Source organism: Engraulis encrasicolus, chromosome 6 (assembly GCF_034702125.1).
Source record: "Engraulis encrasicolus isolate BLACKSEA-1 chromosome 6, IST_EnEncr_1.0, whole genome shotgun sequence".
Classification (NCBI taxonomy): domain Eukaryota; kingdom Metazoa; phylum Chordata; class Actinopteri; order Clupeiformes; family Engraulidae; genus Engraulis; species Engraulis encrasicolus.
In genome coordinates this window covers 3360653-3425113 of record NC_085862.1, presented here as the reverse complement: position 1 = coordinate 3425113, position 64461 = coordinate 3360653, and the positions used below count along the sequence as shown (strand labels likewise).

At 42.7% G+C, this 64461-nt stretch overlaps 2 protein-coding genes and 4 non-coding genes across 9 annotated transcripts; 3 read left to right on the top strand and 3 right to left on the bottom strand.

Annotated features, from left to right (window-relative positions):
• The first annotated feature begins 4813 nt into the window (after nt 1-4813).
• si:ch211-212d10.1 (mast cell protease 1A) lies at nt 4814-10006 on the top strand. Its single transcript, XM_063200001.1, has 5 exons — nt 4814-4961; nt 6112-6277; nt 7228-7366; nt 8284-8511; nt 8730-10006. The coding sequence occupies exons 1-5, from the start codon at nt 4907-4909 to the stop codon at nt 8901-8903; spliced, it is 762 nt and encodes a 253-aa protein (XP_063056071.1). The 5' UTR covers nt 4814-4906; the 3' UTR covers nt 8904-10006.
• Nucleotides 10007-13707: 3701 nt separating this feature from the next.
• cirbpb (cold inducible RNA binding protein b) lies at nt 13708-21546 on the bottom strand. 4 transcript variants are annotated; one of them, XR_010035124.1, is made up of 9 exons: nt 21438-21546; nt 19989-20088; nt 19450-19556; nt 18814-18940; nt 18368-18566; nt 17635-17666; nt 17364-17413; nt 14331-14433; nt 13708-13858 (listed from the first exon to the last, which is right to left on the bottom strand). XR_010035124.1 is itself a non-coding variant. In XM_063200462.1 (7 exons), exons 2-7 carry the CDS (start codon nt 20086-20088, stop codon nt 16761-16763), a joined length of 597 nt encoding a protein of 198 aa, XP_063056532.1. In that variant the 5' UTR covers nt 21438-21545; the 3' UTR covers nt 15827-16760. The 4 variants fall into 4 exon arrangements, 1 of the variants encoding a protein (XP_063056532.1); XR_010035123.1 differs by lacking the exon at nt 17635-17666; XR_010035125.1 differs by lacking the exons at nt 13708-13858; nt 14331-14433 and adding an exon at nt 15827-16774.
• Nucleotides 21547-21846: 300 nt separating this feature from the next.
• Nucleotides 21847-21919, bottom strand: trnam-cau (transfer RNA methionine (anticodon CAU)). Its single transcript has one exon. It is a non-coding gene; the product is annotated as a tRNA-Met (tRNA).
• A 30019-nt stretch (nt 21920-51938) lies between these two features.
• Nucleotides 51939-52011, top strand: trnak-cuu (transfer RNA lysine (anticodon CUU)). The gene has a single exon. It is a non-coding gene; the product is annotated as a tRNA-Lys (tRNA).
• Nucleotides 52012-52838: 827 nt separating this feature from the next.
• On the top strand, nt 52839-52910 carry trnad-guc (transfer RNA aspartic acid (anticodon GUC)). The gene has a single exon. It is a non-coding gene; the product is annotated as a tRNA-Asp (tRNA).
• Nucleotides 52911-55715: 2805 nt separating this feature from the next.
• On the bottom strand, nt 55716-55788 carry trnav-cac (transfer RNA valine (anticodon CAC)). The gene has a single exon. It is a non-coding gene; the product is annotated as a tRNA-Val (tRNA).
• Between the last annotated feature and the right edge of the window lie 8673 nt (nt 55789-64461).

Below are 64461 nucleotides of genomic sequence, written 5' to 3'. Positions count from 1 at the left end.
CGAAGTATGCATAAGAGAATCCCTGATTACACAGCACATCAAATCTTGAGGCAAATGGACTATAGCAGCAGAAAACCGCATTTGGTGCCACTCCTGTCAGCTAAGAACAGGAAAATGAGGCAACAATTTGGACAGGCTCACCATAAACGACACCAGAAGATCGGAAAAATGTTGCCTGGTCTGATGAGTCTTGATATCTACACCCAGGTGGAATGGTCAGAATTTGGCGTCAACAACATGAAAACATGGGTCAATCCTGCCTTCCATCAATGTTTCAGGCTGGGGATATAATGGCATAAGGATATTTTCTTGGCACAATTTCTGGCACAAAACCTTGGAGGTGGCCTGCACTCACCATGGTTTATTATTATTTATTTTGACCATGGTCATGACTTTGATTATATTTTCAAATTATTCATCCAATTGCATAAGGAGTTTTAAAAAGCGGCAGCCAGGAGCTTCTGATTCCCCCTGTTTTGGTTTTCTCAATTTTTATGACCCCCTAATTGTAAGATGTGCATGTAGGCTACATGTACTGTGTGTGTTGCAGGATGGCATGAACATGTTGTACAGTAGTAGTACCCGGTATGGGAACAACATGCCCCAATCCACCCAGTTCATCTTGTCACGTTTCTGACCAATCTGTCTGTTTGATCTTTGCTGCTGGACCATGGTGCGTGCAAAACAGCAGAGCTCAGGGGGATTTTCAGTGATAGTACCTCTTCCTGGGTGTGGTATCTCCTTCATCTCGCAGCTTCTCACCTTTTTTTTTTTTTTTTTTAAATGTTTTTTTGGTTTAGCAACATCCGCCATAACTTGGAAAAAATGCTGACTGTTTCAAAAAACGAAACAATTTTAGATAAAAACATCCTCTCTCTCTCGGATTCTGCAGAAGGGAGTGACCCACTGCATAACTCATGACACTGGTGTTCAAATAAGGAGCACTAAACCCACAACACATTTTAAATGCTAGTGCAAATTGATAGTAGGCCTACAGTGTATTGTATGTATAGGCCTACACAAACAGTAAATTATTGATCCGATGTCTTCTTGATTTAATGTAATAAGTCATTCAGGCCTCCCTGATGTGTGTACAATATATGCAATAGAAGGCCTATTTAGTGTACAGAGCGCAACTTCCATTCAGATCAAAATTTTGCTTTGCATGTGGGGTCATTTTGACAAAATTTGAGGAAGTTAAAGAAATTTAACTCCCACGAGTTTCTTCCTTATATGAACTTTCGGCTTCTTTGTGGACGTGCCTTTTGAGCAACATTCAATGTAGGCTTTATTATGATGTATCTTTTGCGTCTGTCATCATCACATGACCTTCGAAACTACAGAGACATGTGCCTGCAAACCTCCTGCCCCCCTCACCTCTGCAGTCTCCTGCCCACCTCATCTCACTCCTGTCCCACTCCCCTCACCTCTACAGTCTCCTGCCCCACTCCCCTCACCTCTGCAGTCTCCTGCCCCCTCACCTCTACAGTCTCCTGTCCCCCTCACCTCTGCAGTCTCCTGCCCCCTCACCTCTGCAGTCTCCTGTCCCACTCCCCTCACCTCTACAGTCTCCTGCCCCACTCCCCTCACCTCTGCAGTCTCCTGCCCCACTCCCCTCTGCAGTCTCCTGCCCACCTCACCTCTGCAGTCTCCTGCCCCCTCACCTCTGCAGTCTCCTGCCCCCTCACCTCTACAGTCTCCTGCCCCACTCCCCTCACCTCTGCAGTCTCCTGCCCCACTCCCCTCACCTCTGCAGTCTCCTGTCCCACTCCCCTCACCTCTGCAGTCTCCTGCCCCACTCCCCTCACCTCTGCAGTCTCCTGTCCCACTCCCCTCACCTCTGCAGTCTCCTGCCCCCTCACCTCTGCAGTCTCCTGCCCCACTCCCCTCACCTCTACAGTCTCCTGCCCCCCTCACCTCTACAGTCTCCTGTCCCCCTCCCCTCACCTCTGCAGTCTCCTGCCCCCTCACCTCTACAGTCTCCTGTCCCACTCCCCTCACCTCTGCAGTCTCCTGCCCCCTCACCTCTACAGTCTCCTGCCCCACTCCCCTCACCTCTGCAGTCTCCTGCCCCCCTCACCTCTGCAGTCTCCTGCCCTGCTCACCTCACCTCACCTCTGCTATTCTCATTACTGTTTGAGCTCCATCTCTCTCCTGCTTCTTCTAACCAATTCAGTTTGTCTGCTTTGCCCAGCAGCACACTCTGTTGCCCCCTGCCGAGCAGAGTAATTGCAAGACAACGTGTGCTGCCTTCAGGTGCGGCGGACGGACGCAGCATATTTTAGTCTAGACTCTTATGACAGACTTTAGACAGGTCTATTTAAAATACACTACATTACCAAAAATAATATCCACTAGCCTGCCACCTTGACTCAACCTGCCTTCACTCACCTGCCTTGACTATACTGTATATGAACTTAACTGCCATCCTATTGCGGTCCACCCTTTACAGCTATCACAGCTTCAACTCTCTCTTGAGATTTGAGCTGTTTTATGAAAAATGTGGCTATGTCACAGCTGATTGAACACATTCCAATGCAAAATGAGGGTCCTAGCTTTTAAATGCAACTTGTTTCATGTTATGTGCTTCGGAGGCTGAGATATTTAGGTTTTAATAGACAGAGGGCATCTTTTCCCAAAAAGGGCTTAGGCTAAAAAATGGGTTATGAAAGGCTGTCCACAAGGCTGAGGTGTTTGTTTATAGGAATTTCTGACCATTTTTCTAAAAGTGAGGCACATTGGTGAGGTCACACAAAGTTGTTTTTGGTCGTGGAGGCCCAGCTCTCAGTGTCCGCTCCAATTAATCCCAAACGTGTTCCATTTTGTTCAACTGATGCTTCAGGATACCAAAACCTTTTGGGCAATTCCATACTTCCAACGTTGACGGAAAAACGGGATGACTGGAAGCAACGATGGAAAGGCTCGTCTGAGGACGACATAGAGAGGGAACAGTTTGAAGCACGCACCCCATAATCTTCCAACACGCCTGTGCACCAGTACACAAAGCACGGTCAATTAAAGGACCACTTCAGTCAATTTCAATATGCTGTTGTATTTCCAACTTGGGGCCCACTCGAAATTGTCACAAATGTTCGGGGCCCACCTCTGACCCGATTCAAAATAAAACTCACATAAATCAGCAGCAACACACACCAAAATGTGATTATAATTTTTAGAATATTATTTCAAGGCCCACTTGGTATACCTTCAGGTCCCACCAGTGGGCCCCGACCCATAGATTGAAAATCACTGCTTTAAGGATACCAAAACATTTTGGGCAATTCCATACTTCCAACGTAGTGGGAACAGATTGGGAAGCATGCCCCATAATCTTCCAACACGCCTGTGCCAGGGATGGAAATAAGCACCCATTCACCTGCCCATGACAGGTGAATTTTGTCTTTGGCGGGTGAAATATGTCAACCCACCAGTCACCTTGACGGATGAAAATTCTCACTTCAACTAGAAGCATTAAATAATGTCCATGCAGACAATTGGCAAATTGGTAATGAAAAGGGTTATTGGCATCACAATAACTGAACAAAATAACAATTTTGTTTAACTGAAACAAAAGTATTGATCAGAAAATGATCTTACTTGGCATTACAATGTTTGGAACGGTTGAATATGAACTGATAAAAATGGTGACTGGTAAAATGCTTTAGAATCTACCTGCCACAGTGACTGGTGGGGATATTTTTGAAGTTCCACCCCTGGCCTGTGCACCAGTACACAAAGCACGGTCAATTAAGACATTGATGACAGAGTGGGTGAGCTTGGCGGGCCTGCACAGAGTCCAAACCCAATCCCAATAGAACACAGTTGGGATGAATTGGAGAGGAGACTGTGAACTAGGCCTTCTCGACCTCACCAATGTGCTTTTGGAAGAATGGTAAAAAAATCCTATCCTATAAACACACTCCTCAACCTTGTGGACAGAAAAAGGTGGACCAATATCATGAAGGGTTCAGATGCAAAAACCCCCAAGTGCCTTTTCAGAAAATGATCTTAATTCATTTTTATTTAATACATAGCTATCAAAATTGCATATTTTATTTATTTTATTTATGTAATATAACTATTTATGTGTATTATCAAGTACATGAATGTAAACCAAACCAACAACGGGGTTCTCTAAAAATATAGAAGTGCAGGTCTTCAGAAATGGAGTCAGGGGGTTTTGCATCTGAACTCTTCATATAAACTCTGTGGGTTAGAGCTCTGCGTGAGTCAAGGCAGGTTAGCGTATACTTTTGGTATAGTGCACTTTAACATACTAAGTGTGTACTTGTACTTTTGGTATAGTGCACTTTAACATACTAAGTGTGTACTTGTACTTTTGGTATAGTGCACTTAAACATACCAACTCCTAACATGTTAGGGGGATCTGAACTGAGGTGAGTCTGCCCATATAGGACTGTCTTTTAGTGTCCAATCTAGCCATATCATTTCTTGCTTTGTTATAGGGATAAAATAGCCTGATGCCAACATGTTTTATTACCAGTAAAACCATTGATTTTTTTGTTCTAAATTGCAGCTCACTTGTGTATAATCCCTGATCCTGAACAAAAAAGTGACTTTAACTGTTGCTCAGTTATAAACGACTCACAATCTCATTAGCATTTTAACTAAATGTACACTATATAATGTAAACTATATACTTCCTATCTATTACATCGGTTTGCATTACATCTAATTACTGTTATATCTGTGCATGCACTGTACTGCTGTGTGAACACATCAAAACGTTCTACACTGCTGTATAGGCACTCTTTAAAATCCTAGATCTAACTTTAAAAGGTGTGATGATTGCAACAGAGGCGCTTTATTTCCTGGTTCTCAGCGTATAAATAGAGCAGTGCAGTGAGCTGCTCATGTGGGGCCTCTACCCACGCCTGCTAACAGGATGCCTTGTCACCACCTCAGAGCTCTGCTGGCCCTGCTGTTCGTCTGCCACCAAGGTAATCACCGCCGCAGATTACATTACATTGCACTTAGCTGACGCTTTCATTTATTCAAAGCGTCTTACAGTTATTATTTTTTTAGGGTATTGGTTACAGTCCCTGGAGCAATGTGCCTTGCTCAAGGGCACTTCAGCCATGGATGGAGATGTAGGGAGAGGTCAGGGGGGATTCGCACCGGCAACCTCTGGATTGAAAGACCAACTCTCTAACATTACATTACATTACATTGCACATAGCTAGTGATTATTTTTTCAGGGTATTGGTTACAGTCCCTGGAGCAATGTGGGGTTAGGTGCCTTGCTCAAGGGCACTTCAGCCATGGATGGAGGTGTAGGGAGAGGTCAGGGGGGATTTGAACCGGCAACCCCTAGATTGAAAGACCAACTCTCTAACCACTAGGCCCCATGATTCAATAATGACTCAATACACAGCGATTAGTAGCCTGATGTGATGTGTTTGCCTCAGCTAGTCATGTCTGCAGGATGTTGGTGAGAGAAAATGTTCACAGCGTAATCATAGTAAAAGAAGACATATACAGTATAATATCTATTACGATAAGAGGATGAAGTTGTTAGGTCCTGGATTGGTAGGAGCGTAAAACAAGTAATAAGAATTGCATGCTCATAAGACCAAACCTTGATAGGGCAAGTCTACATTCAGGAATAATGGTATTGAGGCCTGAAAATGAAACAAGTCAATCTAAAAAAACAATGTTTAAGAAAACCTGCATGGTTGACAAATGTTTTGTGTTGAACAAAAACCTTGACTGTATGTAAGTAAAAAAAAAAAAAGGCACAAGATTGAGCTTACAGGACAGTCAGTAAGCGGTTAGGGCATCAGACTTGTCGCCCAAAGGTTGCCGGTTCGACTCCCGACCCGCCAGGTTGATGTAAGTAACCAGTGCTCTTCCATATCCTCCTCCATGACTGAGGTACCCTGAGCATGGTACTGTCCCACCGCATTGCTCCCTTTCGGGCGCCATTGGGGGCTACCCCCTTGCACGGGTGCGGCATAAATGCAATTTCATTGCGTGCAGTGTGCAGTGTACACTTGTGTGCTGTGTTACAATGACAATGGGAGTTGGAGTTTCCCAGGTGGGCTTTCACTTTCACTTCACTTCACTGCTATGGCTGTGTCCTGTGTCTAGGAGGCAGCATGGGGGAGAAGATCGAGGGGGGGCATGAGGCGAAAGCCCACAGTCGTCCCTACATGGTCTACATCGTGATCCAGGACCCGGGGGAGAACAAAAGCTCCTGCGACGGCTTCCTTGTGTCCGACGACTTTGTGATGACCGCGGCTCACTGCAAGAGAGAGTGAGTAGTTGATCTGCTTCTGCTTTCGTGTGCCAGATATACTGATTGCGGCCGGGTCACACGGAAGATTTATTGTCATAATAATAAACGTAATTTCAATGTCCTTGTATGACCAGTGCATACGAAGAAACTGACAATAAGAGCTGACTTGACTTGACTTGGCTAATGACATCTTATAGCTCCTCTCATGTAGCCTGATTATCATCGACGCTCAAATCTCTTCGAGACTTGTATTGGTCTGACCAAGCGCATAACAATTAACATTTCCGAAACGGCATGTTTGACCCCGCCTCCCTTAGTTTGCTTATGGTTGTTTGCTTCCCGACGAAGAGAAAGGAGTTCCCGTATTTTCGGGAACTCAGAAAGTACTTGCATTGCACTTGACCTGACTACCTTTCATGGAACCCAAGGTCACTTTACAACAGGAGATAGGCCAGAGGTAAGTGGGGGGGAGGTTAACATAGGTGCTGCTTATAAACATACCTAGTCCATGCTTTGGTGAGAAAAGGCAGATTGTCAAGGGAATTACCTGAGGTCTTTCAGACGATGTATAGCATCATTTTAACCCAATGCAGTTTAAGGTTGATTTTCCAACAATAAAAAAGGCAATGGGTTTGTTAATGTGTGCACAATCAAGAAGCGCATGAGGTCCAACTGCATTAATAACATGCATCTTAAGATGGCCTGGGGGGCCCCCTGGAAAACAAATTTCACAACATATTTATATAGACAATGTCATAATTTTCGCCCCAGGATTAAGGATAACATGTCTACCAACTCTGCTCAGAAAGACAGATGACTTTTTCAGTAATATATCTTATCATAATTTTGCAATTTTTCACTTTTGACCAATCAGGGCCCCCCTGGTAGGTGGGGGCCCCCTAGGCTGCAACCATATGTAGCCTGTGCATTAATCCAGCCCTGAGCATGTCCCATCTACTTTATTTCAGGAAAATGTATGTATTTACTGGAATCCAAAACAGAGCGAGCTTGACTAACGAGGCCATGATCCATGTCGACCAAAAGCATGCCCATCCTCACTACCGTGCAGAATCTTTAACCCACGCACACGACATCATGCTCCTGAAGGTATCACTGCTTTGCAATGACAAGTGTTGGGTTATTGATGTAAAAAAGTAATGCATTTATTTATTATTACTTGTTGGTTTTGTAACTGTAACATGAATTTCGTTTTAAATCGGCCATTGGCCATACCTGCTGAACTGGACTGAACTGAAATGTGATTTTGTACTATGCAAAATATTATTTCATTATTGGTTTAAGAAAAACTGTTCTGGTTTAAGAGAGAAAAAAACAACCACAACAATGAAACCAAAGAACACACGTTTTATGTCAGGGGTGGGGAACATATGTCTCGAGGGCCGTTTTTTCCGGCCCCCGATATAATTTTAATGTTATGCAGCTTCCCATGAAATATGACATATTTTGTAAAGGAATCTTAGAAATTACATGTCCAATACAATCAAGTTATATTCAGGGGACCTAGAGAAGGTGGGGTCTGTTTTTAAAGGTGTCTGCCTTCAATACAGACTTAAATTGTATGGGGAAACCCTGATATGTGTTCATAGTACGGCCCTCGGAGGACTTTTACGGCCCTTGAAGGAATTTTGAGTGGTCCTTCAAATGAAAAAGGTTCCCTACCCATAGTAAAACACAAATGACAAAGCCCTGATGAAGACCAGTGCGGTCGAAACATGTTGGCTGGCTTATTTAATCATGCTATAGCCCTATGACAATAAAGGCTTTTTAATGGACTTCCTCTTTTTAACCTGGAGCTGCCTGGATTTTTCCCTTTTTTGAGTTCCCTACCCCTGTTTTATGTCATTGAAGCTCAGGCACAAAGCTGTGTTATTTGTGTCTTGAAATGTCCATGTGGGCATTTGTTTATTTGTGTATTTATGTAAGCTACTGGATACCTGAATTTCACCCTGGGGATTAATAAAGTTACTCTACTCTACTCTACTCTACATTTCATGTCATTGAAGCTCAGGCACAAAGCCGTCCTTAATGACTGGGTGAAACTACTGAAGCTTCCCCAGTCTGTAAATGAAAGCCTTCCCACCACCAACTGCTTGGTGCCAGGGTGGGGGATAACATCCTTCCCCAACGGCACCAGACCCAAGATGCTGCAAGAGGTTAATGTTACCGTCGACTCCTCCATCCAGTGTGGCACTCACAAAATCTGCTCCCAAGGATCAAAAGGTCCTTTAAAGGTAAGTGAATAAACAAAAATAAGCCTGGCGCTGCCTTCAATGAATTATTTTGACCTGTTTTTAAATGACATAATATTACTTCTATTTGGTGAAAGTTTGTTTTGTGACATTTTATCTGCACACACTGCCTTTATTGAATTAATTTAACCTGTTTTTAAACGACATGATATTACTTCTATTTGGTTTTGTGACATGTTATCTGCACTGGCTGTACACAGGGCGACTCTGGAGGGCCTATTATCTGTGGTGATGTAGCATACGGAGTGGTCTCCTCGTACGTACCGACAACGCTCACTCACTACTACACCAACATCTCTCACTACCACCACTGGATTAAAAAGACTATGGCCATCAATAGGAGCTCAGAGAGGCCTACCAAGAGGCTGAGTTAGTAGTAAAACAGGTCACGTTAAACAAAGGTGCACTGTCTAGTAGGATGGTGGCCAGATTTGGTTTTTCAACCATGCTTTTCATTGAAACGGCCTACCCATCGCCAAATTTGATCTTTTCAAGAGTATTTACTGAGAAATAAATTGATATTGTCTAGTATGACCAAAATACAGGACATTCTGCAGCTGAAAATGTATATATCTGTCTGTATATGATCTATTTTTTTTATTCATGCCAGTCACTTTGGAAAAATATGTGATTAAAGAAGAAGAAAAATAAATCTTGTAAACACAGATGGATACACATAGTCTAATTGGCAAACTAGACTATGTGTATCAATCTATGTTTAAATGTTTTTTTCTTTGTGTAGCATATATTGTATGTTTCCTGTGTGTTCCATCTGTGGTACCCAAGTCTTGTCTCATTTTTGTTTGTCCATTGAAAATCACACCTTCTCAAGTCCACACAAAATTTCTCTCCTGTAGAGACAATAAAGGCAAATCTAATCTAAATCTACTCAAAAGATTGTCCTCGGTACACATTTTAGAATAACAATAAACCAGTGTTACATAAGGACCACACACACTTAGCCTGAAGCGTCTGTCCTTCCATATTGCTGTCACAGTTGACACACTTTTAGAGTATAAGCAGGAAGACTGAATAATGTTAAAAACTTTCTGGGGAATAGGTTTAATGTCTGTTCCCCTACTACAGCATAGTGAAATAGACATACTAAGAGTGGTTTAACTTTTCTCCATAATTGAATGTTGCTTCTTCCTGCATTTGAGAGCTCAAAGATGTGTACCGATAAGTGATCAGCATAGCCGCCACTTATGCACAAAACTTCCTGCACTGGTATGGGCTGGACGCTAGAGGCATATTGTGAAGTATATTCTATTCTGACTCTGGCGAGAGATAATGTGCACAATGATTGCTGTGCTTATCTCTCTGGTAAGAATACATCCACAAGGCCGTACCGTGGCGCAAATGGCGCAAAAGCTCGTCTGCTATGCGGCTGACCCGGGTTTGACTCCCGGTCCGGGTCCTTTGCTGACCCTTCCCCGTCTCTCTCTCCCCACTCATTTCCTGTCACTATCCTGTCAAATAAAGGCAATAACCCCCCCCCCAAAAAAAGGAATACATCAACAATAGTGAGATGGACTAAATAAAAACAGTGTGCTTCTTTTCTCATTCATGCTTAGCAATCGTTCTACTCGGCCCCGTGATGGGCAAGTGGAGGCCCGGGGGCCACATGCGGCCTGCCTCCTCACTCAGTGCAGCCCGTAGATGAAAAACAATTTTTTAAAATAAAGAAATAATCACCAGATTAATTTAAACCACTACTGACTCAGGTCATCTTGATTATTCCTTCCAAACAATATTGGCAGTCAGCGAGCAACCAACGCCACCTTGAACTCTGCGAGTTGCAGTCACATCTGGGATCCTACCAGTGAGTTCACCAGAGGGAGTTCACGTGCACCCTTGCCAGAACTTACTTATCCCTATGTCTGAGTTCACAATAAGTCATGTTAACATTGCTGCAAATTGCCCCGTGGGTGTTTTTCAGAGGCCATCTCCGAAACTGTGCAATGCCAATAAGTTCCGTGATCATAATGGCCCTCTGATGGTGACGATGACAAAATGTAGCCCTCCTTATCATGAAAGTCTCCCATCCCAGCAATAGCTGTTTACTTAATTGAACTTAATACATGACTGGGCATCTAATTTCAGCAGATTCCATTGAGCCACAACGACATGGATGAGTCATTAGTATAGCCACCATCCATTTAGATGTACGAAAGATATGGACTGTAAAAAAAAAAGTTAGAAACCTTCAAGAAAGTTATAACCCTCTGATGTCCACAAATGTTCTCAAAGGCCCCAAGACAAGTTTCAAATAATGGACCACTGCCGCCACCTAGGGGCCATTTACAGGCACAATTGAGTTCAGCCCTTCCAGCATGATTCCACACACTAGGTATTTCTCAAAGGTCCTGGCAAGAACGAGTAACACCCATTTTTCCAATTTCACCCAAGAGTATGCAACAAGTTCTAGTTATAATTAATAATTGGATAGGCTACTCCTTGGTGAAATCCACGAAAAATGTGCATTACTCATCCTAGCAAGGCTAAGACAATTCACTCTGAGAAGTAACCCAGGGGTGAGATTGAAAAAAAATCCTGAGCCTGAACCTTTTTCCCTGCTCTAACAACGACGACAAGATACTGCATAGTGATGTAACGTAGGCCTATTTTGACACATTATTGAAACATTTAATAGCATGTGTATGACTATTATTCAAGCCTGATAGTAGAAGAAAACCCTGAACCTGTAACACTTCCTGAGATAAGAATGGCTAATTATTATCAATGTTTTTATTTTTGCAAACTCTGTCAAGCCTGAAATCAGGCATGGAGCCTTAACACTATCAGCCCTGATTAACCAGTTTCTCTGTAGCCAGTCCCTCCCCCGGTAGTTGGTGGGCTACCTGTCCCCCCTCCCTCTACTGCTCCCCTCTCTCCGACCTGCACACTTGGTGAATTTCCACTCCAGATCCTAGAGTGAGTTCCAATATGTGTCCTTGCCTCCTCCACTTGTGCTTGTCTCCTCGTCCCGCCTCCTGGCCCTTCCTCCGTGGAGAAAATAATTAAGTTTCCCAGCTGTCAGCCTACTAGCCACATCAATTTTTGAGGGACTGTTTTTCATTCACCATCCCAATTGCAAATGAGAAAGACTCTACAATTGAGCTTTTGCAAGATAAATACTGTATAATGCTGTTGTCAGTGATGTCATCATGACATATTACTTCCTGGTATGAGGAGACAAGCACAAGTGGAGGAGGCAAGGCGGCATATTGTAATGCACCCCAGTGTGTTGCTAGGGGACCCCAGCAACAGGTCACACCCACTGGCCTGGCCCCCTGCTGTTCTCTTCTGTGCATAGGCCTGGGCCACTGCTCACTCCTCACACCACTGATCGGACGAGGAAGCCATCTCAGGTTAATGGACGCCTCAGGATCCCAGCCCTTTAGACATTTCTGTGAGTCTCAGAGTGAGTTTCTGAACTGTTATGTCAGAGCTATGATCACCTCTCACCACCACGCACACACTACATCTAGCTCGCGCGTTACGAGGCGGGTTGCCAGGTGTGACTGATTTCTAGCGCCAAAAACGCTTGAAACCCGCCTGGAGCCATTACAACATGCGTTATTTGAAACCCACTCAATTTGGCAACACATGGTTAGGCAGACGCAGCCTGCACTAGACAACATTTCCACGAGAACTCGGACATTTAGATTTGATTACAATTGATGAAACACAGGATGGATTTCCATGACTTTTCCAAAACTTTTGACCAAAAATACGTTTTCCATAACTTTTCCAGGCCTGGAAATTTGAATTTTCAAATTCCATAACTTTTCCAGGTTTTTCATGACCGTACGAACCCTGGTCAGTCTTACTATATTATCTGTTTACTATACAGCTTGTATTGTCTAGTGCAGGGATGTCAAACTCAGGGCCGGGGCCAAATGTGGCCTGTGGAGTTGTTTTATTGGGCCCCAAGATCAGATGTGCATCATAGTTGGCCCTCATATGCAGCATAGCATGACACTTAAAGATGAACTTTGGTGTCACGGGAATATCACAGTGGGCCCAGGCCAGCTCACAATCACATGGAACTCAATGTGCAGGCACAATTTAAATTCCTACATGTAGGCTATATGATGGAATAAATGTACGTGTGAATTTTAGGGAGTATTTAGTGCATGCATGCACATTTTTAATCAATGTTTTCAATTATATTTAGAGTTGTTTGGCCCCAAACTTTTGCCCCCAAATTTTGATTTTGGCCCTCAGTCAAGTTGAGTTTGACACCTCTGGTCTACTGGGTGCATAGTGCAATTCAGTCCCTCCAGGAATCTGTGATGTTACGATTTTTAACTGCTCATTCTCCATGCCATGGTTGTCAGAGACCACATTGGTTCAGTAATTAAATGGAGTAGCATGTACACCTGTAGCGCGCCTCTGTGACCCCGTTTTGGAACCACTGCAGTAGAGCAAGAATTAAAACACACTCAGGAGACAGCCCTTCATTCAAAACAAACTCTGCATAGACCCTTTACTGTTTGTAAAAAGATATGCCGTAATTCGGCTGCATGTGCATCATTGAAGCAGTGAATCGGCCATTCATTTCATTCAGTTGTACAGCAGACTCTGAATGGAGTCTGCAGTTCTCCGTTGGCACCTCTAGAGTGCAGCACCACTGAAGTGTTCTCTCGTAATACCCGTAGCCTCTTACTGCAGCTGGGGTCGCCAGCAACCTCATTAACTTGCTGACAATGCTTAACTACATCATCTACACGCACAGTTATTGTGGTGTAATAAAGGTGCACTGTGTAAGATTGTGGCCAGTGTAGGTATTGCAACTATACTCATTAAAATGGTACCGTCTACAGCCAATTTGATATTTTCATTAATATTTACTAAGTAATGAACTAATAGTTACTAATATGAGCAAAGTACAGCAAGTTTTGCAGCTAAAATGTTTAATTCTGGAAATTCATAATGGCAGACAATGGATAAGACCCCCATTTTCATATATGAAAAATGCAATTTTCCCTGCAGTCATAACGAATATTTGAAATTTGATGGTGGTGGTAAGTTAAGTATTTATGAAAACATTTGTGAATGGGCAGCGTTAATTCTGGAAATGAACTACTAAAAATATTACAGTGCACCTTTAAGAACCTGAATGTGTTCTTTTCAAATTTATACCAAGTTAAAACCAACAAGAGGAGAATGATATGGTAGTATTCAAACATGTTTTATTGTGAAATGCAAAGAAAACACCATCGCACAAACGGCACCAAGTTCCTCCCAAGTAGCCCGGGGCCTGCCAGCATTCTCCAACACCCCACTGGGCTGGAAGGCCTCTAGTGCAGCACCTGAAGTGAAACTGAAACACACACACACACACAACCTAATTAGGAAACTGTCAAGTTTTCCACACATCCCTGATAAGTGCACACATTTACTTCTACAGACCATTAGGAAAAAAAGTTTATTTCTACAAAAGGGTAAGTGCAGTAACTACATATTCGAAGTAATTTAGTTTTGACAAAAAACCTTGACAAAGCCTTACGGCCCGAATTAGTTAATGCAAGTTTGACACCGCAATATCTAAAAAAAATTTTTTTTGCACAACATCCAACCTAATACCAATACTTTGAGGAGGCTGCTAAGAAGGCACACATAGTCTAGAGTTCACATGAGGTGTGCAGGGCTTTACATAAACGTTTTTCATTAGCATCCAAAGTGGCTAGTACATTGGGTCTTTTCTACCAGCCAAACTGACTTCTCAACAGCGTTTGGCTGGTCTAAATTTAGAGCCCTGCGAGTGTGTGCACAAGAAGTCCTAAATGACATACCTTCACAAGGCCTGGCACGAGGCAGCAGTCACGGTTCAACTTCCCAACAATCAGTTTGCAGAGCCGAGCTCGTCCTCATCAATCAGTACGGGTCAACATTAACCTGCATGAAGAGGGAAAAAAAAACAATTTCAGCTTCAAATGCAAAACACACCAAGTGCTGCAGACTAGTTATCCCAATAAATGCATTTAAAAAGGCAAGAGAAGAGAAATGACTAGTGAGGCTAGAGGGCAATTTGAAAAGAAAAATATAAAAGCATTTTTAAGAGGCCAGTTCAGTGATGCATCTAGAGTAACAAGCAATGAGGATGTGTGCAGTGCTGTGCTGGCTATAAGTAATGTGTAGAGCGCTCTTGAACATTAGCTGTCGTCACTTGTTGGGCACTTCAGTGAGGAGTGTTTTGAAAAGTTGACCAATTCAATGAACTTAATACTGTAATGAAAAAGGATCTGGAGGAACGTGAAGCGGTTCAGAGGCTTGCTGTGGACTTTTTTTTTCTTTTTCCAACTTTCCATGTTTCAAAATCAGGGCAGGGCAAGTCAGTCACTGTTACAGGACATGCATCTTTTCGGAACATGGTGGTGGGGTGGGGGGGAAACACATGGCTTGGTGTTTTTTCTCATTATTTTTAAAAAGGAGCTTTTTTTTCAAAAGAGTAGCAAGATGGACATTAAAAATGAGAACGGATTGAGGAATGCGAACAGGATTGAGAGCAAAAGTGGTTACCTCACATTTACAGGCCTATCTCCACATATGCACTAGCCATGTCAGAGAGCGCCAGCCTGGCATCTTGTCTCGGAACGGAAGGCACACGTTTCACATGTCGGTAGGCACAAACACTTCATTCTCCAAGGACTTTGTGGATTTCCGATATGTTGTTGATTTTCTCTTGGACGCAATGAAGCATTAAACAGAACCAATTGCCATCTCATCTCTATTGTACTACTACAGCAATACTGCATTAGGGTGTTAAAATTATTATTATTCACCTTCAGCTCACCCGTATTAGTGTTAACACACCTAGAGACTTCAATATTACAGCTTTATTAGAAGACAAAACCTAGTCAGTTCTGCGCTATTCCAAAACATCCCAGCCACCCTTAGCATTGCACGTGCAACTAAATGCCCTAAAGATATCTATACAAGGAAAATCAAGTCCAGAGCCCATAAAAATACCAGATAATTCCCCATCCTAACTATGGACTTCTTAGGAAACTTTGAAAGTATGGAAGGGGACAGGCCATCTTAAGGCTAGGAGAAAAAGACTGAGGGAGAAGTTTTCCTCAGTCTCAGAATTATTAACTCATTACACTCCTAATATTTGAACCTCCAACTCCACCCCTTCCTAACCCTGCACTTACACAGGCCAATTTATTTGACTTCACGATGCACAGTAGAAACTCCATGCATGTGACCAATAAACTATCCTTGTATCCTGAACTACAATGTACCTGAGCAACAGCAACTCAGGCTATTGGGCTTAGTTTTGAGGCACAACAAGATCAGGGTTTTTTCCAATGGCTTGTTTAATAGGCTCCATGAAGCCAAAATTTTACAAAAGAAACTGTAAAAAGAAATTAATGTTTCTTACGAGGTGTTGGTACACAGGACAGATCACCTCAACGAACACAACTGGAGACATTTTAAGAATTTTCTTTAAGTTCAGTCCACCAAAGAGCATACTTTTTAAAAATTCAATGTTCAAAGAGTAAAGAGCCTCGGGTCACCACCCGAGGGGGTGTTTTTTTTTTGCCATCGCCAAAAAGGTCGCATTGTCTTCCCAGAGAAAGTTCACTCTTTGCTTACTGAATGTTCACAAAACTCTTTAGCCATACCAAGGAGGTTTGCGGGGAAACATACGAGTCCTCGGGAGCACACCCGCCTTGCTACAGGTAAAGGTATGCAGTACAGAAAGAAAGTCGCACAGAACACATCACAGCTAGTCCAGCTTCTCTCAAAGACATGGATTTTCAATTTCTTTTTTCCTCCAAAAAATAGCAGGGTCAACATAAAAAAAATCCAGTTGAAAAATACAAAAACTTAAATGATTTGCTGGCCCTGCTGCTAACTAGACATTCTGAATGGTGGTTGAAGGACTGAATTTAGATTTCCAGAAGCTATTGGGCTGTGATGATGGGAGCAGAGCAGAGCATTTTCAACTTTACAGCTTTTACATGGTCATTCACGTTTCACAACAATACTCCAACAGGATCTCGCACTGCCTTTAAGGATGGAGATCCCTTTCGAAAAAACAAACAAAACTCAATTAACACACACACAAAAAAAGGATTCATTTCTGTAGTATGATCGATGGAATGCAGGAACCAGGAGGACACACCATTTAAAAAAAAAAAAAAAAATCTTCGAAGAGCACATCTTTTTAAATACAGCCAGCGCAGGGGGATGATCTTGAAACCAGGAAGTTTTTTTTACTCGTGTGCAGCTGAGGACAAAAAGTAGGCAAAGGTTGTAAAGGCACTGCAGCATTCGGACAGTTTTGCTTTTTTTTTCTCTTTTCACACAACGAACTGTAACCAACGAGCATGGAGAGTAGAGCACAGAGCGCCTTATTCCTTCCCTTGAGCCTCATACGTACTGGGTTCCGTACTGGAGATGGAGATGTTGACACTAAGGGCCGGCGGTCATGACTTACGGTAACACACCCACCCCCCTCCCGTGGCAGCCTGGACTGGTCCATTTCATTTCATGGATGCGTTTAAGGACATACTGAAGGACGCTTAAGGACAAACTGAAGGACATTGTAGGACGCTTAAGGACATTCTGCAAGGAGGTTTAAGGACACTGAAGGAGGCGTTTTTCCCCTATGACCGCAGGACATTAGCCAACAGTTGATTTGGAATCGGTTTTCAGGTCTTTTAGAAGTACTTCTTGTCCCAAACATAAAACCCTGTCAATTTCAGTGGATGAACTGAGGGGGGACACAACGAATTGCTGAAGTTTTAGGTGAGGACTTTATAAACCCCTAATCGCGATTAAAAACAAAGTTGACATTTAACACAGTGGATACATACCATAACTGTCATAGCTGTCTCTGTAGGAGCCGCCCTCATAGCCTCCACTTCTGAAACACAAACACACAGCACAGATGTTGTGGTGAGCGTTACGTACGTACACGGGTGGGTAGCATGCTTACAGTACTAGGATAAACTACCATTTAACGAGGCATGCAATAAGGTCATCACATTACTTAACCCTTGTAAGGTGTTTGTGTAGTTACATAGGTGTTGAGACATTTTTTTTCAAAATAATTGAAAATGGAAAAAAATCATAGCTCATATTCACCCTCATGTTCCCTTCATTCTGCTTCTGAATTTCTGTGTGGTAGACATGTTTTGAGGGTGAAAGATACAAAGAGAGGGAGAAAGATAAGGAGACAGTGAAGAAAGTGAGAAAACTCAATCCAATCCAAACTCAATCCAATCAGCATTGTATCAAAAGTTTACAAAATATTGTAAATATTGTTATGTTTAAGCCTCCCCAAAACGAGGGGTCAAGACGACCCGGGAACACCTCCTGTGTAATAGAAATGTGCAGGGGGGGTTAGCAAGTGTGTGGGGGGGGGGGGTCACTAACTTTTGTCAGATTTATGTTCCTCACAGAAAATAAGCTTAAGGCCGTGAATCTCAACATGAAAGAATGACTAATACTATTTTACACAAGCCAAACAACACTAGAAAAGAGTCAAAATGACTCAAACACCTTACAAGGGTAAAGAGGAGACCAATTAACACCAGGGTTTTGAGGTTACTAGTTAAAAGATGCTGACCTACAAGTAAGTAGTAAGTGATCAACCCGCCAACAGGAAAACATCAGACAACATTTAGATAAAACAAGGACTCCAGGCTCTTTTTATGAAGCGATTTACCACTGCCCCAAGGTTCATTAATAATAATAATAATAATTCAAGCCGTTTACAAATGAGCCATGTTATGTTTTTTGAAGACTTTCGTGTTGTGTTAACCCTGGGTGTTGGGGAAGACGGCATGCATCACGGCGAGGTGAGACACACACGTACCTGCTCCCCCTGTATCCGCCACCGCCAGAGGAGTATCCGCCGCTGCTCCTGTATCCGCCTCCGCCGCCACCGCCGTAGCTCCTGTCGCTGCCGCCGTAGCTCCTGTCACCTCCGTAGCTTCTGTCTCCGCCGTAGCTCCTGTCCCCGCCGTAGCTTCTGTCTCCGCCGTAGCTCCTGTCACCTCCGTAGCTTCCGCCTCCTGATGGGGGCAGGGACATCAGAAGAATACTATATCTTATGTGCGTATGGACAGAACAATGGGCATTTCTGATCGTGCACACAAGACAGACGTTCTGGGAAATTCAGCTATGTCGTCTATTGTCTTGGCACAAGCATGTGTGCCACAAATCTGTGCAACATGTGCCATCACATACTTGGCCCAAGACAACATGCCAGAAAATCTTTGAAGTGGTATTTTTTTTGGAGTGTGAGTTATGTTTATTTACCCTCGCCTCTGCCACGTCCGCCACGGAAGCCTCCTCGGAATCCGCCGCCGCCTCTCCTGAAGCCTCCGCCGGACCTGCCGCCAGACTTGCCGGCCTCGTCCACCCTGATCATCCTGCCATCAACAGACTAACACAGGAAGTGCGTGATCAGACAACGACGTCACCGAAGAACATAATAATAATTTTATTTAAAAGCGCCTTTCAAACCACTCAAGGACACTGTACAGAGAATATGACAATGTAAAACTTCAACCAGCATCAGATGAAAAAAAAATCCCATTGTGCTATGTTCTGATCATCCTGCCGTCAACAGACTAACATGGGAAGTGCGTGATCGGACAACAATGTTACCAAAGTATATTACAGTTCATAAAAGTTGGAGCATGAGTCACCCAACAGTTTCTCTTCTGAAGGGTGCTGAACAAAATATTGTAAAACTGAAAAATGAGAAAAGGCCGCACCATGCATAGGTTTCCTTATTACAACTATAATAAAGAATCCTATGCATGGTGCGACCTTCTCATTTTTCACCAAAGTATATTACACAATATAGAACTTCGACCATTTATCGAATATTGAAAATATGCCAACACTGAAACATTGTGAGGTGACCACCCCGGTTTACATTAGTCTTACCTTTCCGTTCATTGCAAACATGGCGTCCTTGGCATCTTCAGGATTCTCGAAAGTGACAAAGCCGAAACCCCTTGAGCGGTCTGTCTCCCGATCCCTGATCACATCAACTGTGGAAGAAAAGTGGCAATTAAAATACAAAAAGGCATTACCTTATGCGAATCATGTGACAGCAGTTTAAGATATCTGCCTCAAAATATTAACATAATAGTAGATAAATAATTAAAGATACACTGTGCAGGAAATGGTCCAAAAAGGTACTGCAAGTGACTATACTGCTCATTGAAACTGGGCTGCCCATTGCCAAATTTGATCATTACGTGTACCATACTAGAAATGATTTGACTTAGTTAACTTTCATGTAGTCATTTTTTGCAGATAAAATGGTTTTTTTTTGGAAATTCAAAATGGCAGACGATGGAGAAGATCCCCCTTTTCATGTATATTTTCCAGCTTTGATTATTTCCATTCATAATGGATACTTAGAATTTGGTGGTGGTAAGTAGTATTCATGATAATAGTGGATAAAAATAATGAAGTACCTTTTGAGATGGTCCCATATTTGGAGAAGGCTTCCTCCAATGACTGCTCAGTGGTGTCGTAGCTGAGCCCACCAACGAAAAGTTTTCCTTCGTCAGACATCTAAACACAAAGGCACAACAAACAGCATTAATGAAACAGAAGCAACAGACTTGATCCGATGAAACTGAGAAAATGCAGTTATTTATTCTGCCTCCAACTACCTGGAACCACATAACCCACTTCTCACATACATTTGAGCATGGTTCTCGACTTAATGTGCCAAAACTTAAAATTTGCAGTTTCTAGGACACAGGCGACACACTATTACTGATAGTAACGCTATAAGTAACGCTAACTCGCTGACAAGCACACGTTGTAGAACTGAAACTGAATTGCATAAGGAATTCCCCCAACAATGGCGGGCAGAAGACATCATGTCGGCATTGAACATCCGGCTTAGAACCATCCAGATTGTCTGACGTATGTACAGCCAAAAGAGCATGCACTGGTATGTTCAACTAAAGAAACAGTATAAACAATCTCGGGTGAGTAAAAAATAATAATAATAATAGTGAATACATCATCTCCCTGGAGTAAAATCTTGATCACACAAAGGGGAAATACAATCCCCTACCGCATCGACACGAACAAGTCAATAATTCTCTCGACAAAGAAAAAAACAAAAACGCGTGCACTGTTATACACACTAATAATTCCGCAGTTCACGCAAAAAATAACTTCTGTACAACAACAGCCCTACAAGAACCTCGAACACGGGGGGAGTACGGATTTCCGCTGTGGCATATTAGCACATCTCGGGAGAGCCACTCACGCTAGCTAGCTTTACACGTGTTGACACCACGATTCCCAAAAGCCCCGGGCATCTTCCACGCTGATGGGCCCAATTTAGTGATCAACACACTTGCAATGATAACTGACGCATGAGTCAATGAACCGTTCAAATCAACATTCCACGTGATGAGCGATCAGTATCAGCTACCGCGTACACAGCTCTGATCTCGACCAGGTGCTGCAATGGCCGGCCCGGCCCAGCCCCCTCTCTCCTTTGTCATTTTGGATGATCCATTCAATGGCAGCCATTTTGTTCCATAGAAAGCTGGCGCGAACTCGCCATTCACCATTATTCGACATGCAACGACAAATACCGTGCGCTAATACAATGACTTGGTAATTTGCAATTGACACGCATATGCCTCTTCGGTGAGCCATTTAAAACCAAAATCGTTCACCACCGAGTCATCGTCAAACTAAGTAGGTCAAATAAGCCACCGCATGCACAGGTTAGCAGTAGGCCTACATGCTAGCATTTGAAACTGAATCCGATTCGCACCATTAGGTACGCACTCGCATATCGTATGCCATTCGAAACTGTATATGAAACGGCACTTAACCAATATCTCCACAAAGGCATTGTAAAATGCATTATTTTACGAGTGAATCGGTCTTACCTTTACAGGAGTTGAGTCTTCGCGGACTTCCAAGGCAGCTTACTAACGAGGAAATGGCGGAAGGGGCGATAACCGTGGGCTTATAAAAGCGTGACGCGCGAGCCACGCCCCAAAAAGCAGCATTCGCTGAAGGCGGGAATGGCACAAAAGACCGCAATTTCCTTGAACCCCCCCCCCTTTTTTGTATGCTCACTTTATTTTAGTTCTCATAACACATCTATGGATGGAGCAAGGCATGAAGCTAAAATGCGCTTCAGTTATGTATATCGCTTTGCATTTGCAAATATCATGCAATCTTGATTATAAATGGTTTATCTTCCCATTGTGCTTACTACTGCCATTTAGAACTACAGGTTTTCATCTTCAGGATACGTATCACTACAAAATATTGTCAGAAGTGCAAAACATCTGCCCCGTGTGAGGCTCGAACTCACGACCTTCAGATTATGAGACTGACGCGCTGCCTACTGCGCCAACGAGGCCTGATACTACAGAGAACAACAGCTTCTCAAAAACGCATGCGCGAGTATAGGACTCCGCTCTGTGTTGCAACTTTCCATTCTATCTCTCAGCTTTGCATTGGGAGACTCGTTGTCGAAGCACGACATTCTGTGTGCGATCTGCATCTCCTCACATATGCCAATGTTTTGTCAGTGATAACACATCATGGTTGACATATAAGGCACTTATGTTTAACTACTGTTTGTGCTTGAAGACGTTGATCTGATAATAGTAGTATGCTGTTCCATTTTGGTGGTTTATACTGTGCAGATGCGTGTAGCCTGTCGTTGATTTCTTCTGTCAAAAACGATATGTGGTGGTTATACTGCGGACTGTCCACGAGGTGGTGCAATAGTCCCAAACAAACACTTGCAATTCATTGCGTGCAGTTGACCTCTTGTCTGTATACAGTCAGTGGTTGTTATTGCAGTACATTAATTTTACTTGGCGATTATACTGCAGATTGGCCTGCTGTTAAAAGTTCTACTCACTGATACAATAGCCATGCTGTTGTATAGTGCAATGCATTCCCCGTCCAGCAGATGGCACTGTACTACTATCTAATTCAGAGCCGTATATAGAGAAGTAGAGGAGAGTAGAGGGAACTTTAGTTGTCTGACAGCTTACATACAGTGTTGGGTAAGTTACTTTATACATGTAATTCGTTACAGTTACAAGTTACCTTGATTAAAATGTAATTGTACTGTAACTTTTTGGATTACTTTTACAAAGTAATGTAACTGATTACTTTTGGATTACTTTTGGATTACTTAAGGTTTAAATGAGCATTGACCCATGTTCAACATTTTATTTGTGAGAACTGACACTTTTTTAACCAAATGTTAAAAAGCAGAGTGTCGAGGGTCTTACGGATAGGCACACAGATACGGCAGGAACGCAGGAGATGATGTTTTTCTTTTTAGATGCGTCCCAGCATCTCTATAAGAGGGTATGTCAATACGAGCACTTGCAGTGCACTCCTCTGCTCGCGCTGCGCTTGTCTCGCAATGCAATCAGCTGCGTGCTCCGGGCCAAATAGTCAACACTGCCACCTTGTGGACACAGGAGGGAACAATTTGAAGAATGCGTTTCAGACGGACGGACAGACATAGGCTACCCTCTTATAGAGATGCTGGGACACATCTAAAAATAACAAACAAGTACAAATGCATGTCAACATGCAAACGGCAATAATTATGAAGTTTTTAGAGATTAACCGTCAATGTGATGAGAGGACGCGCACACTCGAATGTGCCCAATGATAAAAACGTCACTCTCGCCACAGCACGCAACCCTTTGCCAAACACGGAAGTGCTGCGAGACCGGTAAGACATGAAACTTTCAAATGCTCAAGAAACATTGCTAAGTGCTTTTAAAACACTGCAAACTTGTTTTAACTCATAAGGATAAACAATGGAATTAGGCAAAACAAAATAATGAAACAACAGATGTTGACAAAACTTGGATTTCGTGTGGCTTGTGATTGAAAATGTATGCGCGTTTGGATGCAATGCATGCGAGTGTAATGTATGAATACTCCGGGTTTAAATGGTTGTCAGCTAAGCATGTGTGTTAATAATTAATTAGATATAAGGGGCCAGAGACTCAACTTCGCACAAATTGTAATCCTGTTAAGTAATCCCCATTCTCATTGAATGTATCTGTAATCTGATTACATCGTTTTTTTCTTGTACTGTAACGGATTACAGTTACTTTTATTTTGTATCCTTTTACCGTAACGCCGTTACATGTAATCCGTTACTCCCCAACCCTGCTTACATAGATACAACACATACTGTAGAAACAAGACATAGACACAAAGACCTAATACACATAATTGCACATTGCAGCAAACATACAGCAAAAATCCGAGTAGTATAGCAAAATGCCTTACATCAGTTAACATACACACCCACACACTCTCTCTTACACACACACACACACACACACACACACACACACACACACACACACACACACACACACACACACACACACGCACACACACACACACACACACACACACACACACACACACACACACACACACACACACTCTTACTCACACACACAGCACAAATGCAAAAAAAACATACACTTAGACCTACAAACTGCACATTATTGCATATTGCAGAGAACATATATTAAGTACAGCAGACAACCTTCCATCAGTTTTTACCTGCAGTGTAGTCTACTTTTTTGTGGTGGGTTTACTGTATATTTGAGCATTTTTTGAAGTGGGTGGGTATACTCTATATATTTCTGATATTCTAAATAATGGATCAATCAATTTTAAGTGGGTATACTGAAATCCCTGAAATTTGGAAGTGGGTACACTGCATCTACGAGCACTACACCACTGGTTTTCACACACACACACACCCCTCTGGTCTTATTCAGTGTTTCCCTGGCTGCGATTTTGAGTAGAATTTGCATGACTTGGATCACCACGTGTGTGTGCCACATGTTGGGATCACTAGAAATTGGGCCTTCACAAGAAACCATAGATGAGCTAATGCCCCAGTCCTTCAGAAACACTTTCCCGAAGACCAGAGTGATTATAGACTGAGACACAGCACTGCCTCCACAAAAGCCTAGTTCCAAAGTGCTGAGTTCTGAAGCGTACTCCTTTTACAAGGGAGTAACCACACTGAGCCGGTTTATATGGCCGCAATAATCAGGTTATTGGAATAATCAGGTTATTGGAGTAAACGGTTTATTGCTGTTTACATGCAGTTCATCGATTGACTGTGTTCCACTAAAATGTGTGACACGAAGCTAGAGTTTAAGGCTTGTGATTGGCTACTTATCCTTCTAGAATGTCAATAACCTGACAATAACCCGATTATGCTGGTTACATGACACAAGAAATCAGTTTATTAGCCAAAAACCTACCTGTGAGAATCGGATTTCTCATCAACCGATAACCGATTAGATGTAATTTCCTGCATTTTAACGTCCCGTGTCCCGTTTCAGCTCTACACAGAAAGTTCCTGTATTTCATGGGGCTTGTGGGGGCCAAAACCTTTCTGTCCAAGGACCACATCTGGCCCCAGGGCCGCCATTTGAAAAGCCCTGCATTACAGTATTTGTTGATCTCTGTGTTAGTTTTGGGTAGGGTGCGCACATCCAAAAACACTTGTTGCAGGTGCCAGACAAAAAAATCAGATAGTTGAAAAAGGTAGGTCTGCACACTGCCGATGAGCTCCAAAAATAAACTTTATTATTTAAAATGCATCGTTTCGATCACACTGGATCTTCATCAGGCATGAAGATCCAGTGTGATCGAAACGTTGCATTTTAAATAATAAAGTTTATTTTTGGAGCTCATCGGCAGTGTGCAGAGTGCAGACCTACCTTTTTCAATGATCTCTGTGTTAACCACTTGAAGAGAGGAAAATAGACTACTGCCCACAAGGCCGAGTACAAAGCTTTGACAGTCTTCCTTTACAGATGGCTTGGATAGATTTAACTTACTCATGTAGCCTACTACGTAGTATCATCTTGAAATGGTACACCAAGGAAAATTACCCGACAGGTAATATGAAAGATGTTGAGCTGTGTTGAAGTGTTGAGAATTACATTATTAACATTTTAGTAGTTCTTCCCCCAGGAAAAGAAACTTGGAGGTTAAAAGATCAAGGGTGAGACCCAATACATGTGAATGTTAAAGTTGCTGTCCAAAATAATCTTTTAAAGAGAGAGAGAGAGAGAGGTGTGTGTGTGTGTGTGTGTGTGTGTTTTAGTTAATCTTTGCAGTCTAGCAAACACCTTTGTTTGAGGGATGGTGGGTAGATGAATGAGAGGTGTGATAGCAGTGATTCTCAAACTGTGAAGCCCCCCCCCCCCCCCCAGGCCTAGAGGTCATTGTACAATTGTCTCTGTTATAGGGAGAGAGTTGGAAGTGTGAATTTGGTCAGCCTCTAGTCGTTGAAGTTGCCAGTCTTGTTTTCGATTTCAGCAGGGGGTTGGGGCCATGAGGAACGGGTTTTAGTCTTGCAAATCGCCACTCAAGGTGTCACCCTTGACACAGAGATGATTACATTATAGTCAACTCTTAACAGACAGTGAAACCTGAAGCGACAATCAAGAACACAAAAGGGTCTCGCTACCGAGGGGGGATCAAGGAGGCCTAGCCTGCCCCCCTCCCTCCCCTCAACACTTTATGGGAACAGGCTGATTTAAATTTATTTCTTGTTGCGCAACAAGAACAATTTGAGTTCGAGTGTCAAACACACAGATAACAAAATGGCCTGCGGGGGGCGCTCTAAAATATATAAACTGCTATAACTTTTGATTAGTTAAACCTAATTTAACATATGAGGTATGTATGGATGCAGCATGAAGAGGAGAAACCGGTGAACTAAGTATTTGGTTACCAGAGTAAAGACACAATATGTAATAAACACACTTTTAGGCCATGGACAGCTAAATTCTGGCTTTTTTAAGATAAAGGGTGGAAATGCCCTCAAAGTTGCAATGAAACATAATTTATTGTTACAAGTTATTGTGAATAAAGTCTGGGTTATCACTTAACTTGATTTGTTCAGAATATACCTGAAGCACACAGATACTTAGGATACCTATACACAAATATGGCTGCATAAAGCCTATGTGATATTTAGCACCCAACTTGCAACTTTGAGTTTATGAATTTAGGATCATGAGTACCAGCTTTTTTTCAATCAAGCCATCATTTTATTCACAACTTAAACACATTATATCTGGAAGAAATTAAATCAATAATAATAATAATAATAATAATGATGATAATAATAATAATAATGAATAATAATGAATTTGAAATGACTGAGAAAAAATGCACATGCCTACGACCCCACTATAAGGGTCTGTAGTGCGGAATTCAAAAAGTGCGGAATTCAAAAAGGTCTTCATAAAGCATTTTAAATGTTTTTTTTCACTATGATTTCCTGTTAGCCTATACCCTGGGCCATAACGAGTTGATAGGGACAACTCCCAACTCGGCCCCGTTTGGTGTCAGAGCTAAAAAAAACAACTTTTAAGGAAAATCTGCAGGCAAAATTATGTAGCTATAAATAGTAAGGTACTGCAACTGCAAAAATGGTCCTAGAACCCTGCAAATTTACATGGGTCATCCTGTCACATAGGGGAACCAACCTGAAAAATGTTTTAGGGCTTGGGGCTTTTCTTATGTCAAATATCATCTTCAACATATCCAAAAAGCCCAAAAAATGCTTGTCCGCCTGACATATTGTCTTCATATTTGATCATTTCCAACTCTGTTATGATATGCACTGGTCCCTCAAATGTAAATAAAAAACTACCTACCTTCCTGAGCTTCAATTTAAGTCCAAGAGGACCTTTCTAGCTAGAGTACAACAGCTGCTATGTCCAAAATTATTCACTACAGCCTATCCGAAAATAGTCTACTGGCAGTAGTCTACTGGCATTCTACAGGCATTCAGACACTTTCAGGCATAACCATTTCATATGGGACTATGGACATCAATTTCACATATGTTTGACCTTGACTTTAAAATTGCAATGAATGAAAGTATGATGTGAATAGCATCAAAAGTAACTAATGTTACCACCTATTGGTGGACTATGAACAGGATGCAACACATGGTACTATTACACAAAACGAATGCATCAAATGAGAACTTTTGAATGGTTTGTATTGTACAACAGTAGTGTAGAATGTGAATAAGAACTTTTAATCATCATTCAATAATCCTCAATATCATCATCCTCCTGTTCCTCATCTTCATTCACATTTGTATGGATTTCATCAGTAATTTTATGTTCTGTGTCCTCCTCTGCCAAGACATCAATGAGAGCTTTTGGAATTACATCACCCTCAAACCATAGTGGTTCAAGCTTCCCAGTATTTGTGTTTATGTGAAACCCATGGTCAAGTGGACTTGGGATCTCTGGGTAATGTTCATGGGCCCTCTTCCAGATGCACACTTGAAAGTAGAGTATTATCTATTAATCCCAGGGGGAAATTAAGGTGCATCTATACAGCAATACAAAAAGACATTACACACACATTACAGACGGGTCATTCCACGACAAATCGATGTAACAATGTATCGTTACACATATTAACCATGTAGCTCACTCTTACATACAAACATTCAGCCCAAGGCAGAGTCACTTCCTCTCTCTCTCTCTCTCCTCCATTCACACAGGCAGATCTCTCTCTCTCTCCCTCTCTCTCACACACACACACGCTTGAGAAGATTGTTGAGGGGGTCACACCCAGACGTAGGATAGGAGTCCAGGTAGAAGCACAGGAGGCATACAGATAGTGTTCAGGTGTGAGGGTTGGTTTATGCGCTCCAGTCACCTGTGAGAATTTCTGTGTCCTTCTGTGTGGTGTGGAATAGCTGAATGGCCTTGGGGACAAAGGACCTCCGTACCCTGTCTGTGCTTCAGGAGATGGCGCGAAATCTGTAACTGAACAGGATTCTCTGGTTGTCAAAGACTGGGTACAGGGGGTGCTTGTGGTTGTCCTTTATAGAGTGGAGTCTGCTTAGTGTCCTCTTCTCAGCTGTGACAGTGAGAGCCTCCAGTTCTGTGCCTATACAGACTCAGCTTTCTTCACCAGCCAGTCAAGGCGTCCAGCATATCTCCTTCTAATGTTACCACCCCAGCATGCCACAGCATAGGAGAGCACACTAGCCATGACAGCCTGATAGAACATCTGCAGGACTCTGTTGCAGACATAGAAGGATCTCAGCTTCCTCAGAAAGTAGAGCCTCCCCTGGCCTCTCTTGTAGAGTGCTTGTGAGTTAGCAGACCAGTCCAGTTTATTGTCCAGGTGTACACCCAGGTACTTGTATGTGCAGACTGTCTCCACTGTCTCCCCCTTGATGGAGACAGGCACCAGGGGTGGGGAGTTTCGCCTGAAGTCAACCACCATTTATTTGGTTTTGGCGGTGTTCAGCTGCAGCTGGTTGATTCAATCTGCACCATCTGGCAAAGGTCTCCTACCCGGTAATCCAACAATGATGGTGTCACCTGAGAACTTTTGCATATGGCAGATCTCTGAGTTGTTGTTGAAGTCATTATTTTACAGGGTGAACCGCACTGGGGAAAGCACCGCTGAGGACTTAAATGAATGATGAAAGACTTAAATGAATGTTGATGTTCGATTCAATATCTTCATTGGTTTCACCTCTCCTTTGCTTTTGAATGCTGACATGAAGTCAGCAGGCATGCAGGATCAGAAGAGCAGCAATGTGTTCCTGGGAATAATATTCAGCCAGTAGGTTGATGTAAATTAATCTATCACCCATGTCAAAGATTATGTTGACAGTTGAGGTCTTGGCATAATACAAGACAATGAAGAAAATGTCTGAGTCTTTTACTCTGACTCTAACGGTCCTGACGTGAGGCATTTTAGTCTGGATGTACTGCATGCAATCACTTTAACTTCTGTTTCTTCATGTTTTGAGCAGATCCTATCCTGTAGACCAGCCTCAATGAAAATGACAGGCCTTCAGAGGACATTTTTCATCATACAGTATCTTGGGAGCTCCAGTGATCCAGTAGTAAATTAATGAGTGCCTTTTTGTTTTCATGCAGGGTTCCCACACCTTTTTCATGAACAAATTCCAAGCACCATTTTTTAGGTTTTCCAGCAGCTATAAATAGGTAGCCTACTAGTGAGTTTGCCCATGTCAGGGTCATAGGAGGCGCAACAACACACATACTCACCATGCAACATCAATGGTCACCCAGTATAGAAGCACCCAGGGCTTTTTCTAGATCTTTTTGGTATGAGGGAAGGCCAGAGGGTCACCACCATGGAAGGGGCGATGGCCCACACATTGGGAAACATTTGGGACACTTGGCAGACTGAGTGGGAGGTTGTGTGGGGGTTCTCCCCCAGAAGACAGTAATGAAGACAGTTCATGTAAGTGTCTGTGCTAAATATTGTTTCAGCTGATGCAGGTATGATGAGGAGTTTCCATCCTGAATGAGAGCACATTGACCTTGAGGGGGAAACTGCATATTCTCAGCATCTTTGATCATGTGGTTCATGCCTTTTGCTTTGTTGTTATTATTTTGTGCAAAAATGAACACCAATTGTTGAGATGGAGTGTGGTGTCCGAGTTGTGGGGTAGGGCCCATGAGCATTACCCAGGGATCCAAAGTCCACTTGACCATGGGTTTCATATAAACACAGATACTGGGAAGCTTGAACCACTATGACTTGAGGCACTGGCGTAACGCAAGTGCTTCAGGCCCCCTTGCAAGCTAACAAGAATGGGCCCCCAAACAAAAAAGAGGGCCTAATATCATGTGGAGGGGGTCCGTTTCTTCAAGTCAAGGGCCCATATGCCCTCCCCGCCTCGTATGGGCCCCCCTGCCTTGCAGGGGCTGCGGGGGTATACTTTACGGCTCTGGTTTGAGGGTGATCTAATCCCAAAAGCTCTCATTGATGTCTTGGTAGAGGAGGACACAGATGACACTGATGAAATCCATACACATGTGGATGAGGATGAGGAGGATGATAATGATAATTATAAAATGATGATTAAAAGTTCTTATTCACATTCTACACTACTGTTGTACAATACGAACAATTCTTTAAATAATTTTCTCATTTCATGCATTTGTTTTGTGTAATAGTACCATGTGTTGCATCCTGTTCACAGTCCACCAATAGGTGGTAACATTAGTTACTTTTGATGCTATTCACATCATACTTTCATTCATAGCAATTTTAAAGTCAAGGTCAAACATATGTGAAATTGATGTCCATAGTCCCATATGAAATGGTTATGCCTGAAAGTGTCTGAATGCCTTTAGAATGCCTGTAGAATGCCAGTAGACTATTTTCGGATAGGCTATAGTGAATACTTTTGAACATAGCAGCTGTTGTACTCTAGCTAGAAAGGTCCTCTTGGACTTAAATTGAAGCTCAGGAAGGTAGGTAGTTTCTTATTTACATTTGAGGGACCAATGCATATCATAACAGAGTTGAAAATGATCAAATATGAAGACAATATGTCAGACGGACAAGCATTTTTTGGGCTTTTTGGATATGTTGGAGATGATATTTGACAGAAGAAAAGCCCCAAGCCCTGAAACATTTTTCAGGTTGGTTCCCCTATGAGACAGGATGACCCATGTAAATATACAGGGTTCTAGGAGCATTTTTGCAGTTACAGTACCTTAATATTTTACAGCTATATAAGTTCGCCTGCAGATTTTCCTTATTGGGCCCTGACACCAAACGGGGCAGAGTTGGGAGTTGTCCCTATCAACTCGTTATGGCCCAGGGTATAGGCTAACAGGAAATCAAAGTGAAAAAAACATAACAAAAAACATCCTGAGGGGTGTAGCTAGCTCCCGGCCTTTAAGTTTCCTGCTGAAATGAGTGTTTTTAGTGCTTGAATCAGGCCAGGCAAATATTTTGCCACTGGGCGCACAGCTTCAACTCAGGCACCCCTTAAACTTGGTTGGTGTGTCCATGCTGCCAGAGCTCGCCCAGAAGTTGATCTTTTCTTTGATTTTGTAAATCAGTCTCTTCAGTGGTCCTCAGCGGTGGGAAATCCTCTTAAACGCTTTGGGATGTTCTCTTCACCTCTAATCAGACAAGCGATGGAGTAAGTTGCACATGGTCAGAATTTGGCAAAGGGTTTCTTACTTAGTAATAGTATGCACGCTTGCAACCCCTCACTTTTCCAGCCATGTTCACGCCATTATCGCAACACTGACCCCTGCAATCCATGTTGGCCAAGTGCTTCCTCTTTTATTTTTTTTCCTGTAGTTTTTACTTTATTTATGACAGGACAGTGAAGGCAGTGAGAGGAAGCAAGTGGGGAGAGAGAGACGTGGAGGGGTCGGCAAAGGACCCGGGCCGGGAATTGAACCCGGGTCAGCCTGGCCGGTTGACCCCTGCAATCAGCCAAGCGCATCTTCTATCATTGTGGCTTTTCCTATCATTTCCTCTTCTGTCTTCTTTGAGAAATCTTTTAATTTTTTTTTTTTTAATTGAACATTAATAAACAAAGACAACAGGGGAAACAAACAAAAAAACTAAAAAATGTAACCGGAATACATCATAGAGGCCAGGTTTTCACATAACAAAAAGACAAAGAATTACACAAACAGTGTCCATCCCAGAGTTTCCCTTTCCACCCACAGTCTCCCAAACTCCCTCCCGTCTGTGTGTGAAGGTGATCTTCTGCAGAGAAAACATTCATTTATTTCACATTCAGTTTCAGTCGGGGTTTGAGTGACATACCTCAGTAACAACACATTTTGCTCCACATCTGAGATGCCGGGAGTTGCATCACACATCATTGAATGAAATGATGTCTCTTGCCTTCCCTTCAAAATAGTCTTAAAGTGATACTGTCCCATTTTTGGAAATAAGCTTATTTTATGTGGCCTGCGTTATCTCTTTACCGTAATATTTTTTAGATTTTTAGTTGTTTAGTGACTACGCCACTCTCATTTGTTAGGGTGAGAGAACCCAACCATCAAACACTTGATTTGACTTTCCCCGCAACAGGTTAGTGAATAACAAGAGATACAACTGTCGTACAATTCAGAGTTCTTTTTATTTTCTTTCTTTTCGTAATGAGTCTCTGTCCATAAAGTATGCCCCAAGAGCTCAGTCAAATATAGAAACAGAATATGAACATTTACATTACTTATAGGCACGTCATCTCAATATACAAACTTGTGCAAAAGTGCTTTATGCAAAAGTGCTAATGGCAATTGGCAATTGCACGAGGGGCAGACCAAATAACAAAAATTGCACGGCAAACAAAGTTAGTAAATCAAATTAAATAAAAAAACAAACTGCCAAAAGGGCAAAATTGGTAATGGCCACCACACACACACACAAGCCTGTTAGACACACGTCTTTGGTCTCCCCCTACAGCAAGTATAGGTTCCAAAAGGAGTCTGAGATTTAAGATACGTCTCCCAGTAATACTTCAGTGTTCATACCCTAATCATATACACAAGCTCCGTCTTGGCGGTTACTAAGTAGAAACTTACACGAGCCCCTTCGTCTCGTATGTTAGAGTGAAACTTACACAAGCCCCTTCGTCTCGGACGTCAAAGTGAAAAGGTTGCACAGGATGAATCACTCACACAATAGGACAAAACAAAACAAAAGGTTGGGAAAAGAACAGTGATGCCCCCCTTCTCTAGTGACACTGCATCAGTGTAGTCGAAGGCACCAACTCCTCCTCTGGTTCTCTCGAAGCGGCATGCAAGCAGTCAACCACACAGGACACAAAGTGGAAGAACATCACCAGCGACACTTGAGTTTGCCCAGCTCAGCACACCATCCCAGAACAGCAGCCGACCCCACGCCAGCCGCCGATGGACAGGGCTTTCCTGTACGGTGGCTCAACCACAAACAGAGAGCGGTGTACCCCACGCTACACACTGCAGCATCAAAAACATAGCCTCTTTGCTAGCTAGTTACCACCGGAATGATATACGCTACCCACCGGAAGGAAAAGGGGAGCGTCGTTACCCCGTCAGAATAAAAGTTCAGGATAACCACCGGTTACATTTAAACCTCCCCTTCAGTTAAATAGTTGAGTTTTACCTTTCCCATGTACTTTCTACCGTTCTCTGAGTATGGAAGTGCAGCTGGTGGCTAACTGGTCTCATAGGACTCAATGTTAACTGCTAGCTTGGAGGTAAAATTTGCAGTGCCATACCCAGAGAACGGTTGAGAGTATAGGGGAACTATAAACCCCTATTGTTTAACTAAAGGGGAGGTGTAAAATAAGCTTATTTCCAAAAATGGGACAGTATCACTTAAGGGCGTGTAGTGCTTTAAGTTCAATGAGCTTGCTTTCAGCAATTGGACTACTTGGGATGAGCGTCTGCGAGTAAAAATGGGAAAAATTGGCCATTTGGTGTTTTTTCCCCGGCCGTTTTGGGCCCATTAAAGTCAATCTAATTTGTTAAATTTGGGCGGTTTCTGAAAATCTTTTTGGCGGGATTTGGTCAGACACATCTGGCAACACTGCTTGCTTTGTCTGCCAGGTGAGAGATAATGTGCTTGCAGCCACCGCTGTCCGATGTTTTCAACACGATCCTTTAGGACAGAGTCAAACCTTAATAACACCTCAAGTAAGCCAAGGAAATTACCATCATCTGGCTCATCACTTGTTTGAGCTGCTCCTGAGTGGCATATTTCTGAAGGCCAAGTACAGGGTCACTTCCAGCAGTTGCTTCAGTAGTGCTCTGTTGTTTTTTTCTTCAATTCTGTGTCCAGCAATTTCTGTTGTTCACTATCAATTCCAGCTGTATGCAAGACAGAATGTTGCAGGTTTTTCCATTTCCAATAGCAATGTTTGTGTGCAACACTTCTTTCATATTCTGGAAATCTTTCGTGTGGTTTTTTGGATTTGACATTGGAATTCTGCATCCCATCTGTAGAATTTAGAGCACTTGTTGACCTTTTCTCTACTTCATGCGAGAAAAGTAAACATGGAAGGCAAAATAACGCTTTCTTCATCCTGCTATAGAGAATTCAGTCCCTACCGATTTTTTCCCCGTTTGTTGTGTGAGGAATAATATGTCCCTTAGCGCAGCACTATGGCTCTCTGTAATGTCATAGCAATGTTGTTATGATGTACCTAAGCATTTTCAGCAAGTAAATATACAGAGATTCTTAAGTTGTATTTACTACCTTTTTACTACCTTTTCACTACCTCCACAATATTTTTTTACTACCAACACGACGTCAAACTGCAGCAGCATAATGTAAAGTAAAGTGACGGGGTAAAGTAAAGAAATATGCTTCCAAAATTAATTATTGAAATATTTCCTCACAATTTCAACACTGGACACAACTCACCAAATAAAGAGTGAAAGAAAGAGGGACAAACAGAACATGGAACCAAAGGGCGAGAGAAAGAGGCTTTGTAGGTGTATGCGAGTGTGCATGTGTGTATAACAGACTTTTTGAGCAGCTATAAATTGGACCTTGAAATAATGAGCGAATAATAATGTGTTAAATGGGAAGAAATTTAATAATAAAATTATGTTTAATAGTGCAAAAACAATATTTCATTAAAAATGAATAACTTAACTTAAACTTCAAAATTAGACACTAAACAGAGAGAGGGCGAGAGAGAGAGAGAGCGTGAGAGAGAGAGAGCACGAGAGAGAGAGCGAGAGAGAGAGAGAGAGAGAGTGTGAGAGAGAGAGAGAGAGAGAGAGAGAGAGAGAGAGAGAGAGAGAGAGAGAGTGTGAGAGAGAGAGAGAGAGAGAGAGAGAGCGAGAGAGAGAGAGAGCAAGAGAGAGAGAGAGAGAGTGTGTGAGAGAGAGAACATAGAGAGATTAAACTGCAACCATCCTTAGTCAGCCAGTGGAACATGCCGGAACAAACACAAGGCAAGGCGAATAAACCTACACAGAACAGGAACAACGAGCAAGCATTAACATTTCAACAGCAATGCACAGTCACAAGTGCCTCAGCTTTGTGGCCTTCTCCTCGATAGTTTTATCCAACGTCTGAAGCTCTATTTTTTTCCCTTTGTGGCTTCGGCGAAGGGAATTGGATTTTGTGACAAGCTCAGCCATCTTGGTTCCAGATTTACCCTCTGCCATCTCTGCATACATATCAGCGTCCCTTTCTAGGGACTGGCACACACTCTGGAGCACCTGCCGCTGACTCCGGAGGTCCTCCAGCTCTTTCTCTGCTGATTTCCGCTTAAGCTCCTGAGTGGCACTCTCCTTTTTTTTCCGTTCACTCTCAAGGTGAAGCCTGTACTGTGACCTTGAGGATGCAGCAGAGGCCAGGAGCTCCTTGGTCAGAGGAACTTTGAGGACACCACCACAGGCATTCACTTGGTCACATATCAACCTCAGGGCTTCCAGTGACTCTTCGTAGAGATTGCATGTTTCCACCTCCTTGTTCACAGAGAACCCTCTTTCAACGGATGCCTGCCCATGGGACAGGAGGAGGGCACTCTGGCAAAACCTCAGCAGGTCAGGGTGGGATGTGCGGAGTTTCGAATGGAGGAAGACATCCAGGCGCTGGCTGAGGGGCTGGAAGGACACGAATTCCTCATCTCTGACGCTATCTGAGACAAAAGAGGTGAATTGCTGAATGATGACATCACCTGCAACATAGAATAAGAAAATTCACTGATGTACAAGATGTGGTCAGTACATTCACAGATTCCAGTCCACTGTAACATCAACCATGCAGCAAAGTACAAACAGTACATCACAGATACACAGCAGTAGCTAAAGCGGTGGTTCTCCTCCTGGGGGCACAGCAGTCTTATCTAAATTATGAACTGATCATTGACACCTTCATACCTCTTGAATTAAAAAAGGCAGAGAACCAATGGAGATTCCTAGCACATGACCTAAATCAAGTAGAATAACCTATTGACTTCTTCTGTCCCTATATAATATTCTCTTACCAACTGCAATGCCACCTGCCAACTGCTGCCCTTGGATGAATGTCTGCACTAATGCCTTCATCTGTACGATGCACCACTCAGGATCTTTGGCCATCTTTGTGGGATCCAGGGAGGCAATCTGCCTAACAATGGGGAATTTCAACGGGGACCTTTCCTGCAGCTTCTTTATGATCCGAACCAGACACTGCAAACACTCTTTTCTCAGGCTGAGCACAGAGAGTTCCCCTATCTTGGTTCCTGGTTTGCCCTGGAGTGCCTAATCAGGAACATTAAGGAACATTCATGTCAATGTTGCCTTTGAAAAGAAATGTTTGTTTAATATTACAGTAGCGCATGTTAGAAATACATGCAAAATAATATTTACATATTACTTTACTTTACATATTACTTTATTACATATTACTTTCTGCACTAAACCCAAACATACACACACTGACACACAACTCATAGTCACACAAATACACACACACACACACACACACATACACAGGTACACACACACAGACGCACACCGCACTTTCTACCTGCACTAAACACACACACACACACACACACACACACACACACACACACACACACGCACACAAAACACATACAAACACACACACACACACACACACATACTGCTGCTGGTGTATTTAATAAAAACCTTTTTTAATTATTTATTTCTTCAAATGCTACTTTTACTATGTCAGAACGCTATAAAGGACTTTTAGAAAAAGCACAACAAAATACCTCCTCTTAATGTATGTTCTCTACAAGTCTTCTGTTGTCCAGTCTTGCACTTTAAATGTCTGTATGAGCAATGTCTACGTCCGTACTGTCTATGTCCATGTATGAGTGCTGTCTATGTCTATACTGTCTATGTCCTTACCTAGATTAGTCTATGTCTGCATGGGAGAGCAAGAAACGCAATTTCAAATTCTTTGTATGACCAGTGCATGTAAAGAAATTGACAATAAACTTGACTTGACTACTAGAAATTAAGGAATCCTGATCATTTCAAATTGTTTTTATCACTGACAACAGCAATCCAGTCAGATTACTCCCATTACATAAATGAAGTTGCAGCCCTCAAGTTATATTTGTGTATGTGTGCATTGTGTGTGTGTGTATTACTTATTTTTGGCCTGTTGTACCACCCTTCACCCATCTGATTTCGGCAACCTACAGTAGCTGATAACCTCTAGTCTGAGAGGTGGGAATACCATGCTCTGCAGCATTTTGAAAAGCATTGTAGTACCAATTTTGGCCACAAACTTACATACTGTTCCTTTATAGACGACAATATTATTACTGACCAAATTGCATTTACTACTATAGATTTATGCAGTCATAAATTCAGATTTATCTCACCAAACAATTAAAGAAGAATGAAATTACCTTGATGGCTGATTCCGCTCCCAAGCCTATGTCCACCCTTCTGAGGGAGACCCAGTTCTTCTCATCAGAGATGTCCAACTTAATGAGTTGCAAGGGGGTTTGGTCCTGTAGGAGCTCCCTTTTGATGAATCGCCGAAGTAAACTCTAATGATGGCAACAATCAGATAGTTACCAAGCCATTTCATCAATACAGGTTTAAATTCATATGAATTCATCAAACTATATTGATACTTACCAACAGAAGCTCAGTTAAATCTTTAGCCAAAAAAGGCAACACGGGCTCATCTGTCTGATACTTGTGAAGAAAAGGGTTGAAACCTCTTGCAATGGAGAGGAAGAACTGCAGCTTTGGTACTAGCAGTGGATCCTCTCTTGCTGCCAGGATGGTGTCGTACGAGGCCGTGTTCGGTTTTTGAACCTTCTTCTCTTCTGCAGCACTGACATATGCCTGAACCATCGGCCAAACTTCGAGGGCTCTCTCAGCGACTGGCACATTTTCGACCCATCTGTGGCCACAGAAAGAGCGGGGAAAGCAGGCAGATCCAGTGGTGTTGGTGTAGTCCTCTCTCCGGGCAGGCACGTTATGAAAGAGGAAATGGAGTGCACGCAGGAACTTCTCGATTTGCCACACTGTAAATCCGGCCTTCATGGCATTGTGGAGAGTGTGGAGTCCACAGCTCCCAACCACCAGAACTTGGGCACCTCCATTGAGCTCAGCGTACTCCCTTTGAAGGAGATCAAGGAGTTTAAAATTTACATTGGGCCCATCCATCCCAACTGAGAGGAGCTGCCTCATGTTGAGTTGGCCAATGCATTCCTGTGAATTCAGAGAGAAAAAAGTTTGTTTAAATAACATATTACAAATCACATTCAATATAAAGACAGTAATATATTATATAGCCTATGCTTCAAATTAAACATTTAAGTTAGCTTTATTATAATTTAGAATTTTACTCTCTTATTCTGCAATATTGAGACATAATAAAATGAATGAATGAATAAAACAGAAATTCAAAAGAAGGTTAAATAAATAAAATGATCATCAATATCTCATTAATCAACAGTAGGCTAGTGGAAAATAAACTTACTTTGATGTGCAGCAACAGATCATCAGCTCTTCCATGTCCCAGGAATTGTGAGCCAAAATATCGCGACTGAACGCACCCATCCTCCAAAAACCGAATGTGAATGTCCAGTTGTTTTTTTTTGGACGATTGGTTTAAACTCTCGTCAAACATCAGCACGTAAGGGCCGGCACGATTTATGGCCTCGACTAGTTGCCTCTTGAAATATGGGGCGATCCCAAATTTTATCATATAGCCGGTCTTGTCCTTGGCCAAAGCGAAGGATTTGGCAATTTGGGAGTCGGGGAACATCTTGACAAATAGCTCTGCAATGCCGTCATTGGAGTTGAAGGAGTGGTGTTTCGAAGCCAAATCTAGACACCACAGTACCTCGGCCTGCAGTGTGGCGGTGGTGGAGAGCAGTTGATTCGGAATGCTGTTGATGGGAGCAGGTGAGGTTGAGGTACCGGCGGCGGTAGATGTGGTCACGGTGCTGGAGGTTGAGGGGGCAGTGGAGGTCGGTGTAGCACTAGTCCCGGCGCAAAACAGTGACAGCGGTAGCTGCGAGTTTCGTCCGCGCATCTTTGTCTGGTGGCTATTTGAATCCATATGAGACTTCACTGCCTTCACACCCATCCACGTAATGTTTATAACTTTTTTACAGACGTTACAATACGCCTCTCGGCTGTTGCCAACTACTGGCCTAAGCCAGTCTTTAAAAGAAGTTTCCTCCAGCCAGAGGTCTGAAAACTTACATTTGCCCATATCTCTCAAGTAACGCCATACAAACTTCTCAAAAGAAGAAGAATAATGTAGCAGCTGTGTAGCGATGTGTCGGCTGCAAATGCGATATAAACAACTCTGTAGATTGGCGGCAAGCGGAGCCGGTCGCCAAGGCTACTCGGGGTGCGTTTCTCAAACCAAGGTTGCTAACTATGTTAGCTAGCTCTTGTTTGCAATGCAATTTCCCATTGGTACTGAGCCATGTTGCTTACTGGCTAACACCTACGCTTTTGAGAAATACAACCCTGATTGATTCAACGTATGCGCGCAAGGTACAAATGAGTCCATTCAGGTCCTAGTCGTAACATATAAATTCACGCTAGTTTATCAATTGTTGTTTGTCAATCAAAAAAAAAAAACCATATTTCATACACATTGTGGAGGTAAAAAAAAATACTACCTGGTCAGATGACGTTTATTACTTTTTACTACTTTTTACAAGCCTTAATTTGGTCTAATTTCATTTACTACCTTTTACTACCTTTTACAACCCCGCGGCAACCCTGATATAGGGTCGCCGGCGACTCCAGCTGCAGTGAAAGGCTACATAAATGCTCTGCTCAACTCTTTTGCTATCTTTGAAAATGGGATTCGTTTCGCCATTGAATTCAACAGTTACTTTGTCAGCATCTTCCATTTTTGCTGGCCATAAAGCAGGGTCAAGGTCATCAGGGGAATGAACGCCCCTCCGCCCACCTCACTGTGACATTGGGTACTTCTCAAAGTCTACAGTCCTTGCCTTGGTAGTCCCACAGCCTTAAGTCACACACTCACAAGACCAGGCTCAAACTCTCACAAGCGTCTCAAAAGATTATGAGTTTAACATGCTGGGAAGCGTGGAAGTGAACGTCAAAGCGGTTCCGTTTTGACCACTAAACACTTAGTTTTCAACTGTTTTAATACATAAAAGATAGACTGATCATATTGGATAACCGTGCAGCACCCCCTGCCTATCTGAGGCATCCCCCTCCTCGCCGGGTCCACAGCCAGGGCAGCTTCTCCCTCTGGTGCAGACAAGGGTTGCCAGATGTGTTTGATCATTTCCAGTCCAAACGATGCTCAAAACTTTGAACTGGACTGGTCACGCTCGCCGCTTTCGGTGTGAAAGGCACAGTAGAACACACTGGCCAAAACGAAGTAGTAATACTTTCGTCTCGCTCCCGTTCCGCAACGCCTTGGTGTGAATTCGGCCTTATACACACTTATTCTCCAAGGGCAGAACATCACCTTCTGCACGTTGATCTAAAATTTTGATATGGGGGTGAGTAATTGAATAAATACTTACCTGACAGCAGCTCAGGTCTGTGTACTCCAGGTCAAAGCGACCTAATGTGCTTCTGCAGGACAGGCAACCGATGTGATGGGACTTACCTTTGTATGTCGCTTCCTGTGATGCGGCATTCAAGTCTATCTGTAACACTTGGAAGGACACGTTTTCTAGAGATCAGCGTGACACAGTGGCGTCATACATATATTATTAATAAACTTTATTCACAGACTCAAGGTCCAGATACAATACAATACATTATAAAAGACATACAAAACATTTTAAAAAATAACCCCCCCCCCCACACACACACACACAAACATTACTTTAAAAAGACTCAGACTGGCTATAGGCCTATGTACAATTGACTTTTCCAATGTTTCCATATGTCTGAATTGTATTGGGTATCACTTTCCTTTACATTGGACAAACACAGTATAATACCATTTCTTGATGAAGTCAATCTACACATAAATTTATACATGAGATTCCTAAGAATAGCCTGAAATGTGGGCACATTTACAGAGACAGAGTACTTGCACTTTCCCACCTGGGAGCCTTAAGCAAGATTCTAAGAGTATCATTGTATGCCACCTTAATCTTATTAATTTTTGCTCTACTGTAGCTACACCAAAGATGAGCTGTGTACAGTGGTGTACAGTAAGTCCTGAACAGAGATATTTTTACTTCCTTAGTACACATATAGAATTTCCGTGCCAGCATATTTGCCTGAGCATAAAGTTTGCAACACTGGAGCTGAATATCATCATCATCACATAGGTCACTCCTAAGAATGTGACCTAAGTATTTAGCTTTGGTTACAGTTGTCAGCTCACTGTCATTTAGATAAAAAGAAGGAAAATGTAACTTTTTCTTCTCCTTAGTCCTAAAAAGCATTACAACACTCTTTTTAGAGTTATATTTTATGTCACACTCTATACCATACTCCGAGCAGACTCTGAGCAGTTGCTGAAGACCAGCACTATAGGGAGACAGGACAACCAAGTCATCAGCATACAATAGATGATTAATGACCTTATCCCCAGCCATACACCCAGTCTTACATTCGTTTAATTTCCTGGATAGATAATCCATGTAAAGATTAAAAAGAAAAGGGGAAAGAATACCACCTTGCCTGACGCCATTGGTAACCAAGAACTGGCTAGAGAAAGGTTGGCCCCATCTAATCTGCATGGTTTGATGGGAATACCAGTACTGTAAGATTCGTATTAAGTATTTACTTTATTTATTTTTTAGTGGCGTCATATGTAACGTTGTGATGTTATCTAGCAACTTCACAGAGAGCCAATTAAAACCTCATCTAGTGACTTAAGCGACTTTTAAACGCACCTTTTCTGTGAAAAAAATCCATGCCATGTAAGCACATTTTCAACGTTTGGTGTGATGCTGTGACATCTTACGTAACGTTATGATGTCATCTAGCGACTTTCGGTGATTTATTTTTTGGCAATAGTGCAGAGAACATGAGCCAGCAGTGTTGCCAGATTGGGCTGCTTAGGATGGCCGTGTGCGGGTTAAAATGGCATTTAACAGGAAAACCATCCCAATTTTCCCCATAGAAATCAATACCAGTCGGGTTTTGAGCATTTTTTGGACTGGAAATAATCAGACTCAGGGCGGAGCGGAACGGTCGCGGCACGAACGCCGTCTTTCAGCTTAGTTTCGGACGGCGTGTTTTTCTCTGCCTTTCACACTGACAATAGCCCCATAGGACCTTGTTGCTGTCGATCAACATTGACGAAGGGCGTGAGCGAGAACTTGTTGTCACGATGTGGGTGTTATTAAATACAGCGCATTTACAGTCGGCCACAAATATGAACGAGACGATGAGCTCACACCGGTTTGCTCTACTAACACACCACGTGTAAGGAGTGGGGGGACAGGCAGTGAGGAGGAGCTTAAGTGGGGACCTGCGCAAACTTGTGTAGAGGTGTGAGACAAGACCCATATACACACGTGAGTGAGTTGTTGACCAACCAGTTCATGGGCGTGTGACCTCGGAGGTAGTCCGCAGACGAGCGTTGAAGGGGATGAGCAACTGCAGAGGTTGCAAGATCTGACTGCAGCCGCAGTCATCCCGCGATAGTTTGACACCATGTGACATGTCACCTCGTCAACGCAACATCAACGAAATTTCGAAGTTTGACAGGAAATCTAACCATCGTGCAGCATTTTCATCCAGGGTGCATTGCTGTCGCAATGCATGCGTTGACGACATCTCGATTGCACATAGTGTCGGCGTCTGCTGCCAATACTTTGCCATTAATTTGAATGAGACACCACCGGTTGCCGGCGTAAAAAATACACTCAAGTTCTATTTTCGAAATGCAGCGCAGCACGGAATGGAGCCGGCTCCCGCGCCACTGACGCTCCACTACCGCCGGTTGGTGTGTAAGGACAGATATGTTTCAATATATTTTCACTTACGCCGGTAAAAAACGCGGCCGTTCCGCAACGCTTTACCGCCCTGGTGTGTAAGACGCCTCATCTGGCAACCCTGCTAGCAAGGCCACTCTGTCCTAGTGACAGAACACCTTTGGGGTTGCGTGTAGTCAGGCCAAGAGCAATGCAAATACAGTTTCTCCACCCACTTTGTTGGACACCAGTCAACCACGTGGCAAACCTAGGAGGGTCTAGTCCCATCTGGAGAAAATGACTGGAAGTCACTATTTGACTGTCTGTAAGCAGTGTTGCCAGATTGGGCTGTTTCCCGCCCAATTGGGCTGCTTAGGATGGCTGTGTTCGGGTAAAAATGGCGGAGGACTGGTCCCATCTGGAGAAAATGACTGGAAGTCACTATTTGACTGTCTGTAAACAGTATTGCCAGATTGGGCTGTTTCCCGAATGGCCGTGTTCGGGTAAAAATGGCATTTAGCAGAAATACCCGCCCAATTTTTGCCATAGAAATCAATAGAATTGGGTGGAATTTTGTGCTTCTAGGCGGGTTTTGAACAGTTTTGGGCTGAAAATCATCAGCCTCATCTGGCAACCCTGTCTGTAAGGTCGATAGACGGTCCTACTGTGGCGCAAAGGGCGTTCGACTGCTATGTGTCCTGGCTCCTTTGTCGGCCGTTCGCTCTCTCTCTCTCCACTCACTGTCCTGTCTCACAGTGTTGCCAGATGTGTGCAGGGATTAAAGTTCTCCGGCATATACCGGATTTCCGGCTTTTAGCGATTGCCCGTGGGTTAATTTGTTTTTTAAATACTTGGAAATAAATTGACGGTAAATAAATAAATAAAAAGACAACCGTAATCCCTCCTGCGTTTGTCAGCCAATGGTAGCAAAGGAGCTCACTAAAACTAACATTGTTAACCAATCAGAAGAAGAAGGGGGCAGGTCTTAGGAAAGCGTGCTACTTCAGTATCTCGCTCGAGTCGGACCACCACAGAGCCGGCGGCGGTCTACGAGCAGTCACCGACTCACCGTTCTCATGCCGCGGTCACAGAGCAGTGTCAACAACTCGCTCTACATGGCAAGGCACCTTGCACCGTTTATTGCTCTATGAGCAGAAATATGTGTTAAGATTACTAAACTGCATGCTATGGATTGGTGATGCCGCTGTCGTCAAAAACATAAATGGACATAGCCTACAGAATGTCGATAAGCATACAGTGTTGATAGAGCGTATCTGCTCAGTGCTAATAATTAAGCTTAGCTCTCCACAACACACAAGGTTCTGTTTTTTTCCACAGACGTTCGATCCCTCTGTGTCTTTTCATAATTTCTGAACCCAACTTAGAACTTAACACAAAGCTGTCACAGCATCTCCCGGAGTGTGGAGCGGACCGTTTATCTGTGTCTCATCTCCTAATGTCAAACCACTGCCTGTGCATTATGCTACCGGTAGTTCCATTCAAAATAATGGCTGGATAGCGTGATTCATGCATCAATCACCAGATTACTTTCTGGGGTTGTTGGAAGAGGTTGTAGGAAGATGTGCTTCAGTCTACAACTACTTGTGAGAACACCAACCGTAAGATAATAATTTGTTATTAGTTAAAAAGCTTAGTTTCACTTCAGCATGTTGCAGATGCCACACTGAGTTTTGTTAGCGCGCTCTACCGAACTTTTATGCTAATGTTTTAGCTAAGAGGAGTCGGGTTACTTATAAACACACCTATTACCACATATTAACTGACATTATCTCCGATGGAAAAAACAATGCAAAAGTATTGACATTGGCGCTATGTTCAACTTAAAAGTGACTCAAATAGCGCCTAGCAAGATGGCAGTCTGCATGCAGACAGCAGCAAGTTTCATCCCACTAGCTGTAGTATAATACAGGTTTGGTTGTTGGGTGTATAATTCCTGTCATTGGCACGTTTTTAGTCTACATTCATCTCAAGTTGCCGTTTTCATGATGATTGTGAGATCGTTAAATAATGTCACATAGGCCTAATGGCTTGTTGATGGCTTTTAACAATCTGTTAATGGGCTTTAGTTTTCAGTGGAATTCTAGTCATTGATTGGAGGCTAAAAATAATACTGCTATATGGTGATGGACAGAACAACTTGAGCTTGATGATGAAGCAAGGCTGTCTTTTTTCTGAGAATAGCCCAATGGGAGAGTAGCCAAAATATTTACAGGGCAGGCACTACAAATTCTGACCTAGAGCTAGCTCTATCCAAGGCTCTATTCAGACTGACTGTACAGCTGAGACACCTAGAACCCATCTATCTACAGACACAGACAACATCTAGTCCATAGTAGCCACCAAAATGACATTAATGAATTAAGTTGATTTGCATTTGTAATTCGTTAAAACTAAAGGTATTTTGCATTATTATTCAGCCATGTCCAGGCATGTGCATTTTCTTTTTTTAAAAGGCAGGATTAAACACTTAGGCCTAAGTAACCAAAGATTATGCTTTTACCTCTGTTATGTATCTAACATGTCATGGTATTTCAATCTTTGTTGGTCATATTCTGCTACACATACTTTTCTCATGCTTTTGTTATGAAATGGCCTATGTAACTACAATATTATGCATAATAAGTATACAACTATGTAATAATGATTATCGCTACACCCTTTTGGTCTCCTTGGTAGGCCCTATTCGAGTTGCAAAAGTCATTTTGACCCTGACATGGCACCCACATCAGAATAAGATAAATAAGACAAACATAAGTGTAAATACTAAGCTTAAAAAGCAATGAAATTCTCGTTTCACCGTGTATCGAATAGGGTCGCGTGGACGCACCAAAAAGTTCAGGCTCAGGATTTTTTTTTACTTTAATCCCTGTGTGTGTGATCCCGCCCAAAGGGATCTCAAAAACAGCTGTAAACAGTTGACCAGCCTACTCCAGAGCCGTTTATAGAGAGAGTCTGGCCAACTCGAATCATGGACGCCATTTTCGTTCCCCACAGCGAGGATTCTACAGTGTAATCCTATGGGCAGCATACCGTCAAAATCGCTGGATCTAAAATACAAATAAGGCATCATAGACCATCAAACTTGGGTTGTAGTATTATCAAGATCCCATCATATGAAAACAAACGTTAACAAGTTTGTTCGTATAGAAGGGGTTTGCTTAAAAGAGGGTTTTGTTTACCGGGATTCTGATCATAGTGGCTCGTTCCTTTCAAAGAGCCGTTCAAAAAACTGGCTCTTTTTTAGTTATTTATTCAGTGTTTAGAGTGTAAAATTTTCACTCCACCTCTAGGTAATTTTGTCCAAACTACAACTGATTATCCTCATGCTTCTAAAGTCCATTTCTGCCACTCTTTAAGGCAGACGATTGTGTTTTCCCCCCGAATTTGAGTACTCATGGCAAGGTCACATGCTTAAAATTAATGAAAAATGAACGAAAAAGCGATTAAGTGGCTCCCCCAGCTGTGATCCGGTTCCCATCGTTCACTTCTGGGAGCCGTTCAAAAGAACCGGCTCGTTCATGTACGACACATCTTTAGTCGGCATAGTTTTGATGCGCTCAGCAGTGCATTCAAGCCTTACTTCCAAGTTGTTGTTGCCTAGGTAGCCTACAGCCAACGTCAAAGTCGATATTTAAGTAATGTGCAGAAATAATATTCACAACGATGGTCAAGTTCATGTACAGGGACACTTGTGCCAAAGTTTCACGTTGTGTCGAGATTTAATAGTTTAAAAATTACGATGTGCTCAGCAGTGCATAATCGTGATTGCAGACAGTAGAACTGTAGGATGAGTCTGGATGCTCGTAGGTCGTGTCGGATAGCCTATTCATAGTATGAAACTGGATGTGAGTTTAAATCGCAGGGAGAAAGGACCTTATTAGCGCGACAGAAATAATAACTTGGTGGGCAAAGTTTTCACAGTAGGCCTATAACATTTACAGGTGGCAATTAAGATTTGACAAGCTAATTTCAAGACAGAAACCTAACTTCAAAAGTAATTGTTAACAAAAGTCGAAGGGGGAAAAAAAATACATTTAGGCCTACCTCACACACAACACGGAGAAATCTCCTGTTTTCCGGTTATTAATTCTGACCTTTATATTCCATAAAAGGGAGTTTATATCCATGCATGTCCCAAATCCTCCGTTTATGTCACGAGTTAAACGATGCTGTTTGTTTCTCCTGACCCGGCCCTGCACTACAGCCATATGCACATCAGTTTGTCATAATAATAATGTTATAATATTATAGTGAAGCGTTATATTTTATATCTGATAATGCTCATTAATGGGAGCGTGGGGAACAAAAATGGCGTCCATAAAACATGTGACCAGCCCAGAACCAATAAAAATAGCGGGATAGCTCGAACGTTCGAATCCATAGTTGGCCAGACTCTCTCTATGGCTCAATTCGAAACAGGGAAGGCAGCTGTCCCTCCAGTGAGCTAACTGGACATCGAGTCATGAAGTGTGAATCGAAACGAAAAATTGCTTTATTTCCTCTCTCGGCAGTTGACTGCATTTGTCGGCGTAACGAGGATATTTCGAGGATACATCAGATGCTGACTTCGCTGCCTTGGTACCCAACATGCTGTGCGCCACCTCCCTCTCAACCGGAAACCTGAAAAACAAACATGGCTACTACCCAAGCTACTACCTTATCATACTCTTTATTCTGACACTTATGTATGTAAATATTGAAAATCGAATGGATAAGTCAACATTGTAGTATCTAAATATGCTGTCGCTAGATCTATTTATAGCCTATTTTACGATTCCGCCGTCTGACGATCATTCACCGTTCAAATAGCATGCGTAAGCTATGCGCTAACGTGATGAACGTAACTCCCGCCATAGAATCGCCGCAACATCAAACACGCAAGGTGGCGCACTCGTTAGTGCCGTTCGTAACGGCTGCCTAATCAGCTAACTTCGCCTATCTGATCAGGGGAGCGTGTCTATGTTCCCACAGCCCATTGGTCCCACATCACTAAGATTTTTCACATTATTTTATAGGCCCATTGGTCCCACATTATATTCCTGCTGATCCATGTTCCCACATTTCTAGGAATTTATCCAAATTTAGGCCCTATGTTTCAAAGGCATGTTGTCTTAGGTTACCCAGAGATGTGGGAACATGGAGTTGTAGAACATAGGGCCTTTAATTGAATAATTTCTTAAAAATGTGGGAACATAGAGCTATAAGAATACGCTGTGGGACCAATGGGCCGTGGGATCAATGGGCTGCGGGAACATAGAGCTGACCCCCTGATCAGTGACCTGTTTATGTAGGAGGAGAGTCATCGAGTCACTGCCTTCCGTTTCGAATTGGGCCTATATACGGCTCTGGCCTACTCCACCTCAACATCTTGGCATCACTTGGCCAGTCTGGGTCAGCTGCATGTTCCCACGGCCCGTTGGTCCCACATCGCTAAGACTTTTGTGTTTTTTAAAATTAGGCCCATTGGTCCCACATCACTAAGACTTTTAAATTCATGTTTAGGCCCATTTGTCCCACAGCCCATGGGTCTCACATCAAAGACTTTTAACATTATTCTTTAGGTCCATTGGTCCCACAGCATATTCCTGCTGCTTCACATTCACATTTCAATGTTCCTCAACTTTAAGAACACATATATCCTATAAATATATTTTATTTTATGGCAGGAATGACACTGTTCAAAGTGCGCCACCCCTGACTGTGATAATATTTTATGGGCCACTCTTTATTGTGTAAAGCCAATTTGAGTAGCTATGAAAGACATTGTTATTGTTATTATTAGTAGTAGCAGGTGCTTTTCTACTTTTGGAAATGAAGCTAAAACACTGACCTGAGGAAATGATATATATATATAAAGGTTAGCATGTATAGGCCACACTGTTAAATGTCTTTACACCTTTTTTGTTATTAGTTTACTCAGACATGTGGGAACATTGAGTTGTGGAAAATATAGGCCTCAGGCCTAAGCTGGGGGACCATTGGGCTGTGGGACCAATGGGCTTAAAAAATAATGTTAAAAGTCTTTGTGACGTGGGACCAATGGGCCTAAAAATTTAAACAAAAAAGCTATGTGGGACCAATGGGCCTACAAAATGAAAAAAAAAAGTCTTAGGGGCGTGGAAACGTACGCTCCCGGCCAGTCCACAGTACATTGGCTTCAGGATGGGCAATCTCCCTCTATTTACTTAAGACTTTTTTGTGACAAAAGAGCTTAGAGGGTGACAGGGAATGACCAGTGTTGCCAGATTGGACTGGTTCCCGCCCAATTGGGCTGCTTAGGATGGCCGTGTGCAGGTAAAAATGGCATTTATCACTAAAACCCGCCCAATTTTTGCCATAGAAATCGGGGATTTTGTGCTTCTGGGCGGGTTTTGAGCATTTTTTGGGCTGGAAATCAGCCTCATCTGGCAACCCTGGACAGGGAGAGGGCAAATTACCTGGGCCACACTCAGACCCGGGTTGCTGGTTTAGCAGACCAGTGCCAAGCCATTAGAGGTACAGCTGGTCTGAATCATCCAGTTCTGCCGATTTAGCGTCTTTTTGACGGCCCTGGCGACTTTTTTGTGCGTCTGGCGATTTTTATTTTTTTTATTTTTTTTTAAAGGGCATTTTCAATGTCAAAATCATTGTTACTCTGCAAGGCTGTCAGGAGCGTTAAAGGGCTGCAGATTAGCTAACACTACCTGCCCACTGTGAACGAAGGCATGTGGGCACATTTTCTGGGAATAAAGTGCGTCGTGTGTGATGTCATGACGTCATCTAGCAACTTTTCAATGAGCCAATAGCAACTTTGGCTGAATTTTATTTTGTAACACTGGTTCTCCCTACATCACACCACACAATGTCACCTCCCAGGCAACTTTCCTGATGTAGTCAAACCGAAACACATGGCCAGACGTTCTCCGGAGCTGGAAAGTGTTGCCAATTCAGCCATTTTTTTGGTTGTCATCTAGCGACTTTTTTGGTGAATCTGGCCACTTCTTAAAATGTGCCTTTTCAGTGAAAAAGAAATTCAACATAATTATAAATATGCGCCTCAGTCAGAGGCGTTTCCCATGGTTAAGCAAGACTGTCTGCAGATTAGCTCTGAGCCGATCTACCACTTCCCTTTTGAATTATGACTGTAAGCTTATAGGCACATTTTCTACAGGCCAATGTATCATTCCAGCGACTTTTCATCTATGGTTGTTGCCAGATTTGTCTGATCGAAACCCGCCAAAACGCGCTAAATTCAGCCTAATTTCAACATATTGTATTGATTTCTATGGGCACAAAACAGCTTAAACCCAAATGGCCAAAGCTCAATTGGGCTGGCAACACTGACACTGGGTATACATGGGTTCCAAAGGTTGTTTACCTGACTGCGCACAACTCAACCTCTGATTGTTGCAAAACGCTGTCGGTCCAAAAAATAGCGCATGTGGTTGGCTACCAGTGTCTTGCCCCTCCTCATAACATCGTGTTTACTAACATTCAGAACCCACTTATATGCACAATTGAAATACCTAATGGAAGCGTATTTTGCTGGCACATGCGCCTCCAAATTGGTTAGAAGAATCAGAAGGCGATGGAGACAGGTAGTAGCATGAACAGGTGTTTAAATTGAAGACCGATTGGGTGAAGGACGTTTCCTGCTAAATAGTCCACATTTCAATGACAATCTCAATTTTAACCCCCCTGAACTTTATAGGCCCATACCCAATTTGTTTCACTCTGAGCACAGTTCTACACGTAATGTTTTGTTATAATTGTACCTACTGCTATCTACATGTCAATGTTGGCTACTTGGGATGGCCGTCTGTGGGTAGAATTGGCCATTCAATGCAATTTGTTGAAATTGGGTGGAATTTAGGGCACTTTGGCAGTTTTTGAGAACCTTTTGGGCAGGATTTGAACAGACACATCTGGCAACACTGACTGCTATCTACATGTTAATGTAGGCCACCGAGGGGGAAGGGGGTGGGCTGACGGGCCTGGGGGAGTCCTGAAAAGGGGAAACCAGTTTAACCAGTTTTACAGCCGAGGTACCTCGTGGCACCTCCATGTCATTCACTACCATCCCCCACTACACAGCCATGTGCTGTTTCTGTTTGTTCTCAGTGGGAAGTCCCTCCCCCCAAAACCCCCAACCCCTGCTGCCCCAAATAGACCCCCTCCCCTCCCCCGCCTATTTCCTACAAAGACACAGGGCTGATAGTATTCAGGCTTGACAGAGTTTGCAAAAATAAAAACAGTGATAATAATTAGCCATTAGGTTATTCTTATCTCAGAACGTGTTACAGGTTCAGGGTTTTCCCTTGCAAATAACTCCCTGTAACAATCATGAATTGAATGAGTGACATCATCTAAACCATTCGTAACGCACCCCCTTATCTGTGCCGAAGACAAGCTGCGCACCGCCAACCAAAACTATGTATATACGTACTAAAGAGGATTTTAAGTGATTAATTGCAATGACTCTTGCTTGGAACATTAGTCAATACCTTATTGACTTTTAATGGGGTCTTAAATAGGCCTAAATATAATGTTCCCAAGCTGAATTTTGGTCACAACCTCTACACAAACAAAATCCCGCAAACACTACCAATTATATCTTAAAGCTCAGGAAAGAAGGCTAGTTGTTTGCGATTAGTCAACGGGTCTTCTTCCAGCCCCTATATTCCTAAGCCCCTCCCACAAAGTAATACTCATAGCCCGGCTAGCTCAGTCGGTAGAGCATGAGACTCTTAATCTCAGGGTCGTGGGTTCGAGCCCCACGTTGGGCGCAAAACTTTTTCCATTTGTCAACGGTTGAGAAATATCATATAATAGCCATTACTGACTGATAGCCTTTACAAACTGACAATGTTCATCATTAAAATACTTTTTAATATTTGTTCTTCACCTTGATGAATAGCTTTCAGTCACAGTACTTGAATGCTAACTTCTGAGCTGATTCCTATGTACTTATACATACCTTTTCAGCATTTTACATGAATATGCTCCTAAAAATAAATTATTGAAAAAGTTCACCCGGAAAAAAAACAACCCTGCACATGAACGAGTAGCCTCCTTTTTTTATTTTTATTTTTTTACATTTTGCTTTTAATAAATCCATACCAAGTGTATTTAAATACAATTTATTTTTTTGTGGATCCCGATGCAAAGCGAGCCTACAATTACAATTGCCTACAATTTCTTTCCTTTTTCGAATGAAACAACAACATGATTGTGTATATCTATGAACAACCATGGTATGCCGTGTCAATATTTGTTGACTCTAGACCCATTGAGTTAAGAATTAGTAGTTCTGTTCTGTAACATACTGCTTATGAGGATCTACTGAAACTAGACCACGTTTTGAGGACAAGAGAAACTGCAAGCACAAATACAAACCACAAGGGAAGAGCACAAGTACAAAGTGCAAGAAAAAGTGTCTGAACGTTTATTTCACTATATAATATTGTATTTCAATAAATAGACCTGTTACTTGACTTGTATAGTATTGTGCCACTGCACGGCTCTGAATTATATCTCACTCTTGCATACTAGGTGGTGCTTATGAAATTTAATACTTATACTTAAAATAGTAGCCTTTTCTGAGGATACTTACTCCTCGTTAGTATAGTGGTGAGTATCCCCGCCTGTCACGCGGGAGACCGGGGTTCGATTCCCCGACGGGGAGAAACAACTTTTTTTTTTTTCCCCTCTCGAAAGGTCAAAGGCTGCACTTAAGGTCATGGTCAGTTGGGCATGCTTTCTACGAGTAGGTAAATAACAGCTTGATTTTGTGTAACAGTTGGAAATACACTTTATGAATGTCACAAAAAAATATATCTTGCTCTTGTGATTATACGAGTTTGGCGCCATCTGGTGGTGTATTATTGTAGCTGCAGTAGGTTAGGTCTTGGCACTCAATGTTTATTCCAGCTAGAAATATTTGTCTAAGCTGGATGTAAGTTCAGAGGTAAATTGTATATCCATAATTGCTGTTCTGTCTCTTTAAATGCCCCGTGCCTCTGGTTGCTATGGCGACTATAAACAAAAACTGGCAATCAGTTATCAGAAATCAACATAGCTATCCATCGTACATCTGATTCCGATGTCCGTGTCTTACACACCCCATATGAATGCTTTGTAAGTAATCTTTCTCTATTAATTGATCTCTATTCTTCTCAATCTTAGCTTAGTAATTCACACATACGCATTATATTTTCCATAATACTCTTTTCCATCTGCTTCTCATAATCATCTCATCCTATCCATCTACCCGTTATGTTACATCCCATCGTTACAAGATTCAATTTTCCCATTACAACAAAATGGACAATTCATTAATCAGACTTTCAGTATCAATTACATTCTTGTTTGCTTTTTTGTTACAGCTTCACTCTTTTCAAAATCACATTAAACGGAGTTTAGAGGCTACACCCTGACTCGCCTACGTTCCTACACATGTGAATGAATGAGTTTAGCTGGCTGTCAAAATCAAGTTACATGAAACACTTGAGGAGGGACAGCACAATTGCAATATCACAAATGTGTGCATACTGAGGTTTACAATTACAAATGTTTTGAGTGACGATACCGCTACACGGTCATGGAGTCACAAACGCTTGGGCATTAATATTGAGTTATTTTGGAATGATGATTTCTGACCACGTTATTGACATGCTAGTCAGTTTGCTGTTAGTCAGAGCACACTGGTATTCTTTATTGCTGACAGTAAGCTAATTCTGTGCATGTTACAAATGAACAGCAGCTGCATTGTATTGTTTTGTTTGACCAGGTAGGTTTGTTTATCACTCATACAGGTTTTGTCCTGTTCATTTACCCAATCGTAGAATGTTCCACTATTAGATGAGGGAATATTCTCAAAGAATGTTTGTTTGTTATTTATAATATTTACCTCTAGCAAGTGCAAGTAGGTAATGTTTTCGGTCTGTTTGTCTGTCAGCAGGATTACTCAAAAACTAATACATGAATTTGGACGAAACTTTGTGGAGTTGTTGGTAATGACCCAAGGAACTAGTGATTTTCTAGATGACTAGTGAAATTCTGGTGGTGATCTGGATCACAAACCGGAACCAGGATGTTTTTAAAGATTCTTCCCCATTGCTGGCCCATAAATCTAGACGCCCCTTGTGACCACAAATTAAATTGCGGGACAGGACGAAACATTCCAGTTTGAAACTCCACAAAAAGAAGGCAGAAAGAATGAAAATTATGTGTGCGTTCCAAATATGCAACCTTGCTTCCTCCACTTGTGATTGTGGCCTTGCCCCGCCTCATGGCTCCTCCTCCGTGGAGAAAACAAAGTTTCCCAGCTGTCAGCCTAGCCACAAGAACTTTTGGGGGACTGTTTTTCATTCACTCAGACTCACTAAAAAGACTTTACAATATATTGAAACATAATGATGTTGAAAGTGATGTCATCATGGCACTACTTCCTGGTACGAAGCCACAAGCACAAGCAGAGGAAGCAAGGTCACATATTGGAACGCACGCCACGGTGTAACAGTCAAATGTTCTATCAAGCAGCTTACTTGGCAGATGTCTGCGCTCTCCGAGTGCTTGTAATTCTCAATACTACTATTACTGTCATAACTGTCACACTAGGACATTATTGAAAATGCACAACAAAAACCTCTTTTAAATATATGTTCTCTGTCTTCTGTTGTCCAGTCTTGCACTTTAAATGTCTGTATGTGTACTGTCCATGTCTATACCTAAAGTATGTCTATGTCTGCAAAGAAAGGAACCAAGTATTGAACTGTAATTTAGAAGGTACCAAATTCCAACTGTTTTGATGTAATCCAAATTTCTTTCCTTTTCCCCCATTTACAACACAACACTTTTGCGTAATAATTTGGAACAGAGCATTAATACCGTTATCATTGGACGGTTCATTCAAACACTTTTTAATTGTACTCTAATTGCGGATGACTTGCAAATTACGATTATTTGGGGAAATCAGCGAAAAATGTATTTTGCGTAATAATCTACATTATTACATTACATGTTATAGCAGTTATATTGTATTGTTTTCTGGTACACCAAAATAAAATCGAGGTGCTGTTTCCACATAGCAGGATATTTTTTTTAGCGAGGTATTTTTTTTCTCCTGTTTTTGTGTAGACGCAACATGTGGATAAAAATAAATACCGGCACTCCATTGTAACTAATGCGTTTCAGCCCCCTGAAAGGACCATTTTAAAGCTTGATTTTTTATATCTGGGTTTTGAATATCTGCTACGTGGAAACGGGAGGCCAAAACCAATGTAACCAAGAGGAATAAAATATCCACATAAAAATATCCTGCTATGTGGAACCAGCTCCTGAGTTGGAGCCAGTTCTTGTCCCTGCTTGCCCTTGAGCTGCCGCTGTATGCGCTTTAGTAGGACCACTGCATACCCTTTTTAATTTGCAACACTTCACATATACAGTAAATTACTTCCACAGAAATTGTGAAACTAACAAACAAATGGCATGTTTCCGCCCGGTTTCGAACCGGGGACCTTTCGCGTGTGAGGCGAACGTGATAACCACTACACTACGGAAACCACATGACACCCACATGACATGTTGTGACCTTCCAGGATTTGCCCCGGCGCTGTGTGGTCAAGGGGAGGCCATCTTGACAATTAACACCTCTCACCCAGACAAGCTCCCCTGTAAAGATAAGAAATTCAATTCATTCCATGCCCTAAAACAAGGATTAACACACAAAGTTACTGCCATCTTGGCCTTTTGATAGCCAGGCTGTGCCCTCCTAGTGACGCAACAGCTTCAGTGTTGCTACCAGTCAGGTCAAGAGTCAATGCAAGTAGTTTCTGAGTTCCCACTTTGGGAAGCAAACAATCATTAGCAAAGGGACGCCATTTGGGAAATGTTAATTGATATGCTCTTGGTCAGACAAAGCCTCGAAGATATTTGAAAGTCCATGATAATCAGGCTAACACCACATCACAGTGTAAAGAAAAAGTTATGTCCCCTTCACACTGGGCTCTGGTATGTGGATGCGGCACTAACGGAGCCCATTCATTGTCATTGGAGATCCGCATTCCGTATACGGTTGGGGTCCGGACAGTACAGTGAGGAGGATATTCGTCCGGACAATACTGTGTGGTAAAAAGAGCTGTAGGAAACGAAGCGTTCTTAGTGTTCAAATAATTACGTTTTGTGGCATTTTCTACTCCGGCCGCCATGTTTCAAGCTAATCCTAATCCAGTGTCCACCAGGTGGCGTCCACGCCGGTGTTGCGGTCACCGCAGTGCCGTGTGCATCTGGCTTTTAAAGGGGTATGTCATTATTTCTGGGCTTAATACAGTTAACATCGTTGGCCGGGGTTTATAAAGGTGGTAAAGTGTCTTATTTTTCATGTTAAGCGTTGTCTTATGTCGGATCGGATCCATTAACTTTCACTAGCTTAGCGACATGCTCCCTCTTTTAACTTGTCTTAAAGCAAGACAACGGCTTACATGAAAAATAAGACACTTTACCACCTTTATAAACCCCGGCCAACGATTTTAACTGTATTAAGCCCCAAAATAGCGGCATACCCCTTTAACTCCATCCCTGTCAACATTCTTCATTCCTAGAGGCTTGACAACAGTGCTGGGTGACCTAGCGCTTCAAGGCAATTCGGTCTTTGCACATAATGTCATGACGATGCCTCCGCGATAGATAATGCGGGTGCCCAGCTTTCGGTCCGACATAAACAAACAACAATGGCGCTATTTTATACTCGCTGTCTGCAAGATTTTCCAAGATTGTCGATATCTGATGTTTATCGATCAGTGGAAGGGTCATTGAGGACATCGACGTCTAAACTCGACAAGGGGTTCAAATTGTGTCGTCATACATTCATCAATATGAAGGTAAGTCAATATTCTTACCAGACTTTGTGGCTGTCTTAACTTAAACTTTAAGGCTGCAATTTGACCACATACTAATGATGAGCAGGTGGTGAGCGTCACAGGGATCTACTTCATGGTGGCGGAGTACCTGTCGTGCAGCAAGGGGTGCAAAAGAAAGGTGATAAGCTGGAGTGCGGACATCCTTGGCCAGCTGGATGTTGCCCATCACACTCAATTCCCCGCCATCTTGACTGCGACATGCAGGTAGTCAGGCTGATGCGCCAGAGGGGCCTGGGCAACAGCAGCAGCCAGCTCCAGAAGCAGCTGGAGGAACAGCACGCCGAGGTCTGGCTCCAGAAACAGCTGCAATTCCTGACACACTGCAGTGGGGTCGCAGAGGCTGTGGCGACAGGGCTGTTTGCTCCCGTGGCCATCTCCGACATGCCTGCCATGCTGCCAGTGCCAAAGCACAGGTGGCTGATGCGCGTCTACTCCATCAACGTGCTCAGCAGGCTGAAGGAGACAAAAAAGGAGATAAAATAACTTTTTGGTCGAGTTTTGAAGATGGACTCCACGAGGAATATCACAAAGAAGCTCACCAGGGAGAGCCGCGCCACCTCAGCCTGGGCCACGAATGCGGGGAATGAGCACGGACAGGTCATCGTGTCTGTGCTCACTGCCGGTGAGGGATATGGTTTCGACAGGATGATCCAGGCCCCCGTCTGTCGATACCAGGATGCCGGGGTTCCACCGCAGGAAGGGCTCTGTGTGGACCGGGACTGCTGTGAGACCAACGCCACTCACACCATGTTCAGCGCCTGAAGCCACATGCAGATCCGGCTCGACGTGTGGCACGTCATGCAGAGGTTTGGGCTCTATGTGGACCGGGACTGCTGTGAGACCAACACCGTTCACACTATGTTCAGGGCCTGAAGCCACATGCAGATCCGCCTCGACGTGTGGCACGTCATGCAGAGGTTTGGGTCACCATGCTCCACCGACTCCCACCCTCTGTACGCCGGCTTTATGAACAGGTTGAGGGAGGAAGATGTGCGCACCCTGGTGGAGGCCAAGCGAGCAGAGCTGGCACAAAAAACACCTTCAGCTCCCCAACCCCTCCGACGTGATGCGCCATGTCATCCTGGCAGAGATGGCGCTGCACTGCAGACGGACCACCAGGAACCCCAAGGAGCTGGAGACCCTCATCGGCCGTGGCCTAGGTTAGAGAGTTGGTCTATCAATCTAGGGGTTGCAGGTTCAAATCCCCCCTGACTTCTCCCTACATCTCCATCCATGGCTGAAGTGCCCTTGAGCAAGGCACCGAACTCCACATTGCTCCAGGGACTGTAACCAATACTGTCAGTCTCTTTGAATAAATGAAAGCGTCAGCGTAATGGAATTAGCCGTCTCATCCAGGCCTATGATGGAGAGAGGGGGTCCAACACCCTTGGAGTTCCCTTCATCAATTCTACCCACATGGCTGCCTGCTGGGAGGGGCAGAGACTACATCTTGGCTGCCTGCAAGATCCCCCTGGTGTACAGCTGTATATGCAGACAGGGACTGTGAACTCTGCCCACTTACAGATGTGCCAGGGGTAGCGACGTCGCTGGAGAGTTTCCACCTCCACATTAACAGGTTTATCCCAGGTATATTTGTCAACGTATGGTTTCAAGTCCTGGAGCTTCCACTGATGTGCCAAACTAAACTTTTAATAAAATGATCAAGTAGCGTACAATTTAAAAAATAAAAACAAAAAAAACATATCGTCCTTTGCTCAGTCCTCACTTTTTCGTACACTTGTTGGAAATGACCGCAATCCCTGGCTATGCTGCAGTCCAGGAACTGGCCTTGTTAGTCTGAGGGACCATGGTCTTGTCGTCAGTGTTACCAAAACTTTTTGGCGTCCCTGGCGACTAAAAAACAAATCTTGCGCCTTTAGCGACTTTTAGTGCATCTGGTGACTTTTTAAGACCAGCACCAAATTCATTCTGCCCTACAAAGCAAAAAGGCAGTAACTGCGCAGAGCTCCAAACTGAGTACAATGACTGTTTTGTTACTTTATATTAGCACCTATTGTGCAGGTGAATAATTTTATTTGATATTTATGTCATTAAAGTCATAGTGGGGAAAACTGAATGCATTTTATTTGGTACCAAACATAGGATAAAAAAGGCACCTGAGTTAAAAGTCACATGTAACGGTAACGAAATACAAACAAAATCAACAGTTACATATTTAGGTTTAACACTGGATCAGACTTTGACTGGTCATTCAATTGCAGAGAAGCTATTGTATAAAAGTGCTTCTAAATTGAAATTTTTGTACCGTAACGCAAGGCAAATTAGATTTTTAAGTAAAAAAAACTTCTTGTGTCAGCGCTTGTGCAGTGCCATTTTGACTATGCCTGTTCAGCATGGTACAGTGGCCTGACAGTGAAAATAAAAAATAAAATGCAGGTTATGCAGAACAACATGATCCGTTTTATATTAGGTAAACCATTGTCGTAGTTTTGCCAACATTTCTTCATTAATATTTACAATTATTTATTGGAAATTAACACAATATCTTCACATGAAGAATATCTTCATTTTAGAGGTTTTGCTCTCAAATGTGCTTCTCTGCCAGCAATACACTTTTAGAGACATTCTGTGGGTCCACCAAAGACAGCTGCTGTCGTAAACTGAGCTACAGAGGTGTCGAGTCACACAGCCACTTGCTGGAGTTAGTGAGTTGGGTAGACCCATGGAGTGACCATTCCTTATTTGACTTAGAATGTATTCTGGTATATTCTTGCTGCACTATGTTTGTATCACATGATGTAATACACTTGTGGGGTTTAAATACTGTTCTCAGATGCAGTTCAGTAGAACGGTTGGGACAGGATAGGTGAGGTTGTGAGCAGGGCCTCGTGCTCTGTCTCACAACAACCCGTTCTCACACTTAGGGGAAGAGCTGGGGACAACTGGGGAAGCGCTTGGCGGATGGGCGCTAAAGCCCTGATGCTAAAGGCACTATGCTACATTATGGTATTCTAAGGGTTAACTGAATTGCTCTTCTCACTTGCAATGTATCAATAAATGTAACTTTCTTGATGGCAATGGCATTCGTCTTCTCCTGTGATTTCCTGGCTTCTGCTTCCTTCACTGTTCTCCTGCACAAAGATGGGTAATGTATGCTTATGGCTGTTTGAGCCCAATTAACTAAATAATAACTAAGTATGTAATAGTGATAACAATAATATAAATACTTGGGTATTAATTGGTAAATGGGAAACATATACGAGTCAGATAGCAAAAGATGGTTATCCATTGTGTGCAGGCATTATAGCCCAGATTAAGTCTTATTAATTAAATTGGGTTATGGACTATTTTATTGGCCCAGCTAATAATCTTAATTAGCAATGTGGGTTAATAAAAAAGTCACCACATATTTGGCAGAGCTTGCCAGGAGAGTTTATTAGATAATTTGAATAATTTTGGATAATATTTTGTTCAGAAATTGTTTAATGGTCTATCTCAAAAGTTCCTAGCAATCTATTTGTTTTCAGTAAAGTGCTTTCCAGGATTGGTGAGTGGAGTTCATATGTTTACCATACAGTTTAAATTGTGATTTGACTGATTTTTGTGAGTTATCAAGTGGCTTAATTGATTTTATCAGTATTGCAGAGATTTTCAAGGCCTGTGGTGTTTCCTGTCCCTTGGGAGGCCACTGGAGCTGTGACATCAGTTGACCATGTGATTAGAGGCCATTTGTGGTCATTTCCAAGATGGCGGCTGAAGCAAGTAGGACAGAGAGCACATGTCACTGCTAGAAAATGCATTTAAAGATGCAATTTGCCTTCTGACACGACACATAACATGAGGAAGATAAGTATAGTTTGATTAATGGTTTTGATAAGTTATTTCTGTGTATTTGATGTATTTATTGAGGAATTAAGAGTTTGTGGCATGGGCAGTGAAGACACGCATGCACAAGTCTAATGAAGTTTTATGGTGTTTATTTTAAGTTGCAGTGTAGGTTAAAAGAACTGTTATAATACTACTTGTTTACTGTTGTTATAGTGTTGTTATTAAGGTTAAGATCTAAATTTGTGGAGTATTCTGTCTCTCTTTGAAGCTGTATTAGCCGCAAGGCTGGTGAGCTATTTATAGCTGCGGCCTAGCATTTGACACCTATATGTGAAAAGCTCTATCACAGGAGCCCTATCTCGCGCCAGTCGTAAAGTCTTCACGAAAAAAATGGGGGAATTTCTGGGGGAAATTGTGTACAAGGACGTGGTGAATTCACGATATTGCCCGTGTTTCGTGGTTGATTTACGGTTTCAGTCTCGTGGTTGATTTACGATATGCATTGAAAACTACGTGGTTGATTTACGATATGCATGCGTTGGCATTTGCGCATCGCTTGAATTCCGGTGCATATAACAAAAGCTGCCACACCGGCCGCCTCCCGATTTAAAACACAGCTGATAGCCTGATTACACTCATGCCCGTAGCCCTACTCCACACCGCTGATAGCCTGATTACACTTCATTTTATTATTGCCCGTGTTTCGTGGTTGATTTAAGATTTAAGATTTGGCATTTGAAAACTACGTGGTTGATTTACGATATGCATGCATGTAGTCTACAACTTCTGTTTAAAATGACACGGGGAGACTCATGCCCGTAGCCCTACTCCACACCGCTGATAGCCACACCGGCCGCCTCCCGATTTAAAACACAGCTGATAGCCTGATTACACTCATGCCCGTAGCCCTACTCCACACCGCTGATAGCCTGATTACACTTCATTTTATTATTGCCCGTGTTTCGTGGTTGATTTAAGATTTAAGATTTGGCATTTGAAAACTACGTGGTTGATTTACGATATGCATGCATGTAGTCTACAACTTCTGTTTAAAATGACACGGGGAGACTCATGCCCGTAGCCCTACTCCACACCGCTGATAGCCACACCGGCCGCCTCCCGATTTAAAACACAGCTGATAGCCTGATTACACTCATGCCCGTAGCCCTACTCCACACCGCTGATAGCCTGATTACACTTCATTTTATTATTGCCCGTGTTTCGTGGTTGATTTAAGATTTAAGATTTGGCATTTGAAAACTACGTGGTTGATTTACGATATGCATGCATGTAGTCTACAACTTCTGTTTAAAATGACACGGGGAGGGAGTGACATAAGCCGCCTCCGGATTTAAAACACCGCTGGTAATTACACTCCTGCCCGTAGGCTATCTTTGAATTTACATGAAGCCGCCCACCGGCGATTTGAAGCCACGGGTAGGACTACTGCGACAGAAGATTTGAGTCTCGTGGTTGATTTACGATAGGCCTATGCATGCGTTGGCATTTGAAAACTACGTGGTTGATTTACGATATGCATGCATGTAGTCTACAACTTCTGTTTAAAATTACACGGGGAGGGAGTGACATAAGCCGCCTCCGGATTTAAAACACCGCTGGTAATTACACTCCTGCCCGTAGGCTATCTTTGAATTTACATGAAGCCGCCCACCGGCGATTTGAAGCCACGGGTAGGACTACTGCGACAGGGCGGTGGGTTAGGGTGCGGGGTTGTCCACCCGAAGTCCGGACAGATGGTCACCCTATGATCATGCCCAGACGTTGATGCTCCACTGATGGTGATGCACGCACCACTCCTATTCACCTTTTCTCTGAAAGATGCTGATGCTGATGTAGGCCTAGTCACCACATTGACCAGTGGTTTTCAAAGTGTGTGTGTGTGTGTGTGTGTGTGTGTGTGCGGGGGGTGGGGGGGGGGGTCACAAAGTGTTGATTACTGTATTATTTTATGTGTTCTTTCTATCTATGGGGTTGTAGGTTTTAATCCCACCCTAACCTCTCCCTACACCTCCATCCATGGCTGAAGTGCCGTTGAGCAGGACACCTAACCCCAAGCATTGCTAGAGGGACTTTAACCTTGAAAAGTAATACCGGCAATTCATAATGTAATGTTTAAGCCTTTAAATGGGATAGAAGAATTGACTATGAATATTAGGCTATTAAAGACACACTATACATTTCATATGCAAGAACCTACCAAGTAAAGAAACTCACACGAGAGGCATGTTCAAACATTCAAGTATTTATTTACAACACAAACATACACATGCAGCAGTGGAACAAAACAAAAAAAAGTCCCCCCCCCCCCCCACACACACACACACATACACACACACAGCACATTCCACTGGCTGAATAACTCACAGCAATCACTTAGTTCTTGGTGGAATGGCAATAGCTTAACAGAGTTTTTTAACAGTTTAATTTAAATGTTGTGTTTTCTGTCCTGGGTGCTACTGAGGGCATGAATGCCAGTGCTGCTGCTGGGGGTGACATGGATGGCACTGCTGCTGCACTGGAGATCAGGATGGAGGAGACAGAGGAGAGCAGGACAGAGAGAGGCTGTTGGTGTGTTGGAGAAAGCAGGAGAAAGGAGACAGCTGCGGGTGTCTTGGAGGAGATGATGGAGGGAATAGGGATAATAAGTAAATATACAGCAGTTATAACTTCATGCTGTCTAATGTTCCTTGTGTCAATATCATTTTAAGAAATGTCCCATTTAAAGAAACACTTACAAAAATGCAGACAAGTGAGAAATGTACTCACTTCTTTTATATACATACTACAGTAATTACAGAAGATATCAAACATTGGTATTCAAAGTATTCTTTCAAAACACTTACCAAGGAATGATGATTGATGATTCCAAACCGTCTCAGATTAAAGAACTAGAAAGATGACAAAGACAGAAAATGGATTAGGGAAAGATTAGTAGCTAAGGGATACATTAGCATGCCCCTTCACACTCTGTGAGGTAAAACAAAGTAAGTTGGACATTGTGTTTTTCCCATGCAATGTTTGTTTCTCTACACCGTACCTACACTCCGTTTCTTCCTCATCACTGGTGTATGAGAAATCACTGCTGTGTACATCGTCCTCATTCCCGTCATCTCCCTGCCCTTCCTCACAAGATGGCCTATTGGTCCCCTGTGGGCTTAAAACAGCCCTGTAGCTTGCCACAGCAGAAAGATGGACGATTGTCAGGTCATGAAGCCGTCTTCGACAGAAGGCAGAAAGGCCCTCATTTTGTGACTCTGCAGATGCAACATCAAAAATACGACGACAAACACATGGCATGTCAGAATACAACCTCCAAGTTGAACAGTGCAGATAAATGTCAAAGAAAGCAAAATTCTCATTTTTTTATTTGATGGTACATATACAGTAGGTTTGACAATTGCAACTTACCTGCCGATGACATCTTTGCTTCTAGACAAGACATCAATCTTTTCAGTGATGTAGTGTGCTGTTCCATCTCCTTCACGAGGATGCCTTTCTCTTCTTCCA

What these genes read in the sequence shown, in the direction of transcription:
- si:ch211-212d10.1 (XM_063200001.1), top strand. Translation starts at nt 4,907, where the DNA reads ATGCCTTGTCACCACCTCAGAGCTCTGCTGGCCCTGCTGTTCGTCTGC. An exon ending in GCGGCTCACTGCAAGAGAGA is followed by an intron (nt 6,278 to 7,227) that starts GTGAGTAGTTGA and finishes ACTTTATTTCAG; the next exon opens with GAAAATGTATGTATTTACTG. An exon ending in GATCAAAAGGTCCTTTAAAG is followed by an intron (nt 8,512 to 8,729) that starts GTAAGTGAATAA and finishes GGCTGTACACAG; the next exon opens with GGCGACTCTGGAGGGCCTAT.
- cirbpb (XM_063200462.1), bottom strand. Translation starts at nt 20,088, where the DNA reads ATGTCTGACGAAGGAAAACTTTTCGTTGGTGGGCTCAGCTACGACACC. An exon ending in ATATGGGACCATCTCAAAAG is followed by an intron (nt 19,557 to 19,988) that starts GTACTTCATTAT and finishes TTTCTTCCACAG; the next exon opens with TTGATGTGATCAGGGATCGG. An exon ending in TGTTTGCAATGAACGGAAAG is followed by an intron (nt 18,941 to 19,449) that starts GTAAGACTAATG and finishes TTCCTGTGTTAG; the next exon opens with TCTGTTGATGGCAGGATGAT.